We start from the raw sequence: 51,395 nt of genomic DNA, 5'->3' as shown, positions 1-51,395 counted from the left end.
GTTGGGAATAAGCCGTGAGGTAGCCATATTTGCCGACAACACTAAACTTTTCAAGGTGGTGAAGACCAGAAGACTAGACGGGATTGTGAAGAGCTCCAGAAGGACCTCTCCAAATAGGGAGAATGGGCAGCAAAATGGCAGGTGCCCTTCAATGTAAGTAAGTGTAAAGTGATGCACATTGGGACAAGAAATCAAAATTTCACATACAGGTGGAGCCTGTTCATCTGCAGAATTTTCATCCAGGGATTTGGCTCAATGTGTGTCCCTTGGACCTGCATTGAGACAGACTCTGCTCCACTTGAACCCTCCAAAGGGGACTGGAGTTGTGCTCTGGTCCTCTCCAGTTGGCTTTCTGAAGTCTGCAGAGGCAGTGCGCATCCAAAGCAGGTTTCAGAATGGCCCAGAAAGGCAAAAAAGGTCACTTCCCTGTTTCCTGAGGGAAACTGGAAGTGCGAATTTTTTGACATGTAAGGCATTCTGAGGCCTGTTCTTGCATAAATCTGTCCATTCCTCCTTTAAAGGCCAGGAGACACTCACTGGAATTGAGTCAGGACAGACAGAAGAAAGCATGCTTTACTCAGAGTCATTGGTCTGTGGAACTCCTTTCCACATTACATGGTGATGGCATCTGGCCTGGATGCCTTTAAAGGGGGAATGGACAGATTTATGCAACAACAGTCCATCACAGGTTTCAAGCCATGATGACCATATGCAACATTGGGTTTTAGTGGTAGCTTATGCATGCCAGATGCAAGGGAGTTGCAACAGGATGCAGATATCTTGTGGTCTTGTGTGTACCCTGAATCATCTGGTGGGCCACTGTGAGATATAGAAAGTTGTACTAGTTGGGACTGTGGCCTGATCCAGCAGGGCTCTTATATTCTTATAGGATATTTTGCTCTATCATCTTCTCCCTATGACAGGAAAAGTTGCTGCTTCTAGAATATAAGAAGAGCCCCACTGGATCAGGCCAAAGGCCCATCTAGTCCAGCTTCCTGTATCTCACAGTGGCCCACCAAGTGCCCACACAAGACAAGAGACACAACCTGCATCCTGGTGCCCTCCCCTGCATCTGGCATTCTGAGGTAATCCACTTCTAAAACCCAGAGGTTGCACGACAAGTCACTATCATGACTTGTAAACTGTGATGGACTTTCCCTCCAGAAACTTGTCCAATTCCCTCTTAAAGGCACCTAGGTGAGATGCCATCACCACTTCCTGTGGCAAGGAGTTCCACAGACTAATTACATGCTGGGTAAAGAAATATTTTCTACATTTTTATAGGCTACTGATAAAGGCACAAGACACGAGCCAGAAAAAAGGTGGCTGTCCTAACAACGGCACAGCAAATGTGTCCTCATTTCACAAGTTCCAGGAACAGGGTTGCTAACTGGTGAGGGGAAAAGGCCATCTGTGTCTTTCACAGCAGCTTCACCTTTAAAGGGAGAGTGGCACAGCATGGAGAGAAATCCTGCCTGCACTTCTCTGTAGTTGGTGACTCTGCCCAGAAAGGGAAGATGTTCAGAGAAGACGGCCCCTGGACCCTGTGCTTTCAGCATCCTAAGAGCTGAGAACTCTGGCATTTGGAGAGAAATGTTGTCTGTTGTGTTCTAAACAGATGGGAAAATCAGAGGTGGGTACATTCCGTAGATGAGGAAGGAAGCCCCCACCGCTGGGATTGAGTCCAAAGCATCTGGTTCCTCCATCAGGCGCTTCCAGGATTTGAAAGCTCTCTTCAAACTGTGCTGTCCACAAGACAGAAAAAGGCAAGAGTTGCACAGCCTGAACTTTTAAAGGAGAAGAGCCCTACCAGAAGAAGGTTTCAGCCAAAACTTGTAATCCCCTTCCCAGCTTTGTCCCTACTTTCACCTACTGCTAAAGGTCTCACATACAGTCAAAGATGCTCTATCAATGCTGTTTTGATGTAGCAGCTAGAAATGGTTTGGATCCTAGAAATGTGGTTTTAGTCCTGAACCCCTTTTCAAGATGTAGCTTTGTATCTATGCAGCAGGTCTGCACATTAGAAAAAGGCAGCTTTTGCATGCCATAGAAAAAGGAGCCCCTTCCTCCCTGCCAGAAGTGACTTCTGGTGGCCTTCCTCCTAGCTGTGTGGCATCCTTGTGCAGCACACAAGGCATTAAATGTGGCATCCTTGTGCAGCGTAGGAGGCAGGCTGTGCAGCATGGCCTTTCCCTGTTTGAAGAGACACTTGGCCAACAGTCTGAGGCTAAGAGGCAAAGAAGGAAGGCCCATAGCCAGGGAGACAGACAGGGACAGACTGCACTTGCTCCCAGTGTGGAAGGGATTGTCACTCCCGGATTGGCCTTTTCAGCCACACTAGACGCTGTGCCAGAACCACCTTTCAGAGCGCGATACCAGAGTCTTTCGAGATTGAAGGTTGCCAACAAGTGCAGCATACAACTGTATAGGGCAACCCTGCACTCACTCTCTGTGAGGGAGAAGACTGGACTACAGGGCAAGGCAGCTGGGCAGATGACAGACCAGGGGAGGTGATGGGCAGGTGTGGGATGTGGGTCAGCCCCACCAGTTTGCCACCTCTCCAGCTAGCTGCTCAAAGCAATCACCCTCATGGGTGGACTGGCCCTGAGATTATGAGCAATTTGGGGAGAGGAAGCCCTTGTCTCATTCCTTTGGCCATTCCTTTGCTTTGAGAACCTGTTGTTGTTGAACAGTATTTTAATAATGGCCATAGAAATGCTTCTTGGTTGAAAAAAGTCTTTACTTGATTTTCAGGACACTTTTTATTTGAATCGCACAGTAACACGTTATGCTGACATTGTAACAGGAAGCCTGCATTGTCTGAAAATATTAAATCATTTTTAGCTCTACTCCCAGTAGAATTTGTATAATAGGAAGTTAGTAAGACCAACACAAAGCATATTTAGATGGTGGGTTGTGCGCTTGAGAGATCTTGCCCATCTCAGGCAACAAATGGGTACCATTTTGCAAACAGATGCATCCAGTTTTGACCTGATGGGTGAATCTGTTCATGAGCATGTCACCCCCATATTCTCATTGATGTCTGGCCTGTACTGCTTGAGACCATCTCCGGCTTTTGGAGGACCTGAGGGGAAAAGCCCTGCCAGGGCACCTGCAAGGGGGCCTCCAATGTGCTCCTCCATGCTCTGGAAAGTCTATGTGCATTGTATCTACTCCTCCTGCACATGGTGCTTGGGAATCAGGCAGCAAACAAACAGCAGCCTCCTTCATGCTGCTACATAACTGTGGGAATCTGTTACAGGCCACCTAGCCAGAAGGAAAATTTGGAATGTGTCTTCTTGGAGCAAATGGCCACCACCCCACCACATCTCAAAAGAGAGATTTGGTAATAATGGAAACTTCCAACTACCCAGGTATCTATTGGGGAAATGGACTCCATCAAGAGTGAGCAGTCAAACTTGTGATGTGCCATGCTGACAGTTTTATGTTCCCGAATGTAAAAGAGGGCACTCAAGGACCCACTATTTTGGACTTCATCCTCACCAATGGAAAGGAACTGATTGATGAGGTGATGGTGGAGAGAACTTTAGGAACAAGTGACTGTGTCCTCGTGGAGTCATGATATGGACACAGGGGAAAGCTGAGGGTAGTCTTGGACTTTAGGGAAAGACTGGACAAAATTCCACAGGCAGAAGCTGTCAAGAAGGGGGCTCAGGATGGATGGAAGTCTGCCTACAAAAGTGGTAAACTGGTGGTCTTTAGGAAGAGGGCATAAGGTTTCTAAGTTTGGAAAAGGAACTCAGTAGGACACCATCTCTAGGGGACGCACTCCAAACCTGTGAATGTGAACTTTAGGAGGTGGTATAGTTCCATTCCAGACAGATAATCTACCCCCTTGAACATCACTACCCTCTACCATCAATATTTGTCTACCTGGACTGACTTTGTGTGAATTCACCTTCCTTCAGCCTGCAAGTGTTTGAAGAGGGAATCCAGTGCCACATCTGCCTTATTCCATATCTGTGCCACATCAGCAGTGTTTCTTGACAGGACTCCATGATCAGAGATGGTAGGGAGAGGCAAATGCTGGGGGTAGTGGTGTGAAAAGGAGAAGCACTGACCCAAGCCTCTAGAATTGGCCTGGAGGCCCCAGGAACCAGCATCACAATACCCACTGACTAGTGACAGGAATCCTGGAGGTTTTAACAGGGAATTTCCTCAGCACATCATGCTGGAAAAAATATCTCCTGGAATTGCTACAGTCAGAGTTGCACCCCTAAAAGGGCATGAGCAAGGGGGCAGAGAGAAGGCAGGAAGCCAGATGCACAGGGCCCAGGGGAGTATTTGAGGCAAAGAGCCTTCCCTTGCTTTGCGTGCCTCTCCATCCTTGGTTTCATTTCAATTTTTCATTTAACTTCTGTTTTGTGCCCCCCCCACCTAGAATGGCTCCAAAGGAAGGGCGAGGGGCCACTTGTATGCTGTGGTGAAGCTCCCTGCAAAACTTAGTGCTTTGCACCTCCTCTAGCTACTCCTCTGCTTGGTGATCAAGGGGGTTGTGAACCACTGGTGGTTCTCCTGCACAAGGGTCTGATAATTCCAGAACTGGGCCACCATAACAAAGATGAAGGCGTAGTCCTTGATCTGGATGGTACGTAGCTGGTAGGTTAACTCTGGTGCCAGGGGAGGTATCGGCACGGGCCTTCCGGAAACACAGGAGAAAAGTTCTGTAAGTAAAATCTTTCCGTTATTGGGGGAGGGGGGAGACTGCATTGCTCAAACAAGAAAAGCCAACAGCCCTGGTCTCAGTGAAGGAACTGGTCTGTCCTACTTAGATAAAAATCCTTAATTATTAACCCACTTGTTCATGAAGGAGCTGCAATCTCTGGCTCTTAGCTACAACATGCTGTGACATACTATATTGGTACTTTTCTAAAATCATGCAAAGGGTTTATGATTTTTTTTGCTTGCAAAAGTCCTGTGGCTTGGCAAATTCCAAAAGCTTGGCATTTTTGCCATGTAAGACCATCGGGTACAGATGCTGATATGATGCCTGTCCCTTTAAGGGTGTATGGGTTCAAGAAAAATGGACAGAAGCCAGAAGAGTAACTGTTTAGGATGCGGAAGCCTCTCTCTGTCCTTGCCTGCCTGTAATCCAAGAGCCTTTTGGCAAAACATGGCCTTTTCTCACAAGGGCTAGAAATTTGATTATATTCAATTAACTTTTGTAAAACTGTTTGGCTTTAATGAAGTAAAGAAACTGAGAAATTCAGTCTTGGACACATAGCTCAGCATCATGAAGATCTTGGATTCCATCCATTTTGATTAAAATAAAAACAAAAACCAAGCATCTAGCCCTTATGACTGACAGGAAGCTTGAAAAGGCATTTATTCAAAAGCTTGTACCTCCTTTGCTCCTCTTCTGAAGCAGATATTTTCCAGCCCTTGCAACATGTGGGCTTTGTACAATACATGTGAGTCTTACTATGCTGGCAGGTGTTCAGGCTATACTAGATTTCCTCCTCCTGTCCCAATGCAACAGCTCTTTAGAGTGCCTCATAAGGCATACAATTGAAACTTGTGGTGCTTTGTGAAGAAATGTGTCCTGACACGTAAAATATCAGCTCTGACCCAATTTTGTGGGGCTTGCCCAGATCAGTGGCCTACACTTAAAATACAGCTGTGGATGATGTGATTGTAGATAGCCTGCTTATCTTTCACCTCCTGGGAGAATTGCTACCCAGCTTTGGCCAGCTCTCTCTCCACATTCTGATGGAACTATGATGCAGTGGTGTAGCTAGAGGGGGTACAAAGCACCGAGAAACACTGCCATACGCACTTACCTGGTCCTGATAAGCTCAGTGGGCTTACTTCTGGGTAAAAATGCATAGGATTGTGCTTACTAATCCTAAGTAAATGTGGGTGATAATTAACTGCATCTTCTTCCACCACAATCTTCCAGCTGCTTTTGCCCATCCACCCCCCCCCCCTTAAGTCTATTTTAAATTATGAGCCTTCAGGACAGGGACCCCCCTCCCCCCAGTCAGGTACGTGGATACATAATGTGCCTGTTTTCCACTTGGATCAGATTTGCTGTCTAAAGAATGCTAGATTTAAACATCAGACACAGATTGTATGGCTGCTATTCTTCAGAATGTAGAGAAGATCTCTAGAGCCAGAAAACTCTGCCCTCACTGTAGGGCTGTAATAGATCTATCACCATTTTTATTCTATGCTTTCTCCAAGGAGCTCTGGACAGCGTACACAATTTTTCCTACACTCATCTGATCCTCACAATAATCCTATGATTTAGGTTCATGAGAGTTATTGGCCCAAGGTCATCCTTGGAGCTTCACAGGTGAGCAGGGATTTGAGCTCAAGTCTCCTCAGTCCTAGTGCAACATCCAACTACCACCCTACACCAAAGACTTTTTGTGAGTTTAGTGGTTATGGATCCTTCATCACTTTTAAAGATAAACCAAGGTGGAGCCACCTGCCATTCCAGAGAAGGTGGAGAAGGCTCAGAAAGCCTTTGCCTTTCAACAGAAGAGAAACCAAGTCTCCAAACTGATAAATTTGCCTGAACTGTAGATATGGGAATGAAATGGTACCATCTCTGAGTTAGTTCAAGATTAATATATTGTCATAAAGCACAAATCTGAGGAATTGTCCCATGGCAGCAGTCATAGGCACTGATGGGAGGGCCATTTCTCCAGGTGCTTCCCTCATATAACTTGAAGGTTCAATCCACTACCTGCAGAGTTGGGACAAGGCAACCATCAGCTGCCCACTAATTGGCTGAGAACTTGTAGATGCAAAGTCTGCGCCCCTCTGATTTGAGGGAGGACATTCTCCTTTGAAGGTGCAAAGGTCCTGCTGAGCGGAGTAGGGATGTTGCTGTGGCAATGAAATCGATGATGGCAATTGCAGGGTGGGATCAAATGAACTTCTTGTGTGTTGGACAAGATACTGTTGCAGATACAATTTCTTTTCAGCGCAAGGAACTAACAGCCCAATCCAATGCTGATGCTGCACCTACTGGTGTGGTGATGATCATGCATCTCCAAAGCCTGTCCAGTGCAAAGAGGGAGGAGAAGCACCCAAGTGCAGGCAATGCCACGCTGCTGCAGCCGTCCCAGGGATGGCACCAGCATCCATGGAAACCTTGACACAGCCCAGCACCCATGGAGTGGCAGCCTGATGTCATTGCAATGTCAGCTTGACCTGCAAGAAGTCAAGCACCACATCTGCCCAGCCTCAACGCCGATGCCCAGGGAAGTGCCACCAGGGTGAACCAAGAGGCCAGCGAGATATGGCCCCCCGCCTTGCACCCTATCACTTGAGTTGTAGTCTCCCTGGTAGAGGCTAAAGTACAGTGGTTGGTGTGCTGGTCTGTATCCTATGTTCCACAGTAGAAAAGTGGACTGGTGGGAGTTGGTGCTTTCCAGTGGTTTCCCCCCCCCCCTATTCCCATTGTTCCCTAAGGGTTTTCCCCTTCCTCTACTATTGGGGAGCCTATCCATCATCTGAAAGGGTTTTTGCACAGGGTGTGTGTCGGCTCCTCCTCGTCCCACCCGTATCTCTGCTTCACCTTGATCTGTTCGTAAGTACGCATTGTGCCAGCATGTGGTCCTCCTCTGCTGTGCCACAAGAGCTGCCGTTGCGCTAGCACCCAAGGATATATGTCAGGGGTGGTCAAACTGTGGCTTGCGAGCCCCATGCAGCTCTTCAGTGGCGTAGCTGGTTGGTTGGCAACCTTCAGTCTCGAAAGACTATGGTGTAAGCCAGGGGTGCCCAAACCCCAGCCCTGGGGCCACTTGCAGCCCTCGAGGCCTCTCAATGTGGCCCTCAAGGAGCCCCCAGTCCCCAATGAGCCTCTGGCCCTCCAGAGATTTGTTGGAGCCCACACTGGCCGGACGCAACTGCTCTCAGCATGAAGGCGACTGTTTGACCTCTTGCGTGAGCCGTGGAATGAGGGCTCCCTCCACTGCTTGCTGTTTCACATCTGTGATGCAGTAGCAGCAGCAAAGGAAAGGCCAGCCTTACTTTGTGCAAAGCCTTTTTGTGCAAAGCCTTTTTATACTTTGTGCAAAGCCTTTTTATAGGCCTTGACCTATTGCAAGACATTCATCCTATTGAACTCATTCATATGAGTTCATCTTTAATATATTCATTTATGTAAACTTATGTAAATTTATTCAAAATTTAAATACAAATTAATTCTTTTTTCCCCGGCCCCCAACACAATGTCAGAGAGCTGATGTGGCCCTCCTGCCAAAAACTTTGGACACCCCTGGTGCAAGCCTACAGCACCCGGTATTCCGAGGCAGTCTCCCATCCAAGTACTAATCAGGCCTGACCCTGCTTAGCTTCCAAGATCAGACATGTGCAGGGTAAGGGTGTGCAAAGCACTCAGTTTTGCAGAGAGCCTCACCACAGTGTGCAAGCAGCCCATCCCCCCTTCAGAGCCATTCCTAGAGGCAACCACTCTTTGACATATAATGTACAGCTTGTAGAAATACATTGGCTGAGCTACTTTTTGCATCACAATGAATATAAAAGGTGAATAAGAAATGTTCAGGCTTTATCATTATTTACCGGGTATAAACTGAGTGTCTGCTGGATTAAAACATAAATTTCATGTTCATGGGGAGTAAATACATTTAAGAATTTAAATGCTTCTTAAATATTGAGATCTCAGACATCTCTCTTGTGGCTCTCAAACACCTGAAGTTTATCATATGTGGCTCTCACGTTAAGCAAGCCTGGGCACCCCTGACATATGTCACTGCTGACACTGCCCAGAATGGTGCAGCAATGGTACAGTATTGGGGGCCCAATCCCACCCAGCTTTCCAGTGCTGATGCAGCTGCAATGCAGGCCTGAGGTAAGGGAACAAACATTCCCTCACCTTGAGGACACCTCCCTGTCTGCTCCTCTACCGCAGGACGCAGCACATGCCCTGTTGCATGGCTGCATCAGGGCTGGAAAAGTGGACAGGATTGGGGCCTGGGGCACATAATCCTGTTTTGGCAGCTCGTTTGGCTTATTGTCACAAAAAGCACAAGTCCCATATGCAGTGAATGAGTGCACTGGGACAGATTAGAGGTCTTGCTATACAATGAGCAGAATTTATAATTGAACTTTATATATCATCTAGATGTTATCCTATTATTGTAATTAAGAAAGGAATGTTTGCTAACTTTGTATGCTTGATTTTACCACCTCCACATTTTTTTGCCACTTTCATACAAAATCAAGAGGAAGGCCCTCTGGGCTGATAAAGGTTTGCAATGTTTTGTAAGAGAATTCCCCAAATACGGTTTTCGTCCTTAAAGAAATACCTTTTGGGGGGCAATGTTTGTGATTGGGATGGACAGATCCCTAAAATCAAGCCAGGTTGTCTATTTTATGGGCTCACTTCTGCTCCAAAAGGCATTAGTTTGCATCATCAACCTTATGGTGTAAATTGAAAGTATTGGAGGGGTGTGTGAGAAGATAGTAGCAGAAAGTCCACAATTAGTCAAGAATTACAGCCCCAAGGCAAATAAACGAACAATCCCCTTTTATAGAACTCCATAAAGATTGACCTAAAATGCACACATCTATTTGCTGCTTTTGTTGAATCCAAACATGTAATAAACAGGAAGTATTTCTCTCAGAAGTTGTCCATAAAAAATTAGAAGGAACTTAATCTTGTGGTGGTTCTATTTTCTTCCACATTTCCACACAATTTGTTCCAAACAAATTAGCATGGGTTTCAGTCATGTGCCTTAAGACATCAACAAAAGGTATTTCAAGGCGAGGAGGGGATCTTGCTTTGGATAAGCTCAGATAACATCAATTCAGATATTTTATGAGTCATATACAAAATGAGACATTTCAACAACCATGTGCTTTATGATGGAAATCAAAGGTCCTTATTTAAAGACTGAACACCCACCAGTGGCTTAATAACAACCCAATACTATGCATGCCTATTCAGAAGTAAGGTCCATTATTGTCAGTAGGGTTTGCTCTGAAGTAAGTGTGGAGAGGATAGCCTCTTATGTTTGGCAAGGGAAGAGTAATTTGGGGGCTCTCTGTCATAGTGGCAGGGAGGTTTTCCCAAACTGGTCTCCCTTCTGTCTCAAGCTTCCTAACCTTAGGTGGTGGACCAATTGCCTGATTCAGTACAAGGCAGCTGTCTATGCAAAGAGGGGTTAAGAACATAAGAAGAGCCCCACTGGATCAGGCCAAGGGCCCATCTAGTCCAGCTTCCTGTATCTCACAGTGGCCCACCAAATGCCACATAGCTGAATAGTCTTTCATATTTTAGCTCAAGTATGATTCTGCACATAGAAACCTAGCATCACAGGAAGGATTCTAGTCCAGCCTTCTACCTGACATGCTACTTTTCTACATGCCCTGGTTTTTGTTTGCCTTTGCATGGTCTCATGCAAGAGAGCTTCAGGGCAAAACCACACATGAGACATGGGGGCCCTTTTATACATTCTGGTTTTTGGTTAAAAACAGCTCAGAAGACTTGCAGCCCAATCCTATGCATGTCTACTCAGAAGTAAGCCCCATTGTGTTCAATGAGACTTACTCTCAAGGAAGTGGGCAGTACTACAGCCTGACCCACATGATCCAAAGCAAAACTGCAGATTGGTGTGGAAAAGTGAGCATGGGGGGGAGGCTTTAATGCTTTGCCCCCCCCCTTCTGATTTGGATCTCATGCCATTTACAATAGGACAGTGTTTCCCAAACTGGGGCAGGACCCACTGGTGGATCACAACCTGAGTTTTGGTGGGCCACAAAGTACTGAGCAGTGCTTCCAAAGTAAACCCAGGTGATGACAAGATAACTAATTGCCTCAAGCCCTGATGCTATTTAAAAATCAAATAGCTACTAATTACTCTGCAAGCAGCTCAGCTCCTGGAGGTTGCAAGATAGCTGCTAATTGCCCAGCCAAAGAGCTCAGAGGCTATTTTGCAAACTGCAGAAGCTAAGTTCTTTGCAGAGCAATTATTGTATCTTGCAAACTGTAGGAGATGATGATGATGATAAGAACATAAGAACAGCCCCACTGGATCAGGCCATAGGCCCATCTAGTCCAGCTTCCTGTATCTCACAGCGGCCCCACCAAATGCCTCAGGGAGCACACAAGACAGCAAGAGACCTGCAGCCTGGTGCCCTTCCTTGCATCTGGCATTCTGACATAGCCCATTTCTAAAATCAGGAGGTTGTACATACCTACCATGACTTGTAACCCGTAATGGATTTTTTCTCCAGAAACTTGTCCAATCCCCTTTTAAAGGCAAACAGGCCAGATGCCATCACCACATCCTGTGGCAAGGAGTTCCACAGACCAACCACATGCTGAGTAAAGAAATATTTTCTTTTGTCTGTTCTAACTCTCCCAACACTCAATTTTAGCAGATGTCCCCTGGTTCTGGTGTTACGTGAGAGTAAAGAGCATCTCTAATCTATCTATCTATGATGATGATAATTGCCCTACAAAGAGCTCAGCTCCAGCAGTTTGCAAGAATGTGTAAATAGAGAGAAATGTGTCTTAGTTGATTCAACCTAATAAGGAATTTTTTAAAAAGATTTTTTATATTATTATTTTTCTAGGGAGAAATGGAAGGGGGAAGGAAGAAGAGCATTCATAAAAGTTCATTAGGGCTGCCCCATTAAAAGAAATTGATCTTTTTTTGTAAACAAAGAAATAATTTCTAGATTTTTTTTTAAGTCTTGTAAAGCTTGGTGGGTCCTGAAAGAGTGTTGTGTTACAAAGTGGGTCCCACTGCTAAAAAGTCTGGAAACCTCTGCAGTAGGAAAAAGGCTGCCACTGAAGCCAACGGAAGCTGTTTTCCTAACTATGAGCACAATCCTATGCTGGGCTACTCAGAAGTAAGCCCTATTGTCTTCAAAGGGGTTTACTCTCAGGAAAGCGTGCACAGGATTGCAGCCTGTAAAATCGAGCACCACACACCCACCTTGAATCAGTACTTGAAAGCGAAGCGGGGGGGGGGGGAGGAGTAGGATTGCAATCCTATACCCACTTTCCTGGAAGTAAGCCCCATTCAATACACTGGGACTTGCTTCAGCGCAGACACGCGCATGGGATTGGGCTCGAGATGAGGACAGCGCGAGCTGCCAGTTGAGGGTTCCCTGCCTGGCTCGTGGCGCTGCAAAGCACAGCGAGAACTTTGCCCGTCTCTTTGGCACGGCTGAGGAACGGGGCTTTGGCTCCTGGCCTGTCTTTGGAGGAAGATCCAGCGCTGCCCAGCGGCTCACGCTCCCGGTGGCGTAGCTAGAGCGGGGCAAAGCACTAAGTTTTGCAGGGAGCCTCAGCGCGGTGTGCAAGTGGCCCCTCCCTCGGAGCCAGTCCAGGTGGGGGGAGCAAAACAGAGGTCTGTGCCTGGCTCTGAAGGGGTGGGGCTCCTTGCAACACTGAGTGCTTTGCACCCTGCCGTAAGTTGCAAAACTTAGTGCTTTGCACGTGGTGAGGCTCCCTGCAACACTCAGCATGCAATGCTAGCCACATTTTCCTGGAAGTAAGCCCCGCTGACCATAATAAGACTTAGAAGAAAGTAGACGTGCATAGGATTGGGCTCTAAGTGCTTTGCACACCACAGTGAGGCTCCCTGCAACCCTATCCTCATTGACCACAGTTACTTCTGATTAGAGTGCATAGGATCGGGCTCTCAGGGCTTTACACACCACGGCGAGGCTCCCCGCAGCACTTCGTGCTTCGCCCCCTCCAGCGACGCCACTGCACCTTCTGAAGATGGCCGCTGAAGCGAGCGGCAAGAGGCCGGCTCTCCCCTCCCCGCAGCCGGAGCACCTCCTTCTGGCAGCGCACCACTGAAAAAATAATGCTCAGAAGCCACCCGCCCAGCCTCCTCCCCCTCGTAGCCCAGCCTCTCCCTGTCTACTCAGAAGCAAGTCCCATTCGAGCCAACGGGGCTTGCTCGAAGGAAAGCGCGGCTGGGTCGGAGCCCTCGAACGCGGCGACTCGCAGGGCGGACGGGCCAATCAGCGCGCGAGCCGGCTGGGGCAACATTCCATTTCCGAATGTTGATACACGCGCCGCCCAATCAGCGCGCGGCAGGCCGCGGGAATGTATCTCTTTCTGCCCAGCCCGGCGCTCTCCTGGCCCGGCCCCCGAGGGCGGGGAAGCGGCGCTGCCAGCGCGGGCAAGCGGCAGGGAAGGGGGCGTGGTGCGGGGGGCAACGCTGGCTGGAGGGAAAGTCTGGAGGCAGCGCGGGGGGCTTCGCCCGGCACGGCTTCTCCCACCCACCCCCTGGCAGCGGGGAAGGGGCCTGCCGCGCCCCCCACCCGCGATCCGCAGCCCCCCGCCATGGACCCCAAGCCGCGCCTCTTCAAGCGCTCGGCCTCCCCCTCGGGCAGGATCTGCTCCCCACCGCCCGGCTTGACGTCAGCGGGACCCTGCTGCTGCCGCCCTGACAGCAGCCCCCCGGCCGCCGGCCTGTACTGCGGGGTCGCCCCCTGCAAGCCGCCCCCCGCCGGCAACGCCGTCTACACGGTGCTGGTGGGAGACGCCGCGTCCGTCCGCAGGAGAAGCCGGCGCCGGAGCTGCGAGGACGGCGCTCAAGGCAGGCTCCCGCTCTTGCAGAAGGTACCAATCCCCTGCCTGCCTCCCCCCCGGGGGACACCAGCGGCGAGGTTTCCCCCTCCCCAGCCCCCCACTCCGTCGGATCTGCAGGCCGGCGGGTGGGTGGGTGTGTCCCAGCACTGGGGCCTGCAGGAGGAGGGATTATTCCGGGGGGAGGAGGGGGGACTAAGCTGCCATGGGAGGGGGACACGAGCTGGAGCGGGCCGAGGGGCTTCCCTGGAGATCCCGAGTCTCTGCTGGGCGGTGGCGTAGCCAGAGGGGGGGCAAAGCGCGAAGTTTGGCAGGAAGCCTCCCCGCGGCGTGCAAGCGGCCCCTCCCCTTCGGGGCCATTCCGGGCGGGGGAGCAAAACGGAGCCGTACGGAATGGCCCCGAAGGGGAGGGGCCGCTTGCACGCCGCGGGAAGGCTCCCTGCCAAACTTCGCGCCTTGCCCCCCCTCTGGCTACGCCACTGCTGCTGGGTGGGTCTCCCAAGGGGAGGGACCAGACTTTAGGAGGGGGCGATCAAAGGAAGACCCTCCCACGTGCGGCACCCAGAAGGGGGGGTCGACAGCCCTCTTTGCAGAGGTGGGGTTGGAAGAGGGGCGCCCATATATGGCCCTTCGGAAGCCGGAGTGGGGCGATGGTCGAGGGGAGGCTGGAGGGACTCCTCCAGGGAGCACCAGGCAAGCACTTGGATATGCCCAAGTCCGAGGGATGGAGCGGGGTTTCTGCGGGGCGGAGAAGGAGAAGCCTCCTTTGGCCCGACGCGTGCTGGGGGCGGGGGCCGTCCACTTCGATCGTATTGGGCGAGTGGAGTCGAGCGGGACAGCGCCGCGGGTCTTAGAGCCCGATCCTAGCCTGTCTACTCGGAAGTAAGTCCCATTCGTGTCAATGGCGCTTACTCCCAGAAAAGTGTGGATAGCGTTGCAGCCTAACAGCCCAATCCTAGGCCTGTCTACTCAGAAGTAAGTCCCATTAGAGTCAGTGGGGCTTACTCCTGGGAAAGTGGCTAAAATTGCAGCCTAATAGTCCAATCGTATCTGCCTACTCACAAGTAAGTTTTATTCGAGTCAATGGCGCTTCCAGGAAAGAGTGGATAGGGTTGCTGCCTGACAGCCCAGGCCTGTCTACCCAGGCCTGTCTACTCAGAAGTAAGTTCATTAGAATCAGTGAGCCTTACTCCCAGGAAAGTGTGGCTAGGATTGCAGCCAGCATCGCAAGCCTGTGCCTGTCTACTCAGAAGTAAGTCCCACTTTGTTCAATGAGACTTACTCCCGGTAAAGTGTAGCTAGGATGGCAGCTTGCTGCCTCTGGTAGAACTGGGGCAGGAGCGTTGCTGGAGCTCGCTGGGGAGTGGAGCCGGGCTGCAGCCGGGAGTCTCCGCCCCGGTGCGCTTGCAAAGCGGGAGAGCGCGCGCTGCAGCCGGGCAGCCTGCCTGGAGCTGGGCGGCTTGCAAGCTGCTGGGAGGGAGGAGAGAAAAGTTTCCTCCTGGCGAGAAGATGGCTGCGCTGCGAGTTCTGATCGGGGAGGGAGTTAGATGGGAGCCGCCTCCTGCTCCGCCCTGCCTGGCTGGCTGCTGGAGGGGACGGGCCGGCCTGCTCTCCGGCGGCCCAGTAGCCACTCCAGGGACGCCCTGCCTGCCGGTCTGCTGGCCCAGGGCTGGATCTGCCTGGAGTGAGGAAATGGGGGGGAGGGCGGAGAGGGTTTAGTGCAGGGCGCCTGGAGGGGAAGGCAGGCAGGGGCAGGATCCAGTGGCGTAGTTGGAGGGGATGCAGAGCACTAAGTTTTGCAGGGAGACTCGCTACAGCTGCAAGGCACTAAGGCTGCGATCCCATACTCACTTTCCTGGGAGTAAGCCCTTTGAACACAATAGAACTTACTTCTGAGAAGACATGCATAGGATTGGGCTGTAAGTTTTGCAGGGAAGCCACCCCTTAGTGTGTAAGCAACCCTTTCCCCTCTCGTTCCCCATCGGAGCTATTGGGGGGGAGCAAAACAGAGGCGAACACCTCCGTTTTGCTCCCCCTAATGGCTCTGGGGGGAGGGGCTGCTGCTGCTACCCCGCCCAGAATGGCTCCGAGGGGGAGGGGCCACTTGCATGCCACAGGGAGGCCCCCTGCAAAACTTAGCGCTTTGCACCCTGTCTAGCTATACCACTGGCAGGACTCTTGATTACTCTGGGGACATGTCCCAAGCTTTCCACCAGGCTCCCTTCGGTTTCTCTGGTTTAGAAGTGGAGCTGGCTTCACTCATGCACTCCCAAGGTAACTTCTAGGTTAGAAATCTGTGAGTAAAAAGAGTGTGCCCCCTGCCCCTTGGCTTCCTCCCAGTAACTGGGTGATAGCCCAGTCCTGTTGCCCAGTCAGTGGGGGCTGAGAGAGGGTCTGTGCCTTCTGGGCTCTTGGGATTCCCCTCTGCTCAGCAGGCCAGTTGCATTGACCCGGCCCGGCCCCCTCCCTCTGCCTGCCTTCTCCTGCCTTATAGAGAGGCTGCCCAAGGATAATTGCTGCTGACTTAACTCTAAGGTGCAATGCACAGCCCCCCATGCACATCTGGGAATTGCCTCCTTCATCAAACTAGGCAGTGCCTATTATTTGATCCATAAAGAAAGAATAGGTCATGCCAGCTGAGGAGCCATGCCGCTTCAGGACCCTGTGTGCAGACTAAAAGGGCATAGACTTAAGTGCAGCCTTGGCATCTCTTTTGTTCTCTGTCTTGGTGCATAGGGTTTTTTCCTACAAGAAGTATGTGGGGGGGGGGAGAGCTGCAAAGAAGCAAATGCAGCGCTGGGCTGCATTAACAGGGCCCAGATCTCAAGATGTAGCTGTTTTGCTCCATTTGGCACTAGTCAGGTCTTACTTGGAATACTGAGTCCAGTTTTGGGCACCTCATTTTTGTGAAGGTCCCAGGACAGATGCACATTGGGGCAAAAAATCAAAACTTTAGATATAGGCTGATGGGTTCTGAGCTGTCTGTGACAGATCAGGAGAGAGATCTTGGGGTGGTGGTGGACAGGTCGATGAAAGTGTTGACCCAATGTGCGGTGGCAGTGAAGAAGGCCAATTCTATGCTTGGGATCATTAGGAAGGGTATTGAGAACAAAACGGTTAGTATTATAATGCCGTTGTACAAATCGATGGTAAGGCCACACCTGGAGTATTGTGTCCAGTTCTGGTCGCCGCATCTCAAAAAAGACATAGTGGAAATGGAAAAGGTGCAAAAGAGAGCGACTAAGATGATTACGGGGCTGGGGCACCTTCCTTATGAGGAAAGGCTACGGCGTTTGGGCCTCTTCAGCCTAGAAAAGAGACGCTTGAGGGGGGATATGATTGAGACATACAAAATTATGCAGGGGATGGACAGAGTGGATAGGGAGATGCTCTTTACACTCTCACATAATACCAGAACCAGGGGACATCCACTAAAATTGAGTGTTGGGCGGGTTAGGACAGACAAAAGAAAATATTTCTTTACTCAGCGCATGGTCGGTCTGTGGAACTCCTTGCCACAGGATGTGGTGCTGGCGTCTAGCCTAGACGCCTTTAAAAGGGGATTGGACGAGTTTCTGGAGGAAAAATCCATTATGGGGTACAAGCCATGATGTGTATGCGCAACCTCCTGATTTTAGGAATGGGTTAAGTCAGAATGCCAGATGTAGGGGAGAGCACCAGGATGAGGTCTCTTGTTATCTGGTGTGCTCCCTGGGGCATTTGGTGGGCTGCTGTGAGATACAGGAAGCTGGACTAGATGGGCCTATGGCCTGATCCAGTGGGGCTGTTCTTATGTTTTTATGTTCTTAAGGTCATTGGTAAGCTGGGGCCAGTTCAGAGGGGCGCAACTCAGGTGAGGTGGGGTCTGGAAACCAAGTCCTTTGAGGGACAGTTATGTTTCTCCTGGAGGAGACTATGATAGCCGTCTCTTATGATTTGTGCTAACTGTCTTCAAGGGTCTGAAGGGCTGTTGCACAGAAGGATGGGCTTGTTTTTCTTGGTTCCTGAGGGCAGGACAAGAACTACCAACGGGCTGAAAATACAGGGGAATTGTTAGACTAGACATGAGGAAGACATTCCTAATGGTAAGGGCTGCCCGGCCCCGGAACAGTCTCTCTTGTTCAGTAGTGGGTTCTCCCTAGTTGGAGTTTTTAGGCAGAGGCTAGATGGTCCCCTGATAGGGATGCTGGAGTTACCTGTGCTGAGCCGGGGTCTGGACTGGATGACCTCTATGGTCCTTTCTAACTCTAACATTTGGTGGAAAAGCACATTTTACCTGCTGAAAATCCCCCACTCAACGTCGCTGTCTGTGCCAAATAGTTGCTTTAGGGAGGCAGTTTTTGGCTGGACAGTGGTGCAAAGGGAAAGTGTTTCAAGCTCCTTCCCTTCTGCCCCTTGTCTGGATCAGCTACCCTGTGGTTGCTGTTGGACAAGCAGGTAGGCTCTTCCTGTTTTAAGCCCATCTTGACATGGCAGGCTTCATGCACAGTGTTTTGCCCTTACTGTGTTCCTGGGAGCCTCTCCCTGAAGCACCTCTTTCTGAGGAGACAGCAAGATGGATGGATAGGACACTGTAACAGAGGCAGGGAGGGAGCCAGGCGGCAAGCCGAGATGATGGGCTAGGTAGGGGTGTGTGAGTCGGCCAGCTGCCAGCAGCACCTTTGGTGGTGTTTGGGGTGGGCTGGGTGTCTCGGAAACTGGCCTGTGAGGATCATCCAGGTCTTACACTGCAAGAGTTTCTAGTTGGAACAGAATTTAATGTCTTTAGAATAAGCAAGTTTAAGCAGGACATTTTAATGCTTCTATTGTGGTATTTTGTTGCGCAATAACATATTTTATTGGTTAGGAAGAGTGTTAACCCCCTCTGAGCCCTCATAGTTAGGCGGAGTTGCACATTGTGAAGTATGTCTGAGAATCTTGCAATCTCAGCTGAAGTCGGACACGCGAGGAGGAAAAGTGAGACGATCAGTATTATGATTTATGGAAGGGCACGCAATACCTTGTTTGTTGGAAGGGTGGCACTCACTGTTGTGAGGAAGATTTTTTTTTTGTAGAGATTGCAAATAGGACGGTCTGCAGTGGGGCTAGGGGAAGGAAGGTAGCTGTTGAGGGGTCAAGTGGAAAATATCGTCTTTGTGAAAGATCTTGAAGGTTATTGTGGGAGAAGATGGAATGGGACACTATTTTGGGTCATCTGGATTTCTGGCTCTTGTTGGAGAAACGATACAGGCACACAGGCTTGTTTGTCCGTGTTAATGGAGTTTTGAGTGCGTCAGTCAAGGGCAATATTGCTTTTGGAGAGCTGTGTTAGTTTCATCTTTGAGACCCAAGGTTGGTTTCTGGTCTTCTCATTTGGGGCTATTGCTGAGGTTGTGTGGGAAAAGAGGACATGTATGGAGCCTTCTGCATGCCAAACAGATATTCTGCCGCTGAGCAGGTCTCTCCCCTAGCAGACCCACTGTTTCCCAGATACTGACCAGTCTTCTGTGAGTTTACTAGCCATACATAACAAGAAGAAATTCATCAGGTGATGTCTTCCCTATCATGTCAGAAAGGAGACGCTTCACTGGTTGAATTTCTATCTTATGCAGCATTGGAAGATCTCTGGGGAAAGTGGAGATCATATTTCCTGGAATCACGGCATGGCTGGGAGGCAAATGCTTCTGCCCTTGGACTGAAGGAGCTGTATTGGACTCTCATGGGTTGGATCAGTGTATCTGCCATGTACACAGTGTATCTGCTTGTGCTACATGGTGTTCTTGAGCAGCTATAACTCGGGCCTCAATTGCTCCTCTGGCTTAAACCAGGTCTGTTTATGTCCCGGCCCAATCTCTTATTCTTCTGCAGAGAGGAAAGCTGGCTGTCACTGGTTCTGCACAGAAAAACTCTTTTCCAGTTTGCCTGACATTTTTAAGAAAAAGAAGTGGGGTAGTTCTATGGTTTTGAATAGAATTGTGAGTCAGGAAAAAAAGAGATCATATTGCGTGCATTGTTCAGGTGATCTGATTAGTTTTTTTGCTCCCCCAGCCTTTCCTGGCACATGGCCAGCAAGGAGTTCTCATCAGCGCAGGCCTCCCTGGAAGTTTAGTAATTAGAATATTTATATGCTACTTTTCAACAACCCCAACTTCACAGTGCAGAAGCTCCCTGTGAGCTGAGAGCAGGTTGGGCTGGGATGTAGAAATCTAGTAGGCATTTGGATATATGAGCCACCAGTTTTCTGTATTGTGAGTTGCCTGGGTGTCCTGTGTAAAAGAACCAGTGCTGACTGAGCTGGAGATGGCCAGGGTGGCAGGAGGCGGTCAGAGTGTTGAACAGGACCGAGATAAATCAGGCTACTGATTCCTGCTCTGCTCAGCCCTGAAGTCCTCCCAGTGATCCTGAGCTAGTCACTCTCAGTCTAACCGATGGGATTGTTCAAGGAGGAGCAGCTTTGAGTGCTGCCCTGGGCTCCTTGGAGACATGAAAGATGGAAAGGTGCAACTCAAGCCACAGCGCTCGCGCACATACACACACTGTGTGCCTATTTTGTTGTTGTTTAACTCCCTTTAGCTGCAAACTGTACTCTGCAGTGCCCCTGTAAGTGGTGCTGTTACTGTCAGGGGTGCTGTAGAAGAATTATTCCCATGCCAGGACATGCTTATCTAGAGCTCTGCTGGCTTGGGAGAGCCTGACTGTGGAGCTGCCTGTTAGTCTGCACCTGCTCCATTTATCTAAGATAAAACCAGAGGCTCCTGATTATGAGAGCAAAGTCAAGCCCTTCCTGCCTGTCCCTGTATAGACAGGAAGTGTTCCTACTGGCCTGGAAAGAACTACTGGTGGTATCCCAAGAACATCTCCCCTTCGTGTAAGGCTGGGGATAAGGCCGGGGACAAAGGCGTCACATATAACAATGATTTTTGCTCTGGAGTTCATGTGACAAAACATGGATGCCCTTCGGGGAGAAAGGCAGAATATAAATCTAATAAATAAATAGATAAAACTAACAGGCAGTGGATTTCAAATGGCCATTGTAGTGAAGCAGTCGCTCCCTCCACCCTTTGTGTACTGTAGCATTGACCCGAGGAACTCTCTGCCACTTGACAATGTAGTGGCATGTCATGTTTCTGGGCTTAATGGAATTGAAAGCTATCACACTTTATGGCTACCACTTACTGATTTAATTACCCACATGTGGCATTACGTTTTTCTGTCTTCTTTCAGAGCCCCACTCACTGCAATGGGAAGGCCTTTCCGGGGGAAGCAGAACCAGTTAACGGCCAGACAAGACATCCCTTGGACCCCTTGGTGCTGAAGCGGCCAGAGGAAGAAGCAGTAGCACTGCGACTCCTTGACCAGAGCCCCCTGCACCATTCGGCCTACATCCCGGTGCCCAGGCAAAGGTATAACCATCTGAGTACAGTTGCTGGGGGTGGGGAATCTGATGAGCAGAATGTGTGCTGTGGCTTTCTGAGTCTCAGGCTTGGTAGTACCTGGTTGAACCTGGAAAAGGAAAATTAGGTGGTGAGTTTCTTCAGTGTGTTGAGGAACCTTTGAACTAGGTCAGTTGTTTGGCCTGGCTGCAGGAGGTTTCCCTAAAAACTAGTTCAGCAACTGTAATTGTGGTATACTTAGCAAAGGCATTCCTCCTCCACCATGGACATATTGACACCTGTCTTCCAGGAGCTGCTCTGGCTGTCTGCTAGTTGATTTTATCCCTCCAGACATTTTCTCATCTGCAGCTTAAACCTCAAGCAGCCTGGGCCCTGGCTACAGCTGTTACTGCCACGACTGGGTTAGCCTCTCTTCAGTGCTGTTGCGGTGTCAAGTTGTACAGGGTGAGCCACAGCACAAGCCTCTAGTTCAGTTGAAGCTTTTCTAGTTAAAGCCCTCCTCCCTGTGACATGCCTGGGAAAGATCTTGGGAGCTGTTGTGAATGTTGATGTAGGTGGGCTATTGCTGGAATTCGGTATAAGGCAGCCCCTTGCATTAGGATTGAACTTCAGAGGTTCAGCCTGCCCTGCCCAGTGGCCAGCTGAGCTGCTGCCTTTGCACCCCGTTATCAACAGGATTGCACCCCATTCTTGATACCTGATGAAAGTGTAATCCATGAGTGACATCTTTCTGGGCCTCCCTCTGGTGGAATTTGTTCCTTTTGATGTTGTCTGGGGCAGTGCTTTTAATGTCTGTCTTCTCACAGTGCACTGGCCTCTCTGGTCTTCGCCTCTTGTGATTTCGCTTCCGGCTTCTAGGAGATTCTGCTGGGTTCTGCAGCTCTTTCTAAGGCAAATGTATGTAGTAACAAATTGTCAGTCTGCAGAGCCCACGGAGGAAGAGGGACTGGCAATTTGTTACTACAGACAGTTGCCCTAGAAACAGCTGCTGGACCTGGAAGAGATTTTTAGTGATTTTCAACTGCTGTGCTTCCAATTCTCGTGGCATACCAGCAGCCTTTGCAGTTGAAAATCCCAGGTCCATCATGCTGTGCACGTGTCCTAGTGCTAAACTGGTATCTTCCTACTGATTTGGTTTTTGTGCATGTTGTCAATGACACATGTAGCATAAAAATATTGACCCTTTAGCAGACTGGGATTTTTCCAGCTTGCACTTGACTTGCAGCATCTTGTTGTAATTCTTGCATATCTGTCTATTTTACAAGTGTTTGAAATATGTGGGCATTTGGAAGTCATGAAGGAAAGTCTTTTTTTTTTCCCCCAAGTCAAGAAACTAGAAAAATTTAGATATAGGTAGACATATTTACTCTTTTAAATAAATCAGTATGTTTGATTAAAAGAGAAAAAACCTGTATGTGTAATGGACCCCTTAGCTAGCTTTTAACATGGTGGTGTAGTGTGTGTGCATTGTGGTTTTGCAGGGCAGAGTACATGGCCCCTATCTTGCAGGGTTCTTGCATTCAGTTAACTTGCATTCAGTTAAAATTGTTTTATTTCGTTGGTTTTGCCCTATGGATTATGGTTATTAGGTGCATGTTGTTTTGGGCTGTGTTTGCTGTTTCTTGGGTTGTTCAGCTGCTTAGATTGTGTGGTGGTTTTTGTCGATTATTTATTGTGACATTTTTCATTTTGTGTTGTACACAGCTTCGAAAACTTCTTGGTGGAAAACCAGCATATAAATAAAACTGTAGACAGCGTTGGGCTAGAAGAAGCAGTGTGGTAGAAGGCAGCACCCTATTTTTACATTCATCCACTTTCCTTCATTTCCACAGCATGGACTATAATCCTGTCAATGTCTCTGGGGGCTTGCTTCCCTCCTTCCTGTAAATAGTATGTGCAAAGGAGCAGATATGGACAGAATCATGATGGAAGATTTGGGGGCCTGTGGCAATACCAACCATCCTCTTTTCCCCATATGTGCTGTCTGCCCTGGGAGGAAAAAGGTCCCAAAAGGAATCAGTGTTGTTTTTTTCTTAGTGCAGACAGTGCATTCTGGAGGCTGTGATGGGGACTGCAGTGGAGGGAGTAGGTTTAAAGTCTCTCTACTTGTGCCATGGTCCCAGTCCAGATTTGGAGGGAGGGGTGTATTCCTGCTTGTGCTATTTACAGGGAGGGGAAAAAAGGCAAGCTTGCTGGAGCCAATGGCGTGATTCAAGTCATTCTTCTAGTTTTGGCTCCTGAGTGGGTTGGCAGCCACTGACATGCAGCGGGTTGAGCGCCTGCAGCTGGCACACGCCGTGCGCAGCGGTGCTTCTTGAGAGCTGCCCCGAGAATGTGGCACGCTGGCAAACCACGTCACTCTCGACCGGGGAAGCACCAGGCTAAAAATAAGCCTTAAATCGGGAGGCAATTATGTGTCTTTAATCTTCTTAGATTACAGCAGGGAGCTGCTGGGCGTTTGGTTGGCCTGGCCTTTCTGGGCTGTCTGGCTTGGAAGTTACTTCCTCCACCCCAGGACAATGGGGCTGCCTTGAGCTCAGGCAGTGGTGGGCTGGACAGAGCACCACCTGGCGGAGAGGTGATCCAGAACGGATCCTTTATCTGTCGTGCACACATCTGAATTTTTGTTTCCAGCATTAGTGGTGTTTGAAAACAATTTACTTTGCTCAGAAGTACGTCCATTGTGCTCAGTAAGACTTTGGCTGTAATCCTATCTTGCTCACTGGAAGCCAACACTTTCTGCCCTTACTTCTGGCTGTCAAGGATTTAGAGTGGTGTTATTGTAAGCCTCGGTGTTGAAAGCCCTGTGTACTTGCCAGTGGAAGACTGTGTCAGTTTTAGACCAGAAGTCCGGCAAAGACCTTGGTTGGGTAGTCCTAGCCAACTTACAATTCCCCTTCAGCTGTACACAGCTGTGATGCTGTGTGTTGCAATTGGTGGAGGAAGTTCTTGAAGGGAAAGATGATGCGTGGTGCCACACAACAACCCTGTGAGGCAGGATGTCTCTCATCCTAGTGTGAGGGACCCAGGGTCTCCCAGTGAGTGTTGTGGCTGAGCAGAGATTAGATCTCCCTGGTTCAAGGCCTGCATTCTAATTGCTGTACCCTATTGGGTCTGTCATGGTGTTGATGGTGGTGTAGCCCCCTTTCATTTGTAAGCCCCGTTATTGTGTCCAGGGTGAGAGAGGGTGACTTGATGAAACCCCCTCGCCTCACGAGTGAAGGTTTGAACTTGCACTGCTTGCATTTAACACACTCACAATACAATCCAGTGTGTGTTTACTCAAATCTTGTTGTGTTCAATAGGGCTTACTCCCAAGCATTCCCAGTATCTTTTTGCACACACTGTCCTGTCCTGTCCCGCCCCCTCCAGTGCACCACGTTGGCTGTCTTCATGACTGTCTTCACTGACAGTATTCAGACTGTGTGCTCTGTTGTAGGCTTGCAAACAAGCCCAAGAAAGTTCCTATTCCACAAGCACTTGTACTAGCTTGCCTGCCTTGACACAGACCTGTGTTTGTGTTTTGGTTCAAAAAGGAACATAATAACCAACTTTTGTAAAGTTTCTTTGCTTGGTCTGCTGGATATTATTCTTCGCTTGTCGTAGACAACCAGGCAGTTTGGCTATTTACAAGTCTCCTTGATCGGGCACAATTGTTTCAGCTGCGCCCCAGCAGGCCCACAATCTACAGTCCCGTTCTGGGGAAAGCCAGTCTGTTGCTCTCTACTTGCTCTGCAAATAGGTGAATTTGAGATTAGGTCATAAAACACTTGGGTGTAGCAGAGCCACGTGTGTTGTGCTGTTGTATGGTGCAAATTTAGGAATCGGTGCGTGGTGGAAGAGTCATCATTCTGAAAATGTCAGCTTTCACTAAACAAAGTTTCTAGCCCTTAAGGCTGCAGTAATAGGCTTGAAAGCATCTTGGCCAGAGGAGGCTGAGCTGAATTTTTTAATGGCTGAGGCTTCAGTGTCCTGCTTTGCACCCCCACCTGGGCAGGTGCAGAATATGCACAGTTAGGCCGTTTTACACAAGTTACCTTGGAACATGATGGAAGTCCTGCAGGAAGGAAGCCTCCTGCAGGTCAGAGGTCTGGTTGCAAAATGACTCCTGTTCTTGGAAGCCCCCTCCACCCACAGTCCCAGGCTTTGGGTGGGGGGCCCTTTTCTGCAGGCTCACAGCAGCTCGTAACAGGGGAGGCATGTGCCAGTGCAGTATGGAAGGCTGATCGCTTTGTGCACTTGGTGCCTTGAAACTCCGTCTCTTGCCAGGCGTTCCACGTGGGCCCCCGCAGTGCAGAGCAGTTGACAGAAACCTGTCCAGGCACTGCTCTCCGGGTAAACAGTGTGACTTGGCGGCTTGCCCACTTGGTGGTGTCTCTCCTGACCTGCCCAGCAGCACAGTTCTGTAGCGTGGGCTGGGCGTGTGAGCATGCATGCATTCTCCGTCTGCTGCAAACTCTGCCTTTGGAAGGTGTTTGGGTTTTTTGGCGGACAGTCTCACCTCTTCCCAGTATCCACCTTTCCCATAAAGCCTTGAACCATAATCCTCACCCCCATGCTGAAACTAAGCCGTAGTGGATGTAAGAGAGCTGAATGCACTTTCCTCCTGTTTGTCCTCCTCCTGTTTCCACTGTGTGGAATTTCAGATTGAGACCTGGGTTGGGGTTTGGGTTGTTGCCCTCTACAGTGCTAGTAACCATGTAGTTAAGCATTTTGCTAGGATGAAAAAGGAGACAAGCCGGAGGTGCTACCCCAAGCTCTTTGGCAGAAAGAGATTTGTGCATATTTTGGCTTATAAGTGGGGGGTCTTTTTCCCCCCTTCGTTTTGAGTTCAAAAGGGGAGCATGTGAGTGTTGGGGTGAGGTAGGGAGGGAGAGCCTCTTTGTCCCTTGAATTAAAACTATGAACATAATATTCTGTGGACTTTGGCAGCAGATCTTGTTTTGGACAGTCTAGTTTGACATGGGAAGCCAACCTCTGCGACTGGGTTCTAATTTTTCAGAGCAGGCACGTGCCTTTTCCGAATGGCTGCTGAACGATTACTGTTGGTGGGCTTTTTTCTCTTTGTCTAGAAAACTCTGGGCTCCATGTAGAACACAGGATGTGAAACAAGGTGGGTGCCAGCCAGTAGCGTACCTACAGGGGGGTGATGCGGTAGATATTCCAAGCGCCGCCACACAGTCTAAGCGGCCCCTCCCACTCACCGTCAGAGCCGTTCTGGGAAGTGATAGCAGTTGCCGTTGCTTCCCAGAATGGCTCTGACGGCCAGTTGGAGGGGCTGCTTACACGTCATGTGGCAGTGCCTGGAATACTTACCACACTACCCCCTGTGCAGCTACACTACTAATGCAGTTAGTGCCTTTTTATGTATTTGTCCTGTTCACCTGCTTGAGACAGAGCTGTTTGCTATGCGTAGTTTCATGTCTGTTTGAGGAAGAAGGCCTCATCCTTCCCATGCAAAGCATGCTGCCAGCAAGCCCCATAGCCAGGGACGACAGCTTCAAAGGGCTGGATTTGACCCTGAAGCTTCCAGTTGCTGATACCAGTCGCTGAACAGCGCGTAAGCTTGGAGTTGACTGGGCAGAAAGTGGCTGCACCGTCCTTCAGTGCTGTAACTGACAGTCATAATTCACTGAGCAACTGAAAGCTGAACCACCAACTGTGGATTGCCATAGAGGAGGATAATCAAAATGGGCTCCATTTGGTTCACCAGCCTAACCTTGGAGCTTGAAGTGTGCATGTGCTTCATGTTCCAAGTGCTTGGAGCAGCAGTTTTCATTTGGTGTGCCATGGCGCATTGGTGCGCCTTGGAAAGTCTGCAGGTGTGCCATGGGAGTTTGGAGCACAGTGGTTGAAAATTGCTGAAGAACTCTTACGGGTTCTGTGGCAGAGGAAGAGGGTCAATTTGTTACTACAGACAGTTGCCCTAGAAAGAGCTAGAGAACCTGGAAGAGTCTCCCGGAAGTGTCATCCCAAGAGGCGGAGACCATAGAGAAGACCGTTGAGGTCAGCGTGCCATGAGAAAGAAAACACTGAATTTCACTGGCTTGGAGGGTTGTGGACATTCTTGACATGATAACTAGGACAGAGATTATTCGTTTTGGTTGCTCCAGTGACCACAATGCTTTCTTCGATTTTTATAGATGTTTTGTTAAAGAAGAGTAGTTTGGGCTTACAGTCCTGTGCACATGTACTTGGAAGTGAGCCACATTAAATAACTGAGTAAGCATGCATTGGGTTGGACTGAGCTGTTTACTCAGGAGAGCCGTCCTTGAGGAGTTAAGTAGTGGTAGAACCCCCCTCCACTGCAATTTGGGGCAAAAGTAGAAACTTGGTGGTTGTCTGGTTCTCTGATATCTTTGATTTAAGCTGTAAGTTGCATAAAAAGCTATTGAGAATATGGTGTTTCCAGAATTCAGGATAAATGTTCAGCATTGCCATAATCATTCAGTAGGTGTCGGCTTGAAAAAAACCTAATGGCAGTGGCAGTTTGGGAAGCATTTTCTTCTAGAAAAGTCTGGCAGGCAACAAGACTTAGTTACTACTACAGAGCTAAGGGACAGTAACAGGAAGTTCCTGCTCAGATCTTTCCTTTCTCCAGTATGGATCTTTGGCAGCTATAGCTGGGCTGGAGAGAAAAGGAGTAACATATTTGTTTGCCTTTTGGGGGAATCGTGAGCTGCCACAGGAAGTTGTGTGGGAGTTGAGGGCAGAGGTTTGCCGCGCGGCTGGAATGGGGGCATGGCCATCTTTTGCACAAGGCTGTAGTTTTCATTGGGGCTGCTGTCCCCGTGGAGGTGGTGATAGGCTGTGGGCTTGGGAGGGTGGAGCACAAGTGCGATTGTTCACATTTTTATTTTTTTAAGGCAGACCATTGGCGTTTGCTGTTTGATAGCAGCCGTGGAGGCAGCTGGGGGAAGCAGCTTGTGACCTCTCTCAGTAAAGCTCACTTAGGCTGAAAAGCTCAGAGGCTTGTTATAAGCCTGGTGACTTTGCAGACTGGCGATCTAGAAGGTATGGCCAGGACAGTGTGTGTTCCGCAACTAAGAACCAAATTAAAGTAAACTCGGGTAACTTTCACTAAGCAAAGCTGGATTCTGCAGTAAATGAGTTGTATTGCTTCTTCCTCAGTATTTACTGCTTTGCTGGCTGTTTTCACAATGTGAAATTGCTGCATTTCACCCACAATCTTCTAGAGCAGCAAACAGTGTCATGGTAAACTGCAGGATTCAAATTAAGCACTGAGCAGTTGAACTACAGAAACAGTAAAAACTCAGTCAAACCTGCAGGAAGGCAGAAAAATCAGCAATTGTAATCCTTTTAATTGTCCTGCTACCAGACCTGGGCAAGTAAAGCTATTTTTGACTATACCAAAAAGACCACAGATCTGGCATTTGGCGCGTGTCTTGGGGACAGGTATTCCAGTTCTACCACAACTAAGAGGGCCCTGTTTTGGTCCCCACCCATCTAACTTCTGAAGGTGGGAGCTCCTTGGAGAAGGATTGCAGCGGATGAATGTAGTGTTTGGGAGGCGTGTTCATGAGATCCCAAGCTGTACAGACCTTTAGCATTGACAGTTGGCTTGTGGGATTGTGCCCAGAAGTGGACTGGCATCTGGTGAAAGTTTTATGACTGGTGCAATTAAGTCTTTATAACCGGTCCAAGCTGGCAGCCTTGCAGCAATCTCTGAGGGCTTCAGAGGCACTCTCGTCAACAAGGCATTGAAACAGTCTCATCTTGTCATGGGGAGGGGTCTGTAGAGCCATCCCTGCATTGCATGCAGAAAGTCTTGGGGTCATTCTCTGATGGTAGGTCAGGGGAGAGGGTCCTGCCTGAAACCCAGGAGAGACTCTGCCAGGCAGTGCTGACGGTACTAAGTTGGTGAACCTAGGGTCTGGCTCAGGACAAGTCTGCTGCAAAGGTGCTATGCAGGGCTTGGGAGTCTACCTCCACTCCTGGAAATCTTGCGGCTTCTAGGACTGCCCACGTTCTCTTATGCTGGAGGAAGAGGGATGGACAAGTTATTACTCTGCAGATAGTTGCCCTAAACACAGACCCACAGAACTTGAAGAGTTTTTAAACAAGATCTACTCCAAACTCCTGCAGCACACCCGTAGACCTTTTGTGGCACACCAGCTGAAAATTGCTGCTCTAGAAGCAAAATTCCTTGCTCAGTAGTTTTCCTGCCCTTGACGAAAGACCTGAGACAGACTCTTTTTGGCTTTGTGCTTGACCAGAGAACTGGATGGCTGACAGATCTTAAACTTTTTTGTCCAAGTGATACGGATCAGCTGCTGGATGGTATTCAGGGGGCACCTGAGTTGCAGCTTGTGCTGGCGCTGCCTTCCCCACAGTAGCCATTCATGTTTCCCCCTTAGCTGCTCCAAAGTGCTGGGAGACCTTTGGCAATGGCAGGGTGTGCTGTGAGGCCTGCAGGCAAGTGGGGGATGCAGCATTGCTGGCAGTGAGTGCGGCTCGGTTTCACTCTCAAATTATGGACAAAAAGCTGTTGGGTGGTAGAGGTGAAATAAGAACAGACCGTGTTGAATGTGTGTTTCATGCCCTTGTGAGGGAGAGAGCAGAACTTCAGCCTTGTGAGACCTACTTTGTGTTTTAGTAGGAACCCAACTCCTGAGGTCCAGTAGTGGGAGCCACGTACCAAAGAGTGCCTTTGGGTGGTGGAGAGGTGGAGCTACCTTAGAAGGAGAGACCAGATCGGTGGTCAGCGTAGGGATTTCTTTTCAGCTCCCGAACTGAGCTTACTGTCCTCTCACTCCCAAGTCTACTCCTGCTTTTCCCCATTCATTGAAGCAGTCTAATTCGTTTTGCTCTTGCTGAGCTGTCGGGTGTAGGAAACTCACACTGGCTTCTCCTAAATTACCCAGAGATCTGTCAGCTCTTCTGCTTGTGGATTATACTTGAATTTACTTGGAATATTTTTGATGTGTTGAACACAAGCTCTTTGATTTTACCTGTGCAACAAAGAAATACTGAATTGTGTCCACTGCTATATGCTACATGGTTGCTAGGTTATCTGTGGTGTGCCCACAATCTGGTGGATATGACTTGCCTCTTTTTTTCCATGCCCTGATGAACCGTTGCAGAAATTAAAGTGCTGGTGGGAGCAGACTCCAGTTCTTGTGCTCCTGGTGTGTGTTGTGGTACTACAGGTACTCGGACGTTGTGGTACTACAAGGTTGGTGGCATACCGAAGGGCAGAGCCAGCTCACTCGCTCTCTTGCTGTTGTGGCAAGAACATAAAGTGACACTTGCTGAAGTTGCAAACCCGTCTTTGTGCTTCCTGTCTTGTGACATTTGTGTGAGGAAGTGGAGGTTTTCTACCTCACCAGTTCAGTTTTCAGGCAGGCTGATCAGTTCGTGCAGAGCAAAGTGAGGGATGCTTTTTCCTTGGACTGCGTGATGATGATGATGCACTGCTTTTCAATAAACAACTTTCTCAGGGCAGTTTCTGTCACAAAAGGCAGTAGAATGTGTTTCTCTGTCCCAAAAGATTCATCCCTCCCCCCGCCCCCCCCCCCAAAAAAAAACTCCAGAGAGAGATTCCAGCAACAGCTACTGCGAAGGACTGGTGATGCAGGATAGTACACATTGTACAGCTTGCGTTGTGGGGTGGGGATGTGTTGCATGCTTGAATATTCCCTTGTATGAAGAAAGAGAGAAACCTTGCTGGGGACACATCCAATAGTGGTAGTGACAATAACAATATACTCTCCTAGCTAAGTCCCACCCTTCCACCAGAGAATTTAAGGAATCGTACAAGGTGTACGAGTGATGTGGTGTCGTGGCCAAGACCGACGTACAAATCAGGATGTCCCCAGTTTGCATCTTGCTTCTGCCATGAACGTGGTTTAGGCGGGCCCTTCCCATTCAGCCTTGGTCTTCTCCAGATGGGAATCATATTGACTTGCCTTACAGGACTGTATCGAGATAAGACACATGGAACACTTTGCACCCTCAGAAAGTGCTATGCAGATGTAAAATATTACTCTTCTTTTATCCTCTTTCATTTTGTCTTCACAACCACCCTGTAGGGTAGGTTTAGGGGAGAGAGAGTGAGTGTGACTGATCTACTGGCTGAACAGGGACTTAAGTCCAGGTCTCCCTGGGCCAGTTCCAGCCATTTTATCGCACCGGATCTTTAGCACCCTGATGGGATAATATCTGTGAGGCCTCCATAGGACATGTGGTGGGAGTATTACTAAATTAGGTAGGTTTAATTGTCACGCCCCCCCCACTTATCTGGAACCTGGAAGATTACAGTTGTGAGAAGGTGAAGTGCTTTTAACATGCTTAGTTTGTTGGTTTGTTTCCCACCTTTCTATCCAATGAGGACACTCAAGGCGGCTCACAATTAAAAACATATTAAAAACATAAAATATACATATATAAAGACATTAAAAACAATGAAACACAATAAAAACCTGGATCCCAAATTTATTGCTATTATTACTTAGTAGTTATTATTCTTAGTGTTCCCTCTTCTTCATTCTCATCCTTTGCTGTGGTCCTCACGTGCTTCGCTGCAAGCATGAGGACTAGAAACATTTTTCAAAAGAAAGAGTTGGTTTTTTAGCCACCTAGTTTTGAGTCCAGTACTAGATTTTGTACTGTGAGCCCCACTCCTAAGGACAAGTGACTACAGAAAACCACGGGTGTAGAAGGTGCTTTCGTAATGAGAACCCATGTTTGCATGGGGGAGTTTGGTCGTCTGTGCAGAAGGATGCCCTGTGCTCTGTTTCTCCCCCCCCCCCCCGCAGCTGCTGTTATGGTGTTCAAAACAAGTCCTGGCTTGTTTCCCTGAGATGAGTCTTGCGTATATGGGGTGTGGAGAGAGGATAGACAGCATGCACACACCCTTAACAATGCCTCCCTTCTCTGGCTGGGGCTGCACCCCTTCCCCCACCCCCTCTCCTAGAAACCACTGGGTCCCACGGCTCTCCAGGCAGTTCACCAGCCCAGCGATGAGGATTGCACAATGTTGTGGTTAATCGGTTACATTCCAGGGCAGTGCCGAGTTCCAGCTGGAGCAGTTCCCTTCTCTGCTCTTTTGGAGATGGAGTTCTAGGTAATTTGACCAGCCTCCGCAGCTTGTGTTTTTCCTTGGCCAATTAGTGGGACTCTTAAGGGTTTCCCTTGCCCTCTGCACTGGGTCTTTTGGCTGCCCTGGGTGAAAAGGAAAAAGGAGGTGGACTTTCTGTTTTGAACAAGGGATGTGACATCAGTGCTGCAGCTTTTTTTGCAGAGCCCCCGAAGGCCTCTCTTGAACATGTGCAACCATTTGATCCCATATTGCTTATTGCAACTAGCAGTGGCTCTCCAGGATCCGGACAGGAGATCCTTTCTGACGATGCCAAGCATTGAATTTGGGACCTATCCCTTCACAGCAGAACTCATGCTCTGAAGGGGGAAGGTTGCAGGCTCAATGGCTGGCATGTGTTGAACCTGTAAACTCCCATTTTTCAGAAGTTATGCGAGAGATGTGGCCTCCCTCCCTGGATGTTGTGTGCAAGCAGCAAGCATTGTCATGATAGGTGGAAGATGTGGGCAGAGGGTTAGCTTGCATCTTTGCAGCCAGAGACTTGCTGTACCCCCAGCAAGGGTCTGCAGCCTTATATTCATGTATATGGGAGTAGGGGCACTCATATGAGGGGGGCTGAATTTGCTCCTTCACCAGGGCGGTCCTAACCATTGACTGACCATGCCTTGCACATGCCTGATCTTGGAAGCTAAGCAGGGTTAGGCCTGGTTAGTACTTGGATGGGAGACCGCCTGGGAATACCAGGTGCTGTAGGCTTATACCATAGTCTTTCGAGACTGAAGGTTGCCAACCATCATGTGACAGAGGTTGAGAGCCAAGATTGTGTCCTCTTTGCTGGCTCCTGATCCTTCCTCAGAGACCCTGCTCCATATCCCACTACCACTAGGGTATTTCTATAGATGTTTGTTTATAGTATTTTTATCCCACCACACCAAAGCGTTCTCAAGGCAGCTAACATGGTATAAACATAAAACCAATACAGGTTTATTAAAAACAATTAAAACAATTAACACTAAAACAAACACCCAAGATGTTCTGCAGAAACAATAAGCTGTATGTATTTCTTCCAGGTTCTTCTGGTTGGTGAACCCTGGATTTGCCAGCCTCTATTAATACAGAGTCGAATAGCATTCATGATGCCTACTGAGGGTGTGAAGTGATGTCATTAAGCAGGTCATGACCAGAAAGAAACTCTTTGTTCTGACTTAGGAACTCATTCCTTACAAATAGGACAGAAGAGAAAATATGCAAATCTTGATTGTATTTTCAAGATATGGGAGAGCCCAACCATCACACTGGCTGCCCTTTAAGTAGTGACTAAGCATAGCTTAGAAACTGAGAGCAGCTGATGATGGTGCTGGGATAGCCTGGGGGCTGGATAAAGAGCTTGGGGGGGGGCTGCATCTGGCCCACGGGTGTTAGGTTTGACACTCCTGCTCTAATGGACAATTTCTGAAGTCCTCAGAGGTCCGTTAAACCCTCCCTTGAAGGTTGGCAGTGCTGGCAGAACTCTGAAAGGTATTTTAAGTGTGGAAGAGGCTCAGGAGTGGACTTGCCTACCTTCTAGGGCCCCCTCGATGCTGGCACTGTGGCTCTTCTTTCCACTCTTGGGCAGAACAGTCTAGAAATGGAGAGTTTCTCAGGAAGCACCTCAAGTCGCATCCTCACGAACCTCCTGTTCCTTGAATGGCAAAAGGACTTCTCTGTTGCTAGAGTGCCCTGTTTAGGGTTGGAAAGGAGAGCTGCAGCCCTGAGGGAGCCGTGGAAGGTAGGTGAGCCTTTCCCTGTGCCCCCTTTCACACTGATGTACCCTAGAGAGTTCTGTCAGTGCTTCTGTGCCTCCTTGTTCCTCCATTCCAAGAGCACCCTGGTGGTTGGTGGAGCAGAGCAACTCCATGCTGGATAAACTTTCTAAGGTGGAGGTTGAATGGAATAAGGGGTGCAGAATGGGGTGAGCGGATTCAACAGTCAGAATTCAACACACACACACACACACACACACACACACACACACACACACACACACACCCCTGCTGTATTGTATTGTATTGTATTGTATTGTATTGTATTGTATTGTATTGTATTGTATGTGCACTCTGGCAAGCCCAACAAAGGAGTCGGCCTGCTGGTTGGACCTCCGGAGGTGCAGGTTGTCCTTGGCTCTGTTCACCGAATCAGTAACCACGGCCCTGGAGGTCAGGTGCTCTGTTGCACTGAAACTTTCCCATTTGGTGGAACTGACTTTAACGGAGAGCCTGGTCATTTCTGGGGGAAGTTGGGGGGTGGGACAGGATACAATAATATCTGTGTGCGCATGTAGTGTTGGTTGCCTTGAGCAGTTTATTATGGAAAGACAGGATATAAATGTTTATACTAAAGTACTATTGTTTGGAGGGCATTGTCCCCTAGCATTTCAATCAAAAGGATCCATTAAAAGGATTTAATTCATTAAAAGGATTTTACGGCTCAGCCAGCGACTTGGTCACTACCTGGCAAATAGACAGTGCAGAGATCACAAGAATCTTCCTGGATGGAACTGACAGGTTCCCAAGCACCCCCTTGCTTGGGGTGTGTGTATGTTTAAAATATTTATATTATGCCTTTCTTCTCCCAATAGGATGCCTAAAGCAGCTAATAGCAATAATTTAAAATAACAATACACAATAAAATACAACAAATCACAAAACAAAGATAATAAAAGTAGTAAAAAGCAGCGCTAAAAAAAAATCCAAAGCTACAGCGAATGATAATAGTCCTATTTCTGGTGATTAAGGCCCAAATGCTAACCAATTTTCCAGCTTTCCAACTTTCCAGCTATGCTATTGGGGCGTTTGCTGCATCCTGCAGTTGGGGGGCAGCCACGGAGGCCTCCTCAAGGTGGGGGAATGTTGCCCTAGCTTCGGTGCTGGAAAGTTGGTTAGTGCCCTAAATGTCTGCTAAAAATAGCATTAAAAAGCCTAGGGAGAAAATGTAAGGCATAATGTCTTTAGCCCCTGCTAGGAGGCTGGCTGGCTGGCAGGGGGTGCTGTTGTCTCCAAAAGGAGGGGACTTCGAAGTGGAGGTGCCACTCAAAGGAAGGCCCTGCTGCTTGCGGCCATCAACCTGGGCTCAGCCAGGAAGGGAACCCACAACGGAAGGTAGACAGGGAAGGAGACGGTCCTTCAAATGCCTGGATTCCGCAAAACCACGATAAAGGGCTTTAAAGATCAAAACCACCAGCTTGAGTTGTGCTCAGAAAAGAATTTGGCAGCCACCAGAACAGCAACTTGACAGAATCAAACTGCGGTGCCCTTTCTGTGCCATGGGCCTCTGTGGTCCGCACCAGTCATAGTTTTTGGATCGTCTCCAGCCTGGAGACTTGATTGTGGCAGTTGTGTGACCGTGAATGGAAGCCGGATAATGTTCTTCACCACTTCCCTTCTCCTCTGCCCCTCAGAAAGCTGTCTGAGAAGGCCGGGATTGACGAGGTCATGGCGGCCGCAGTCCTCACCAGCCTGTCTACCAGCCCCGTTGTCCTTAACAACCCACCCAATGGATTCAGCACAGGTATGGGGGGAGAGGAGGGTAGGCGGGGCTTTGTAACAGGTCAAGCCTGCACATGTGTGCTCAGAAGTAAGTCCCATTGAATTTAGTGGCGCTTACTTCCAGGTAAGTGTGCACAGGATTGTACACTAAGAGAGCCATTCATGCAATCATGTGTGGTGGTAGCTGGCTCTGGGTCTTCCTTTAGTCCTGCGGTGGCTGGACTTGGTGGCTGCAAACATATGAAGCTGCCCGATCCTGTGTCAAACTGTGACCCATTTAGGTTGCTTGGTTTGTTTGTTCGCTCTCTTCTGTCCCAAGGCAGCTCACAAGAGCGTAGAAGCAAAATCCAGCCATTTAGAAGTCCTGGAGATGGTTCAAAACCATTCCAGCAGCAGATGCAGGGTGATGTGAGCACTGCCTTTCCTGACTGGTGGCAGCAGCTTTTCAAAGTTTCAGGTGGGGTTTTCGGCCCTACCTGGAGATGCTGCCAGGGATTGAGCCTGGGAATTTCTGCATGCAGAGCGGGTATTCTGCCCCCTCCCCATCTCCAGCATTTTGCTACCTGCACACCCCTCTGTTGCTTGACACTCTGGGGCCAACATGCTTGTGCAAGCAGGCTGTTCACCAACTGCAGGCCATCTCATGTGCATGACGGTAAGTCTGCTAGTCTAAGGACAGAAATCCTGTCAGCTTTCTCTTTAGCAGTTCACCCCTGTAGTCGATTGCCTGTAGTCGATTGCCTGCTTGTGTTTGCCACCAACAGACTGAGACGCCCTGACTCCTTTCTTCTTTGGCAGAAACCAATGGGGACACCTGGAAGGAAGGTCCAGCCATGTCCTCCAGCTGTAGCAGCAGCAGCAACAACAGCGGGGACTGGAGTTGGGACCCCCCAAGTGACGTCTCCACCCCTTCAACACCATCGCCCCCGCTCTCCACAGACGTCGCCACCAGTTTCCTCTCGTCCCTGCAGTCAGATCTTGAGGAGACGGAAGTGCCTCACTTCCTGTTTGGTGACCCCATCCCCAGGAAGAGGAAGGTAAAAGAGGATGGTGGTTGAGTTGGGGGTGAAGGGGCAGTTCAGTTTTTCAAATGTGAAGGATTGGTCAGCCTTCCATCAGTCAGTATCTGATGGAAAATAGGCTTTTTAGTCAGGGGTGCGCAAACTTTCAACTTTAGGGATGCTGGACCTTTAACAAGCGTAGAGAAGAAAGAATTTCAGCAGGTGCAGCTTGTCATCTGTGGATGACAAGCTGCACCTGCTGAAATTCTTTCTTCTCTACGCTTGTTAAAGGTCCAGCATCCGTAAAGTTGAAAGTTTGAGCACCCCTGTTTTTAGTCTTTGACTAAGCAAGCCTCAGATCAGGGCTTCTCCCAGCCCTTTCAACGGGGTAGATTTCCCTTTCTCCAGGGCAGCAGGGCTTGAGTCCTTGTTGGGACATAAGAAGCTCTGCAGTCATACTGTTGTCTGTTCCAGAACTCCACCAAGGTGATGTTCAAGTGCCTATGGAAGAACTGCGGGAAGGTGCTGAGCAGTTCCTCTGGGATGCAGAAACACATCCGGACCACCCACCTGGGGTAGGTTTGGCTTTATGGCCATTTGTGGCAGGAATTTGACAGGTTGGGTTTGGAGCACAGCTCAAGAAGGCCCTGGTGCCCGGAGGTGTCCCTGTTTTTGAAAAGGGGCGAAGAAAAGGGTGGGAAGTTAGTTGGGAAATTTCTATTCTTGGATTATAGCAGCAGCATTGCCCTAGATACAGGTGGAGTTCCTGTTCGCAAGGGTTCTGTCACATGGATGGCAAAAATTGCATTAAAGCAAATCCATTTAAAAAACAATGTCCCTTTGCCAGGCGATTTAAAAACAGCCTTGCTGAGCTTTGTGTTGTTAGACAAAGTCATTAGGCAGACAATCCATCAATCATTCTCTCTCCAGGCGCTTAGAAAGGCTTCACTCCAAGCCATCGACTCCTATCTTCATCAATGCAGAGTGATTACCTTTCTTTCATGTGCTCAGGGGGAAGGGAGGGCTTGCTTGCCTTGGAGTGAAGCTGTTCTAAGTGCCTGGAGAGAAAATGATAGATGGATTGTTAGCCAGCTCCCCATTAACGAGACTATTGTTAAACAACTTTTTCCCTTTAATTTAAAGGGCCCTTGTCATGTTGAGATAAAACCGCAGATAAAAAAAATCTGTGGATAATTAGATTATACCTGTATTCTTTCTCCAGCAGCTTTTAAAGGGTGGAGATAAGAATAGCTGGTGGCAGTAGCATAGCTGCAGAGGTGGCTGCGTGTTAAGTAGTGCAGACACTGCAACATGCTGTGTAAGCGGCTCCTCCTACTCATTCAGAGCCATTGCTTCCCAGAACGGTTCTGATGGTGAGTGGGAGGGGCAACTTACATGGCATGTTGCAGTGCCTGCAATAATTAACCACTCCACCTCTTTGGTAGCTACTCTGGTGGCTGGTGGGAGGAATGGGTGCCAAGAGGCTGGAGGGCTGAAACCCCCAGCAGCTCATCTGAATGATTTTCCTGCTGGGTGTTGGTTGTCAGCTGGACCTCAGTGAGTGATGTTTGTCTCTCCTTTGCCTCTGCCAGACGGAAGGCAGACCTGGATCAGAGCGATGGGGAAGAAGACTTCTACTACACCGAGCTGGACGTCAACGTGGACTCCCTGACGGACGGGCTGTCCAGCCTGACGCCTGTCTCTCCCACTTCCTCTGTGCCACCCGCCTTTCCTGTTCTGGAGGAGGTACAGCAAACCCCACCACTTCCAGTCAAGCCAGAGGTTACCCTGGTGTCTCACCTGAGCCAGTCGACACCCCTGACCATCCTGAGCCAGTCGGCGCCCACAAGCCTGTGCCACGTCCAAACTGACCATGCCTACCAGGTGTGTTCGGGATGTAGAGCATTGCTGGCAGTTTAGCTGGGTGGGGCCCAAATAGCAGATTGATGCTATTCCATGGTCCAACTAGGCCAGATGTTAAATGTGTCATTGTCTCCTTGGTAGCTTGTGTTTACTCCTCTGCAGCAGCTGTGCAGGGACCGGATCTGGATGGGGGCACTGGCATAGAAGCAGAAGAGTTCAGCCCTTTTCCTCAGGGCTAGTTCCCACTGAACCCTTTCCCCAGGTGCTGTGGGACCCTGAAGGTGGCCAGATGGCACCTTCAGTGGTTCATAGCAACTTTGTTGGGGGGGAAGGGATTTTCAGCAGGCAAATGGCATAGAGGGAAAGGGTTGAAAGCCTCTATGTAGTGGGCCTGATCTGGAGTGGATCCACCCCACAGCTGCTATTTTAAAACAAATCCAGAACTAGATGAAAACACATTTAACATTCTGTTTGTCACCCCCCACCCCAGAAGCCCAAAAAATGGAATTGGGGACCTCTGTGTTCAGCCCCTCAGTGGCCCTCCACAGTTTGGAGACTCTGAACACTGCTTTGTTTTCCAGGCCGCAGGTCCTACTGGTGTCCTGGCTGATCTGAAAGCTCCACCCCCTGGAATGGAAATCAGCATATCCTGGCGGCAGCAGCCGACACTTTTCCCACCGCCTCTCCCTCCAGTCCTCTTCAAAAGTCCCTCGGTAAGTAACCAGACTGTGCCTGTCCTTGATCACAAGTAGGCAGCTGGCTTGAGATCACAGTAGTGTAGCCAGAGGAGAGGGCAGTGTGGTAAGTACTGAAGGCGCTGCAGTGTGCTGTGTAAGCGGCCCCTCCTACCTGCCTTTGGAGCCATTGGAGCAGTGACTGCAAGGTGCAGGCACTCATGTCCTCACCCAACTATGTTACTTCAAGAGAGCAGTCAGTCTATAGTTAAAAGCAGCCTGAATTTGGATAACTTGTGGCTTTTGTGTCTAGGTGACGAGAACCTCCCCTCCCATCCTGGTCTTTGTTGGTGCTGCCCCCATTTCTCAGAGTGACAGAGTTGTTAGTTTGGCTGCTCAGGTTCTAGAACCAATGGTGTCTGCATAGATTGTGTTCTTCCCTCCCCCAGGGCTGCCTGACTCCCATCCGACCTGCTGACATAGGAGAGAAAGTTCCTTCCCTACCTGTTGCCAAAGCACACCCATTAGTGCCCCCTTCCATGCCAAAGCCAGCATCAGGCACTAGGTGAGTCTGTTCATGGTGTTTGTTTCTGTATCTCCCTCTCTCTACCCAGTGTCATCTCTCTACCAGGAAGTAAGTTCTGTCCTGTTAATGTTTGTTCTAGTTTTTTTCATGTATTCAGGCTGCCTGTAGCCTGCCTCCATGTCGCTATAAACTTGTATGCTTATAGTGACCTCTAAAGGAAGAACATTTTCACAGCGATAAGGATCTAAACATTAATGGGTGCAGAGATAGGGCTCCCCCATTTCCACAGTTTCTGTACCCACTGGGGGGGGGGATGCCTGTAATTTAGCTTGCTGCAGTCTTTCTGTCTATCTCTCTTTCTTTCAAAAATGCTCTATACCGAAAGCATTTTACCTGGGCAAATTAAAAACCTAAGAAAAACCCGACTTGTGGCATTTAGTTCCACAGGCCAGACAGACAAAAGAAAATATTTCTTTACTCAGCATGTGGTTGGTCTGTGGAACTCCTTGCCACAGGAAGTGGCGATGGCATCTGGCCTGGATGCCTTTAAAAGGGGATTGGACAAGTTTCTGGAGGAAAAATCCATTATGGGTTACAAGCCATGATGCGTATGTGCAACCTCCTGATTTTAGCAATGGGCTATGCCAGATGCAAGGGAGGGCACCAGGATGCAGGTTCCTTGTTATCTGGTGTGCTCCCTGGGGCATTTGGTGGGCAGCTGTGAGATACAGGAAGCTGGACTAGATGGGCCTATGGCCTGATCCAGTGGGGCTGTTCTTATGTCATGCGCTGTGTGAAGAAGTATCTCCTTTTGCCTGTCCCAAATCTTCTGCCAACCAGTTTTATTGGATAACTCTTGGTTCAAGAGGGGTCGGAAAAACCTCTCCCTTTCCACACCATGTGTAATTTTATAGGTTTCTATCACATCTACCCTCAATCACCTTGCTTTCAAGGTTTAACGCCACAAATGTAGCCTTTCCTTATAAGGAAGATGCTCTGATTGTTTCAGCTGGCCTCTTTTTGTACCCTTTCTAACTCGGCAATATTCTTTGGAGGTGTAATGTTGTCAGCATGGTCCCACACATGCTTGTGTACACATTGACCTCTACATATGTACACACAGGCAGTCTCATGTCTGGATTTGCATGGCCTAGAATTAAACACAGTTGGGAGAACTTGTTACTGGAGAGGCTGAAATGCAGAGTAGGGCTGTTTGGGGGCCACTGTTCACTCTGCTATCCAGTCAGTCTCAAAGTGCTTCTAATTAGGCTAACAGTAACCATGTGATAGATTTTATTAAGAGATGCCTCCGCTTCAGGCTAAGTCCTGACTGACTCTCAGGTCTGTTCCAAGTTCTAACCAAGGTGGTTAGGAGAGATTGCACATTTTGGAAAGTGAGGTCGTTGGCAACAGTGGTGACCAGGACTCCAGAAGGTATTTCAAATGTGGCTGCTCAGTAGATTTCTAAGGGAGCATTATAATGCTAGCAGTCCTTTCCTTGATCCCTTTCTTAACCGCTCCTGGCATGGAACTTGCCTTCTAAACTTCTGCCTGTGGGGTCAGCGATTCCATTGAGCTATCCACCATGACCCCAGATCTCTTTCCTGGTACATCACTCAAGGCTCTGGGTCCCATCAGTGTATGTGTGAAGCTAGGATTTTTTTGCCTTGGTATGCAAAACTGGAAAATGTGTGTTTCTTATTATTTTTCAGTTTTGCCATATTGTGTTTTCCTCATTGCTTCACATTTGATGAACACATGAAGCTATCTTCTATACCAAATGTTTGGTCCAATTTAGTTCAGCATTATTGACTTTAGCGACTGACAGCAGGTCTTGCAGGTTTCTGGCTGGGGAGCCTTTGCCATCTCTGACTTGGAGGTACTGGGAGTTGAACCTGGAAAGTTCATGTACCATAGTGATAGAACATGTGCTTTAGTGGTAGAGTAGTCCCTGGTACCTCCAAGTAAGAATCCCTCCCAGTCTTAAATCCAGATAAGCTGCAGCCATTCATTGTAAACCGTACTGAGCAAGGTGACAAATGCTCTGAAATGGCACAAGGCGTGTTCACTGAGCTGTGGCCCCCAAACAGAGGTGTAACTAGACGCCCCCGTGCCTGGGGAAGTGACATCATGATGTCATTTCCAGGTTCTCCCTGCAGGAGGAGGTGCTGTTGTCTTTGCATACCCTTTGCGTCCACAGGAAGAGGCTCCCCAAAGGGAAGGAATGGAGGGCTGGAAGCAGCCAGCACCGCCTCCTCCAGGAGGAACCCAGAAGTGACTGCTTTGCACATTGCGCCCTCCACATAGAACCTAAGGCAGGTGCCCCTCGGGCTGCACCCTAGTTACATGCCCCTGAAGCTTGGAAACTGCCCCCTGTGCAGGCAGGAGTGCTCCTCTTGAATGGCCTTCTCCTCTCCCTCTTTGCAGGAAGCCACGCGGTGAGGCCAAGAAATGCCGCAAAGTCTATGGGATGGAGAACCGGAACATGTGGTGCACGGCCTGTCGCTGGAAGAAGGCCTGCCAACGGTTCGTGGACTGAGCTGCCTCTTCCTCCTGCTGAGCTCCAGGACGCTGGCCGCTGCTCTCTGTTCTCGTTGCGCAGTTTGCACTTCTGTGCCTTCCAGCCCAATTGTTCTCACTGTCTGCCCCCTTCCTGGCAACTCCCCCCAAGGTTGGGGGCTCACACCTGTGCCTTCGCCCAGAGAGAGAAGTAACTGGTGTGTGGACAGTGGAGTCTGTAGCTTTGCAAAGGAGAGGAAGGAAGAGATAATTCCCTTTCCCCCTGCCATGTGACCCATGGGGAGTGCCACTTGGGACCTCTGAACCCCATGATTGAAAGTGCCCTGGCCTAGTTGGGTTATTTTTTGTTATGGTTTTAAAATGTGTCTCTGGCCTTCAGTGGGTCAATGGCAGCATCATCCATGTGCACACATGTGAAGACTTGGGCCTTCTCTCTGTCCTCTTTGGAAATAAGCTATCGTTTTTCTACTACACTTTCCCATTCCCCTTCCCTTCTGTTTAGTGTCTCGCAGGATTTGAGACAGGAAAGAGCCAGCAATGTCCTGTTTCCTGCGTGAAGGAGTTGGGTGTCTGATCTAAAGAGTTGGGTGAACCCGGGTATAAGCTAAGCTGTGACCGTCTTTTGTCTTGTTTTGAGATGGGATGGAGAGCCAAGGCTGCCTCTCAGCTAAGGGGGAACCTGGACTTCCTTATCTGTGTGTTCTTTTTCCCCCCCTTTGGTGTTTGGCTGAGGATGATGAAGAAGCAGGCACCAGAAGAAAAGGAAACCCCCTTCCTCTGACCTGTCCGCTTCTCTCCCATTGAGATATTAGTTGCAGCAAGATGTTTAAGCATGGAAGGATATTTCCCTGCTTGCTGGATTTTAATGATGCCATGTCTGACTTAGGACACAGAAGTTATTGGAAAAACTTGCCGGTACCATTGGAACCCTTGAGGTCTTCTGCTTTCCTTCTCTTGTCATGTACAGACTGTTTTTCCCCTCCTTCACCTCCCCAGTCTGTAATGCCTGAAGAAGAAGGCTTTGCTATAGAAAGCAGTCAATTGGCGGTCTGGCTTACGAATGACCCCCTCGTGTGTGGTGGGATACCTTGGTCTCTCACAAGGAACAAGCTATGCATGGGAAAGGCAGTCTGGTCTCTTTTTCTACAGAGTCGGAACAAATTTGCCATATGAGCTCCACTGATGCCACATCAAGGCACATGTCTACTTTGTTTTGATCAGATTCGCTGATGGGCCAAAGGCAGGTCTGGTTTTTGTGCTGGATCTGGGTGGCAAATGTGAACTGCAGCGACAAAGCCTAACATTTTTTTTTTGGTGATCCTGGCTGCTTTTTTTAAAGAAAGGAAAAAGCATCTGAGTTTGATGGTTTCGTATGCATGGAACCTTGCCAGATGTTGAACATTGATGTTTTCTCTAGCTCTGGTTTTCTATCTTCTTTCTCTGCCTGTCTGACATGATGTGGCTCATAGGGGGTGGGAGGGAATTTTTTGTGGGGGGGTGGGTGGGCTCAGAATCTAGTAACAGTGTGCTCTTCTGCACTTAAAACACACCAAGTGGTTGCACAAGACCATGAGCACCTCATTGGAGCCAAAAGGCTGTGGCTTTAAATGGAGTCTGTCCAATGCACCTGTGTCATTCTTGCACAAATAATAATTGGGCATCACCCCACTGGGAAATTGCTCTGTGCAAATTGTCCGGGAAAGACTGAGAGCTGCACAACAGCACTTCCCAGTATGTGTTGGGCCTTAAATTTCTTAATTTGGAAAAATGACACTTTTGGAATCCTAAGTATTGCACATGGAAAACCTGTTGATATTCTAATTCAAAGTTCATTTTCCATAGTTAGCTAGGCCCTTTTAAAATTTGTTTTTCTTTTAGAAAGAGCCAGCTCTTATCTCCCAACAAATCCCATTAAGGTGTTGAGGTTGTGGTTTGCCCATGTTAGCATGTGACATGGTTATTTTTATGGCACACAGCACACTGTCCAATACCTAGATGGTTCACATAGCTAAACCAGCTGCTCATCTGAAGAAGATAGACTTTGTGCCGTTAGGTGGATATGAATGGAAGTCCATGAAATGATATGACCATTACAGAAATAATGTTCTTCTGCCCAATCCACCATGGCAGCAAACCTGATTGAGATGAGTGCAAGAGAATACGGCTACTTTTGTGCAGCTGTCCGTGACTTTGGGGTGAGGGTGCAGAAGATGGTTCCAGTCGGCTGCGCCCAGCAACCTCTTTCTTGGGATGAGCGACTTTGGTGGGGAAATACTGCCAGCAAGTGCCTGTCCGGATCTCCAGTCTTTGCACTACGCCAAACTGCATGAGGGTTCCCATTTTTAAGATTGTGTAGTCTGTTCTTCAAGAAATCAGACGGTAGCAAAGTTGGTGTTTTTCAGGATTGCTTCCTCAGGTATACAAGAGTGACGGGGAGGAGACGGTCCTATTGCTTTCTAAAAGCACAGTTTCTGTTTTTGTAGTGTGCAGGAAACTACATTTCCCATGAAGCATTAACACTTTCCTAGATCTTTATTTTCTTAATCTCTCTTTAAGCAAACTGCACTGGCTATTGAGAAAGGAAGTTCTCCTTTCTTCACTTCAAGCTTTGCAGGCTCTTGACTGGTGGGGTGGATGAAGGCTTGAGTCTGTCATGAGCGTTAATGTTGAAAGATAATCAATCCCTCCTCCCATTCTAAGTGACCTTTTGGAGGCTGCAGTCCCATGCATGCTTACTTAAGAGTATGTCCTTTGAGCTCAGGGGATTTATTCCTGGATAAACATTGGGATTATACCGTAGGACGAGCAACTATGGGTGTGTGTTCGTTCAGGAAACTTTAGTCTATTAAAAAAAACTTTTGAATGTTTGCAGGGCTGTACTCCCCAGTACCAGAGTAAAGCTGGAATTCTATACACAATTAGGTGGGCCTAAGGCCCAGTGAACACAGTGGGACTGATTTCTGAGTAAGTATGCATAAGATTGCGCTGGTCATATGTGTGTGTACTTGAAAGTGAATGTCATTGCAATAAGTGGGACGGACTTCTGAGTCAGCACTGCTAGGTTGGGGCTGCAAGAGCCAAACGTGTTCAGCGCAATCACATGGCACAGCCTTCCCTTTGCTGTACCATTTCAGAGTGGAGTGGAGTATCAGGTTACCTATGCTTTCCCCTCAAACAGAATTTCATTGCATGTACAAAGGCAGGCTGGCTAGGAAAATGCTTAGAATCCTCTTGACCTGCTTGTTTCATGTGTTCAGGGAGTCAACTGTGGGGTCCCCCACTTAGCAGTCTGAAGTGGTAGAGACCAGCAGCAAGCTTTTAAATGGTGTGCCATCCTGTGGTTAGAAGTGGGACTGCATGGTTGTCCCAGGTTCTGTCCCAGGGCAGCAAAGCAACACTAGTACATACCTATTTTGGAGTGTAAAAAGAAGCAAGGTAAGATTAAGTTTGGATCTGTGCTTCAGAAGTAGACTCACTGCTTTGAATAGTTCTGCTAGTAGTAGAGATTTGACAAGACAGGCCTTGTCTGCCTCATTGCCCTAGTGTCAAGTCCTAGCCCAAGCCCAAGTTGCTGGTTTCTCACCTCATTCATTTTTATATGACAAATAGGACAGGCAGTGAAGTCAGGACATATCCCTGTATGCCTTGCCACTTCCACTATTAAAAAATCCAAACAAAGTGGATTCACCCCAAAACTTAATTCTCAAATTGTCAACTACCCATGTGAGGAGGAGAACCCGGCCTGACCTCCTGTGCCTCCAACACTGACTTGATCTGCAATAGGGGAAGTGTTTCACAGCATGGAGAGAAGTCTTTATGACTGGCTGCAGTACTGGCATTGGAGCAAGGGCCACTAAAAAGTTGGCAATCCTACCTCACTTTTTTATTTGGAACAAGCAGTAAGCTTCTGCTGCTATTCAAGTGTTGCCAAGTTGTCCACATTTAGTCTCTCCTTTGAAATAGAATGGATTTGTTACAGGCCATGTCCCAGAGCTGAGGAATGATGACTGTTCTAGCTCCACTTGGGGAAGGTTTGAAATTAGATACACTTCCCTTATAGTAGGAGCACATACACCACTGAATTCTGAGCAATTTAAAGTGCCAGCCAGTACATCTTTTTAAGTTTTTGGATGTTGAGTGGGGTTATTAGAGGTTTTCAGACATCTGGTGTTTACTGACAGTAGATATAGCCATAAAGCAGAATAAAAGGATAAGAGCCTTGAAGTTTTAGACTGGACAGTTCCCTTTCAGATGCGGCAGGAAGAGAATCACGTTTTTGAATGTCAATTTTCTAACTGCAGACCATCTTCACAAAGTATCATGGAGCAGGCTCCAGTGAGAGCCTCCACCCTCAGCAAAATTTCTGCTTGCGAGGTATCTCTTCATCTTGGGTACATTTTCCAGATGTCTGGCTAAGATGGGCAGGAGTGCCTACTGTTCTTGCTGGCCAAGAACCTTTGGTGGGAAGTTGCCAGAGGGGTGAAAAGGAAGAGTGACATAGAGCTTACATTGGCTGGAGTCCTCTTTTGCCCTTTATAAGGGACATTGTCCATTGGCTTGGCTGTTAGGGGTCTTCAGCAAAGTCTAGATAAGCCTAGCATCTCCAGAGATGAGGAAACAGCCATTTTTCCCCCTGATGGGCTTTTGTGCCATGAGTTGCTTGCTGTCTGAGAAGTTAAAAACCACATGTTGAATGTCACAGCATTGTGAGTTTCTTGTTGGAGAGGCAAAGTACAAAATAATCTAGAACTGAAATTAATGCATTTTAAAATATACTGCCCTGCAGCCCACTTTCGGTAGTTTTATAGTGATGCAATAATTATGGGTCATGTTGCCTGTTCAGTGGTACTGGAGCAGTTGGCCAGCAGCTCCCATGAACTGTGAAACATCCTGACTGTGTAGCAAGGGGTCCTGCTGTAAAGGAGCACTGTGTTGCCTGCCAATTTGGTCATGGCTCTGATCAGGGCTGACCGACTTCTGAAAACTTGGCAGGAAGACTAAATCAGGAAGTAGGTTGAGGGCTCGAAGTTAATTTCTCACAAAATACTCAACTCTGGGGGTGGTAAGAAAGACCTATACCTAGATTATGACCTGGTAGTCTTTCCAGGGTAGCCATTTGGCATAGAGTTTGACCAGCCTTGGTCCAGTGTGAGTGATGCACACACAGCTGCAGGGAGCTGGGCCTCTGTTAGCAAGTTCCTCTTTATAAAAATAGCAATGGAAAACATTCCCAAGTGCTGCCCAAGCAAAATAATTTTTTAAAAATTTTTTCATGAACCAACAGAAGGGGAATCAAACTAGGGTTTTATTTTTTTTCTATGCTTGGAGCTATTTTCACACAAAATGTACTGGGAGGCTGCAGAACATGTCCGGTTGCATATGGCTCAGGCTGCTCCAAGCAGTCAGTGGCTCTTCAAATAAATGTTTTATAAAACCCTTTTCTTCCAAGATGTTGTAAGTTTGGGGATGGCGCTTCTTGTGCTGACTGCATGCGTGTGCTGTGCTGTGCTCAGGTGACCTTCTTTTGTATCCGAGAAAGTGTGCCAATCAAACCAAGAGGCTTTATCAGAAAAAAAAAATTCTTTTCCCAAGAAAATGCTTGTGTTGTGGACTTTGTGCGGGAAGTGGAAGTTGTTCCTCTTCAACGGGGGAGGGGGGAATGAGTCCCTGCCAGTTCATCCTACACCATCCCCCAAAGGGTTTGCTTTGGTCCAACATCAGTTTATGAATTGGGATTTTCTCTGTTCAGATCTCACCTCTGCACTAGGTGGTCTTAGCTAAGCTGCTCCCTCTCCACCACCTACATACACCTGCAGCAGAAATATGGGCATAGTAGTACTGAGCATGCATGGAGATTGCACAAACAATGCTGAAGCACTGTCCACTCTGAGCAGTAGTATTACAGCTCGGGGGAGGGGGGGTCATCAGCCAGAATTGATAGGCAGGAGCTTCAGAGGGGAAAGCACGGAGACCTACACAATGTGTGGAATACTACAGCCATAATTTCAAAGGGGAATTGTGAAGAAAGCAGGTCTGTTAGGCTGCATTGTAGCCATAACAGCTGTAGAGCCTCCATGTTCACAGGTAGTATACAGGGCGTGCCTTGGAATCCATGGCGGATCTAACCACAGATCTCTTCCCTGCTGTTCTCCACATATGACTGGAGCTGTGTACTGCTTGCATTTGGAGGCTCTTCTGAGGCTCCTGGAAGGCCAAAAATCACTGATTTTCAGCCTTCAAGAGGCATGAGAAGGGCTCCTGAAGGCCACTTTTCAGGGTCTCCCACAGCCTGTAGGTTAGGACCCAGTGATTTATACAGAGCTCACAGAACTTCATTTGGGTGATGTTTTGGCTTCCTTGGTGGTTAGAGTTTGGCTTTGAATCTGAGAGTAGATGAGAGAGGCTGGTTATGAAATATTAACCATGATTTTTATTGCTCACTGAGGCGATGAACTAGAGTCTAAGCCAGGGGTGTCCACAAAGTTTTTGGCAGGAGGGCCACATCATCTCTCTGACACTGCTTCGGGGGCCGGGGAGAGAAATAATTAATTTACATTTAAAATTTGAATAAATTTACATAAGTTTACATAAATGAATATATTAAAGATGAACTTATGTGAATAAATGAAGGTCTTGCAATAGCTCAAGGCCTATAAAAGGCCTTGCACAAAGCAAGGCCGGCCTTTCCTTTGTTGCCGCTACTGCAGATGTGAAACAGCGAGCAGTGGAGGAAGCCCTCATCCCACAGATCACGCAAAGAGGTCAAACAGTTGCCTTCACCCTGAGAGCAGTTGTGTTGAGCCAGTGCGGGCTGCAACAAATCTCCGGAGGCCCAGAGGTTCATTGGAGACTGGGGGCTCCCTGGGGGCTGGATTGAGAGGCCTTGAGGGCCACATGTGGTCCCAGGGCAGGGTTTGGGCACCCCTGGTCTAAGCCAAGCCACTGGAATGTTCTGCATGCTCATGGGGATGTTATTTTTCTATAGGCAGGGAATTCTTGCAAGAAAAAATGACACTACTAGCCCAGGTTTCCCATCACGGTGAGAACTAGGCTGCAGCTAGTCTAAAGTTGGATTGGAGCATCCTTAAAGACCTCCCCTCATACTAATTCTCACACAGACACAGGCAGCTAGTTCTTTGTAATACAATGGAATTGTGTCTTAATCCAGGGATTATAACCTGACGTCAAGAATTGTGTACGGGTATAGTCAAAGTCACTATAATCAAGACATATCTTTAAACACTATGGGAAGCACATAAGACCTGAGATCACAGCAGTGTCACAACTTCCATCCCACCACGCTCATTCCAGGGCATATGCTCACAGAGTGAAATGGCAGTAGTGGCCTCACTAGGATTCGCGTCATCCGGTGCGAGAGGCCTGCACGTCACTCCATGTAGTGGGCAGGGCAACGCCCCAGGTGGGCGTGGTGATGTATCATCACCTCGCACCCACTGGTTCTTTGGCTGTACCTTTTGTTAGAACAGAGGTGTTTCAATGTGGATTGTTTCATTGCATTCTGCATGAAATTACACATTGATTGATATATAACATGATGGGATTATTCCTCCAAATTCTGATTTTAGCGATTTTGAAAACTTGTAGAGTCTCACACACACACACACGCACGCCCGTATCAACCTACTAACAACTTATTGCAGCAGTTCTCAAACTTGGCACCAGGACCCACTTTTTAGAATGACAGTCTGTCCAGGATCCATTGGAAGTGATGTCATGGCCAGAAGTGACAACATCAAGCAATTAAAATAATTATAATTTAAAATAAAATAATTAAATAAGGGAGAGCCAGTCCTGTTCCACCAAGTGAATCTACTCTGAAGTAAGTCCTATTGTGGTCAATGGGGCTTACTCTTGGGAAAGTGTGGGTAGGATTGCAGCCTGTGAGCCCAATCCTATGCATGTCTACTCAGAAGTAAGTCGCATAGTGGTCAATGGGGCTCACTCTGTAGTCTGCCTGCATTAACAACCCCCAAAAAGTATCAGTGAGATTTCCAGCCCACCCAGTGCCCAGTTTAAAGTTCTTCTATTTCAGGCATATCAATACAAAGACCCACCTGGCTTTGCAAGTGCAAAATAGAAAACTTTCCCCTTACCATTCAAGTCTCTTTCTTGTTCTTTATTTGGGGGGGGGGGGGAGGAGGCTGCCTTTTGTTGCACTCCAGCTCCATTGAATCAGGACCCTTCTGGTGTCCTCACATTCCCCTTTGCCTGGCCTGACCACCAGCCAAGGCACGTCTGCCTACTTGTGAGTAAACGTGACTGTGAGGCTGCTTTGCTTTCCATAAGGCTCCATAGACTAGGAGGGAGGCAGCTGGGAGGGAGGAACCTCCTTCTCTGGTGTTTTTGGGGGTTGCACTCATTGGATGAGGACCATTCTGACATCCTTGGAGGCTCTCAGCCTGCCTCAGCTAAGGTAAGTCCGCCTACTCGCAAGTAAATGTGGCCACGTGGCTTCGTTTCAGGCTCAGACTCGCAGTTGGGAGGGGGGAGCTTCTCGGGTGTTTTTTTAGGGCTGCATTCATTGCATCAGGACCGTTCTGGTGTCATTGGATTCCTCTCTGCCTGCCCTTTCCGACGGACTATGGCAAACACGCGATACGGGTCACTTTCACTTTCCATAGGACTCCATGCATTTTTTCCTTCCAGTTTTTTTGCCGTAACTTTTGAAGGAAAGGAGTGATATCAATTCAGTTTTTTGCATTGCACTCTGCTGGCCATTCCGCATCCAATGGTGTATGGCATGACGCGGTAGCTCCTACAGCTGTGAAGTTAGTGCATCCTCCCACTAGGGCGCGTCACCTGGTGTGGCCTGCACCCCCTAGTGAGGCCAGTGAAGGGCGGGCTGAATTTTCTGCACTATTTAAACTGTTGCTTTTCTTTCTTGCTCAGCATATATAGTTTAATTCCTATAAGTTAAACAAACTGAATTGTGTAAATCCACTAAATTGCAGCCCAGTTGCTCACAGGGTTGTTGGAAGGAGGAAAAATGCCTCAAAATGCCAGTCAAGATGCCTCCACTGGGGGTAATCCCCACAGAAAGGACGTGGAAGGAAGCCAGACTCCAGTCTCTTGCTCCCCAGCAACTGGTGTCCTCTGAATGAGGTGGGCTCCATGCACCTATATTCTGGCTAGCCTTATGCTGCCCCACCTCTTCAGAGGAACAGCAGGCTACAAATGCACAGTAATTTTATGCAAATCATTTGCAGGCAAGTAGTGTGGAATTTGCCTCAATTCTTTTGTGTGCTGGGGGAAACTGGGCTTCACAGTGTGCTTATCCTCCAA

At 48.6% G+C, this 51,395-nt stretch overlaps 1 protein-coding gene across 2 annotated transcripts; it reads left to right on the top strand.

Moving 5' to 3' along the window:
• The first annotated feature begins 13,174 nt into the window (after nt 1-13,174).
• SLC2A4RG (SLC2A4 regulator) lies at nt 13,175-43,567 on the top strand. Of its 2 annotated transcripts, none has more exons than XM_066624780.1 (9): nt 13,175-13,585; nt 20,756-20,934; nt 35,421-35,530; nt 36,307-36,545; nt 36,984-37,084; nt 38,102-38,255; nt 38,954-39,085; nt 39,496-39,611; nt 42,000-43,567. In XM_066624780.1, exons 1-9 carry the CDS (start codon nt 13,307-13,309, stop codon nt 42,109-42,111), a joined length of 1,422 nt encoding a protein of 473 aa, XP_066480877.1. In that variant the 5' UTR covers nt 13,175-13,306; the 3' UTR covers nt 42,112-43,567. The 2 variants fall into 2 exon arrangements, with proteins under 2 accessions (XP_066480877.1, XP_066480876.1); XM_066624779.1 differs by having other exon boundaries at nt 38,102-38,393.
• The last annotated feature ends 7,828 nt before the right edge of the window (nt 43,568-51,395 follow it).

Source organism: Tiliqua scincoides, chromosome 4, assembly GCF_035046505.1.
Source record: "Tiliqua scincoides isolate rTilSci1 chromosome 4, rTilSci1.hap2, whole genome shotgun sequence".
In the NCBI taxonomy this organism is placed as follows: Eukaryota; Metazoa; Chordata; class Lepidosauria; order Squamata; family Scincidae; genus Tiliqua; species Tiliqua scincoides.
This window is presented reverse-complemented; position numbering and strand designations above follow the sequence as displayed.

What these genes read in the sequence shown, in the direction of transcription:
- SLC2A4RG (XM_066624779.1), top strand. Translation starts at nt 13,307, where the DNA reads ATGGACCCCAAGCCGCGCCTCTTCAAGCGCTCGGCCTCCCCCTCGGGC. An exon ending in GGCTCCCGCTCTTGCAGAAG is followed by an intron (nt 13,586 to 20,755) that starts GTACCAATCCCC and finishes GTCTTCTTTCAG; the next exon opens with AGCCCCACTCACTGCAATGG. An exon ending in ATCCCGGTGCCCAGGCAAAG is followed by an intron (nt 20,935 to 35,420) that starts GTATAACCATCT and finishes TCTGCCCCTCAG; the next exon opens with AAAGCTGTCTGAGAAGGCCG.